The 72,089-nt window shown below is 46.4% G+C and overlaps 1 protein-coding gene and 1 long non-coding RNA gene across 2 annotated transcripts in view; both read right to left on the bottom strand.

The window, feature by feature from the left end:
• LOC309377037 overlaps positions 1 to 15,072 on the bottom strand; it is a 55,667-nt gene extending 40,595 nt beyond the window's left edge. The window contains exon 1 of the long non-coding RNA XR_014171395.1: positions 14,932 to 15,072. This is a non-coding gene — a long non-coding RNA (uncharacterized lncRNA). The remainder of the gene's footprint in view (positions 1 to 14,931) is intronic.
• Positions 15,073 to 34,510: 19,438 nt separating this feature from the next.
• On the bottom strand, positions 34,511 to 60,436 carry TMEM278 (transmembrane protein 278). The gene is made up of 2 exons (XM_081923919.1): positions 59,316 to 60,436; positions 34,511 to 34,974 (listed from the first exon to the last, which is right to left on the bottom strand). The coding sequence occupies exons 1-2, from the start codon at positions 59,583 to 59,585 to the stop codon at positions 34,705 to 34,707; spliced, it is 540 nt and encodes a 179-aa protein (XP_081780045.1). The 5' UTR covers positions 59,586 to 60,436; the 3' UTR covers positions 34,511 to 34,704.
• Between the last annotated feature and the right edge of the window lie 11,653 nt (positions 60,437 to 72,089).

The raw sequence follows: 72,089 nt of genomic DNA, 5'->3' as shown, positions 1-72,089 counted from the left end.
CTGATGGAGGCAGGAGATTGAAAACAAACAAATGAGCAAGTGGAAAATTGGAGTCAGTTGTCACACACACACAAAAAAGTCACCTTCCTAGATGTCACGTCGCTGGTTTTCTCAACCAGTTTAGGCCTCCGGGGAATTCTTGGCAGCTTTCGCTTTCAATTTGCCCACACCCTCGTCTGGCCCTGGAGAGGGTGGAAATTCTGCTGAGCAGCTTCAACAGGAGTGGGAGAGGGGGAACAGTTGGAGATGTTCAGTGAGGCATCAGCAAGGTGGGTGGACTACAAATGACAAGGAACTGGGTCATGGCCAAACAGAGAGGTCAGCAGTGGAGATACGGGAGAAATCCGGTTCTGTATGCTTGTGCTGGGCCCAGGGGTAACCCGAGAACCATGGTCCAGGTCCAGTCCAGAATCCAAAGGTTCCACTAGGAGTCAGTCTGACAGAATCAAGGCAGGAAACCAGGTACAGGATCTTGCATACAGCAATGTTGCTCCGGCAACCTGGGGCGGGGTCCGACAGCCTTTTATCTTTGTTGGCCGGTCCTAATCCTCCAGCAACTCACCTCCCTGTTTCGCCCAAAGGCGAGCACTCCTCCTGCAAGTACTCAGGTCTCTCCTTCTCTCAGACCTTAGTCTCTGCAGCTCGGGAGATGTTGGTGGGTTACTAGACCCAGAGGCTGCCTCAGCCTCCCCTGACCCAACCAGTAGTGGAGCAGCTGTAAGTGATGGCCCAGCTGAAGGCAACGAGGTAATCCCCGCATCTGGAGCCAGGGCAGGCTCAGGCTCAGCTGGTGTTTGTTGCAGGGGAATCTGTGCAGACTCTTCAGGATGAAGCCCCAGACTTGGTTCAGGTGATGTCTGAGGCAAAGGATCCGGTGCAGACTGTGACTTCCCTGGTTCCGAGTCCGAGCCTGAGTCCCAGGCCATCACAATGCTTCAACTTATGCATAATCCATACTTTCATAAAATACTGCGCTTAGAGAGTTGGACTAGGACCTCTCAGCCTAAGCTCACCTCATAGGGTTCTTGAACCATGATGAGCCATGCACACCGCCTTGAGCTCCTTCGAGGAGAAGGTGAGATACAATAAATAGATAGTAATAAAAAAATATGTCAAGGTGGCTTACGAAACATACGAAATCAGTCAATAAATGTCTGGGAAACATTGTGCAAAACATCAATAAAGCATCCATACCAATTTATATTATGGGAACTTAGGGTTAGCCATGCCGGATAACATCCGTGGGTCTACTCTGCGTAGGACTAGCATTGGATGCAACACATTTTTGGTCTGTTTAAAAGCATTTCTAAACCGCTTAATATTTCAGAATCCTTAAGCGGTGTGCAAAAACACAGCCACAAAGCTTCAATGGGTCTGCTCTAAGTAGGGCTAACATTGGATACAACTCTGTTTCTGAATTTGAATCTCTGTATGTGTGCTAACTTGGGGTCACTAAGTTATGTTGGCTCAGTTAGTGCTATCCAATGTTAACGTCACGCAGAGTAGACCTGCTGAAGTTAATGGACATGGCTAACTTAGACCTATTGATTTCAATGGCCTATACTCTGAGTAGAACTCAGTTGGAAGACAGCCCTCTTTGTGAACACCACACCCTGGATTTAGCCTTCGCAGGGGTAACATCGGCAAAGAAGACATTTGGTTTCTCCTTAGAAAGATGTCAACAGTGAGGCTGCTGGAGACCTAGACATGGCCCCACAGCGCCACCTTGAGGTATGGTGTGGACTTCCTCAAGGATGATCATGTCCACTTTCACCTTGTAACTGTGTTGATGTTCAAAAGCTGGTTGTAATTGCTGCTTTTTTCTGTTCAGGGTCAATCCCAGTCCTACCTCGCATGCCAAAGACAGAATCTACAGCATACCTTCTAACATTTATCTGATGAAAATAGGTAAAGGGAAAGGGACCCCGTACCATTAGGTCTAGTCGTGACCGACTCTGGGGTTGCGGTGCTCATCTCGCTTTATTGGCTGAGGGAGCCGGCGTACAGCTTCCGGGTCATGTGGCCAGCATGACTAAGCCGCTTCTGGAGAACCAGAGCAGCGCACGGAAACGCCATTTATCTTCCCGCCAGAGCGGTACCTATTTCTCTACTTGCACTTTGACTTGCTTTCAAACTGCAAGGTTGGCAGGAGCAGGGACTGAACAACGGGAGCTCACCCCGTCGCGGGGATTTGAACCACTGACCTTCCGATCGGCGAGTCCTAGGCTCTGTGGTTTAACCCACAGCGCCACCCGCGTCCCCTGATGAAAATAGGGGCGCCCTATTCAAGAAGAAGAATAAGAATCTTGCAATTTATACCCCACCCATCTGACTGGGTTGCACTTCCAACCTATATAAAAACATAATACAGTGGTACCTCTGGTTACAAACTTAATTCGTTCCAGAGGTCCATTCTTAACCTGAAACCATTCTTAACCTGAGATACCACTAGCTAATGGGGCCTCCTGCTGCCGCCGCACCGCTACCACATGATTTCTGTTCTCATCCTGAGGTAAAGTTCTTAACCCAAAGTAATACTTCTGGGTTAGTGGAGTCTGTAATCCGAAGTGTTTGTAACCCGTGGTACCACTGTAAAACATTAGGCTTTAAAAAAACATCTTCTCTATACTGGGCTGTCTTCAGCTGGCTCGGGGGTTGGATAACTCCATACCTGCCAACATTTCTAGGATAAAATAAGGACATCCTACTGTACCCTCTATGCAATCTCTATAACAGAATGTATCCTCCTTTCTTTCTTTTTTTAAATAATTTTTATTTGATTTTACAAATATGAATTTATAGGATTCCAAATGCATATCCATATATAGAGATTACTCTGAATCTCGAGACTTCCCCCCACCCCCTCCACGGATCCTATTGTCAACATTTGCAACTGCATATATTATTCCATATTCTATATTTTATATCAATCCATATTGTCCATAGTATTTGTTACATTACACCTGGGTTTCAAATCCTGCTAATGTTTCCATCTGCTTGCAGTGGTCTCCTAGATAAGTTATACATTTTCCCCATTCTTTTTTTAAAGTTTTCGTCCTCTTGGTTCCTGAGTTTTCCAGTCAGCTTTGCCATTTCAGCATAGTCCATCAGCTTAGCTTGCTATTCCTCTCTGGTAGGGGCTTTATCTTCTTTCCATCTCTGGGCTAGTAGCATCTGAGCGGCAACAATATGTATCCTCTTTTAATGCTGATGGTCTTTCCAGTAGTGGAGCTTCATACTCCGACACTGGGGGTTGTGGAGAGCAGGTGGTGCGGGGCTGGTGCGCATCCCAGGGGTGCACGTCCTGGGGTGTGGCACCCAGCGCAGGCAGGGGGGCAGCCGCGATGGCACCCATCTGGGATTGTGCTGCTGGGGGCGGTGCGCTCCCCCCACACTCTTCTTCCTCTGCCAGTGGGTCTTTCTCTAGAAAGCCATAGCAGTTGTCTGCCCAAACCATGCCAATCCCTTAACCAATGTTCTGGGGCCCAACCATCTGGCAGTCAGCTCTTGAGGCTCACTCTGCCCTCCCCAATTTCTGTGACGGACAGTTCCTGCTGGGGTTGAGTCATGATGCTGAATCCTGAATATTGCATCAATGATATGAATCAGCTCAGCAAGATTCCATAGCCCAGCCCAGCCCCGGGGTCTGAGGGTTAAAAGCACCATCTGCTGAAGAGGCATAACATCAGGTTCATTGGTCAGGATGGCCTCAGAGATCTGGCCTCATAAAGGAGTAATGAAAGTTTGATCCCCAGCTTCTCCCACATAGATTTGCCCAGCAAAAATCAAATTCAGTGGGGTCTGCGTGTGTGTAGACCAGCATTTTCCCAACATGGCGCCCTGCAGATGTTCTGCTCTACATCTCCCAGCAGTTGGCTGAGGCTGATGGGAGTTGTAGTCCAAAACATTTAGAGGGTGTCAGGTTGGCAGTCTATGCTTAATGCAATTGAAATTATGTACCACTGTAAATCCATTTTCCCTAAAGGCCCTTACAGCACAAGCTCTCCCCATAATCTTCCACTCTACCCATAACCAAGAATGTGCACCTGTCCTTTAGAAACACTGAATCACAAGGGTCAGTGGGAGTTATTTGTGGGGGACCTGTGCCCTGACAGAGAGAAGCAGCGCTCCCATGTGGTATGGCATGGTGGATCAAGGACCACGCAAAGTGCCTCTGGTGCTTTGTGATTCATATATGTATGAGAATTCCTGGATGCCAAGATCCAAGTTTGGAGCCAATACTCTTTGGTGAAAGAACCCCAGCAGAGATTTAAAGTCACAAAATATGCAGCAAAGTAAAGTGTAGAAAGGGACGCAGGTGGCGCTGTGGGTTAAAGCCTCAGCGCCTAGGGCTTGCCGATCGAAAGGTCGGCGGTTCGAATCCCTGCGGCGGGGTGCGCTCCCGCTGCTCGGTCCCAGCGCCTGCCAACCTAGCAGTTCGAAAGCACCTCCGGGTTCAAGTAGATAAATAGGGACCGCTTACCAGCGGGAAGGTAAACGGCGTTTCCGTGTGCGGCTCTGGCTCGCCAGATGCAGCTTTGTCACACTGGCCACGTGACCCGGAAGTGTCTCCGGACAGTGCTGGCCCCTGGCCTCTTAAGTGAGATGGGCGCACAACCCCAGAGTCTGTCAAGACTGGCCCGTACGGGCAGGGGTACCTTTACCTTTACCTTTAAAGTGTAGAAATAGACCTTTATGTGCCACTCCAAATGAGTTCAAAAACTTCCCCCTTGAAAGTTTCTTTCCAAAGCTTCCCTCTTCCCCCAGCATAGGAAAAAGACCACACAGTTGGTAAGTTTAAAAATGGTTTACTTACAAACTCTGCAAAGGTCAGGTTCATAGGCTTCAAAAAAGCTGCACAGGCAGTAAAACTCAGCTTAGTTACAAAGTGGTGAAAGAGCCTAGATTATTGGTATAGGAACTCATTGAGTGGCTTGTGAGAGCCATGCGGCTGAGCTGGAGCAACCAGCTCAAGCCATGTGCTTTAAATGTATTGTGTGGATGTGACCATGTCCAGTCTTTATTGAGCACTTGCTCTGATTTGTTCTCATTTGTATAGGGTGGCTAATGATTAGCATTCACCCCAATTTGCTTGTGGGATGTTTTACACATCTTCTCATTCACCCACACTTTCCCTATGTATTTTCCCATTACTTTTCCTAACCTCAGAAAGTGGATTGCCTTTATGTGGACTCGCTGCACCAATTTGCTTGGACCTACTTCAGTTGTGCAAACCCAGACAGCTGGCATGTTCACAAAATACCTAAGAATATCTTAGGTTTCTATTTTTCTGCCTGAAAGAAATGAATTCAGTTCATGTTTACCAGCTCCTAATCTCCTCCTTCCCCACTCCTTTTTTTCCTTTGGTTTGGAACTAAGCAACAAAAACAGGATGGCGGTTTTTTATATTAAAAAAAAAAAAATCCCCCAAAAGAACAAATGCTCACTCGAACTAGGTTATCTCATTTATAATAGCACCCTTCATTTCAGAGAGAGAAAGCTTACCTCCGGCAATGTATGAGTAGCTTCGTAGCGAAACCAGCACGGCTGACAGAAATGCAACTGCTTCGGTCTAATGGGGTTCAGGCGACCCTATTTGAGAGGGAATCTGCTTGCTGAGCTTACAAAATGAGCCAATTTGCGAGCGTCGGCATAAAGGCGCCCTAGAAATAAAAACCAGTGAACTGTAGATCTTTCAATTTTTATAACATCTATTGGGGGGGTTGAAATGCAGCGAAAGCCTACAGCTGCCTGTAGCACATTTTTCTCCAGGATTGAACCTCAATGCGGAAAAGGGGACATGTGTGGGGGTGGTCAGAAAACTTTCCCCCAACCTACCCCCTGCCCTGGCAAATCTTATCCATTTCATGCTGGTGTTCTCAATCTCCAAGTGCAGTTTTGCTTCGCTGCCATTTTATCCACATAAGAACCTTCTTTGGAGGTCTTCTCCTTCTTTGGAGGTCTTTAAGCAGAGGCTTGACAACCATATGTCAGGAGTGCTCTGATGGTGTTTCCTGCTTGGCGGGGGGTTGGACTCGATGGCCCTTGTGGTCTCTTCCAACTCTATGATTCTATGATTCTAAGAACCCTGTGAGGGAGGCGAGTCTGAGAGACAGTGATTGGGCCGAGTCACAGTGCGTCACAACCCCTGTACCCAGTGGTGCCCTGGATACAGAGTTGGAGGCTGGGTCTCAGCCAGGGCTCAGAGACGACTGCAAAAGACAGGGATACCTGAGGAAGCTGGACAAGAACTCCCAGTAGGAATTCCCAGACCGCCAGGGTTCACAGGGCCTGGACCTTCACGGACATCTGGTGCTGAAGAACCAGATTCCTGCCATCCCATCCCAACAGTCTGGCAGTGCCAGGAGCACATCAGGAGGGAAGCTGTGGAGTGTTGTCTACAGTCCAGAAGGCTAGCTCTCCAAGGCTCTGCAGTTGTGTAAAGACATGAGAATTCCTGTCAAATGTCCAATCCAGGTTTATCAGGACAACAAAGCATGTTTGGCTTTGAAGGTTGTGAGCAAAGCACGAAGCACTTGCAATTGAAGCTGCAACATGCTAGAGAATGTGTTCAGAAAGGACTCGTAACGATGGCCTACATGCCAGGTAATGAAATTCCTGCTGATTTATTGTCCAAGATTGTTCTGAAGGATAAACACTGTACCTATGTACAGAAATTGGGTTTGTACTGAGATTGTACTGACACGCTGCCCAGTGGTGTTCACAGAAAGGGGGAGGATGTTAGTTTCTGTTTGCCAGTGGCAGCTGCTTAGAGTCACAGGACTCTGTTTACATTCCAGACACATTCCATACTGTTGAAAGTCTCACGGGAGACGAGAGACAGATGTGACGTTACTGATTTCCTGTTCCTTTGTTGTTCAGTTGCTCTCTGCTCTCACAGAGAGAGGATGTATTTTTCTTTGCTCTTTGAGTAGCTTAGTAATAAAGCATAGCATGTAGCCATAAATCTCATCACTTCCGCGTGCTGCTTTGGATTCTCTGCTGAATCGGAAATGCGCCTGAGGCCTCATCAAAGGCTCAGGTCGGTAATTATTGTCAGGGGCGATTCTGGAGGAAAATGAGCTTTATCAGCTTGGCCAAAGCGGAGATCCCGACAGGCAGCAGTCTGCCTGCCTACATCCTTCCCGCTGTCAGGGCTGCTGGTATGTTTGGCGATGCCCCAGGCAAGGCGCTTTCTGGTGGGCCTGCTGCTCCTTTGCTGGCTCTCTTCCACCTTTACCTGCCAAGGTGGACCACAAGTCAGCTTGTTGAGTCCATGATGCATTAAAATATTGCATCATGTCCTCCCAATATCGCTTTACTCACTCAGGGATGGACAATTGCCCCTTACCTGGAGGCCCCTCCAGAAATTTTTGACTCCAGTTCCCAGCATCCCTGGCCACAGGCACTATGCGGATGGTCAATGATCCCATCTCCTCCCCGCCCCTCCCAGCAAGCAGCAGGGGAGTTCAGGTGCACTTTCTGCAAGCAAAGCGGGGACTCTAGCACTGAGCTACAGTCTGTGTTGAACCACTAAGTCCATCTAGCTCAGCACTGTCCACACTGACCGGTAGTGGCTCTCCAGGGTTTTCAGGCAGGGAGCATTCTCAGTCCTAGCTGGAGATGCTGGGAATTGAACCTGCAACCTTCTGCATGCAAAGCAGGTGCTCTACCACTGAGCTACAGCCCTTCCCCTTTACAGTAGGGTGCATGGTCACCCCAGAACCAGGATGCTGCACTAGATGTTTGGTATGGTAACTAAAGCATTCTGGGAAATGATATTTAATGAATTGAAGAAAATGTTTAAAATAACTTTTGTAAAAAAAACAACCAGAAGCTTTCTTATTAGGAATTGTAGGTATCAACATCCCAAAAGAGCAGAAAGGACTTTTTATGTACACAACAACAGCTGCACGGATGCTACTAGCCCAAAGATGGAAAGAAGACAAAGTCCCTACCAGAGAGGAATTGCAGATCAAACTGTTGGAATACTCCTAAATGGCAAAGCTGACCGGAAAGCTCAGGAACCAAGAGGACAAAAACTTCAAGAAATAATGGGAAAAAATTATAATTTATTTAGGAGATCACTATAAGCCGATGAAAACATTAGCAGGATTTTAACAACACTTGTAATGTGACAAATACTGTGGTCAATATGGAGAGATACAATATATGGATTGTGAAATAATATGCAGTTGAAGATGTTGACAATAGGACCCATGGAGGGGAGGGTGGGAAGTCTGGAGATTCAGAGAAATCTCTATTTATGGTTATATATCTGGGTTTCTTATAGCCTTTTGTATGTAAAATCAAATAAAAATTATTTCAAAAAAAGAAGAGATATGATCCCGCAGAGCTCTTCTTAATGTTGTTCTGCTTCTTACGTTAAGAATCCCAGTCCGCCTTGCCCCCCAAAATAGAATAATCATGCTGCCATCACGCTACCATTTGTTAAATGCACTAATAATAACCCATAACCATCAGTGTAGCTATAAAGGAGATGCAGAATGACAATGTTTTCAATAACTCTTTTCAAGACATGTTGGGAGAGTACTGACAGTACAGAATGTGTCTGTTTGTATTCATTGTGAGACGACCGAGGCAAAATTAAAACCTCTCTTCCCCAACTGCCCACACGTTTCCAGTGGTTGCCTGAGCAATAGTTGCTCTATCAGGAAGCTGGAAAATATCCATGACACCAGACATGGGAATGTGAAAGTAGCTATTGTTATGTTGTTGTCGTCGCAGGACAGAGCTGTCTCCTGGGCTTTTGTTTTTCGTCTTTTACGCTTGACGTTCCTCAAGCTCATTTGTAATTGTTAGCTCTGTCACCCAATGGAAGGCATTTTCCTTCAGTCATTGTGCGCGTTTCATTTAATTTGCATGCATTTCAATTTAAAATAGTTCCGAAGGTTTTATCCAGAGGCGTGCACAACACATTTTATTAGGGTGAGCGTCCAGGGAAATTTAATTTATTTTTTAGAGGCAAAGATTTGTTGAATACTCTGTCGTAAAGACAACATCTTAAAAAGCAGAGACATCACCTTGCCAACAAAGGTCTGTATAGTTAAAGCTATGGTTTTCCCAGTAGTGATGTACGGAAGTGAGAGCTGGACCATAAAGAAGGCTGATCGCCGAAGAATTGATGCTTTTGAATTGTGGTGCTGGAGGAGACTCTTGAGAGTCCCATGGACTGCAAGAAGATCAAACACATCCATTCTTAAGGAAATTAGCCCTGGGTGCTCACTGGAAGGACAGATCCTGAAGCTGAGGCTCCAATACTTTGGCCACCTCATGAGAAGAGAAGACTCCCTGGAAAAGACCCTGATGTTGGGAAAGATGGAGGGCACAAGGAGAAGGGGACGACAGAGGACGAGATGGTTGGACAGGGTTCTCGAAGCTACCAGCATGAGTTTGACCAAACTGTGGGAGGCAGTGGAAGACAGGAGTGCCTGGCGTGCTCTGGTCCATGGGGTCACAAAGAGTCGAACACGACTAAACGACTAAACAACAACAACAACTGTCGTAAAGGACATTGTTTACATTCATCAAATGCACGAAGGAACCTAAACTAAAAAACAAAACAACTAAACTTTACTTAGAGAAATATAAACTAAAAAGAGAGCGAATCCAAGTACCAAATTCTGTCTCTAGAAGCAGCCTCTTCCCTTATTGCCAGTCACACCACCATCCTTTACAGAGACAGACATAGCCAGAAACTGCAGATCCATTCCAGCTTTTTTATTCTGCCTGCATCTCTCCCTTCTTCCCTCCTCCCCTCTTCTGCCTCTCTCTCTCTCCCACCTTTCCCTGTGTCAGCTGAAGGAGCTGGGTTGCTGCTCCATAATCTCTCCTCTTTGGCACAATCTCTGGGGCTTTTAAACACCCCATGCACACACCTATGGTTGCATCCGATACTAGCCCTGCTCAGAGTAGACCCACTGAAGTTAAGGAACATAATTACCGTGAGCGACTAGTACTGGCTGCACCTCAAAGGTTCGTTCATTTCAATGTGGCTATTCTGAGTAGGACTAACATTGGATCCAACCCTATCCTTTGTGCAAGAACCAAAGACTGGGTAGGCTAGGGCCCTTGTGGATGCGACTGTTCTTAATCTGGAACTAATAGTGTAGGGAGAGTGGGATAGGAACCAATATTTATACTGAATATATATTCCAGTTGATGCTGTCTGTGGTTTTGTTTTGATTTGTTTGAAGGACAAATGCAGCAAAAGCACAATGTCGCTTCTGAAAATGGTTGTGTTAATTGGGGGTATAGATTACGCTGCACTTCAAAATTCTTTGCCAAGGTTACTCTGGTTGCTGTTTTCTGATTGAACATAAAAGCTGTGTTGAATCAGGTTAAGGACCTGTCTAGTCCAGCAATTATATTTCCAGCATCAACCGGTAAAAAGCTCTAGTTTGTGTGTGGCCATGTATTTCCCATGTATTTTCCCTGCTACCATCCAAGAAATGCCATTTAAAAATTATCAAAGGGGAAGGGATGTATTTATTTATTAGTGAAATTCTCCTGGTGGGAAGCAGGTTTTTCTTGTGACTACCTCACTTACCTGCATTTTTCTGCCTTCTAGTCCCAATGGGCACCAGTCACCAATGGTTATAGCTCAGGGGAAGAAATCACGATTTAACTGAGGGGTGGGGAAAACTTTTTATTTATTATTATTTATTGAATTTATATACGGTACAGTCATGCCTCGGGATGAATACGCTTCAGGATAAGCATTTTCGGGTTGCACTCCGCGCTGACCCGGAAGTAACGGAGCGTGTTACTTCTGGGTTTTGCCGCACACGCATGCGCAGACCGTTAAAATGACGTCACGCACATGCGCTGAAGTGCCAAAACGCGACCCATGCACGCGCAGACGTGCGGACATGGGTTACGTTCGCTTCGGGATGTGAACGGGGCTCCGGAACGAATCCCATTCATATCCCAAGGTACCACTGTACTGCCCTATACCTGGAGGTCTAGGCAGTTCTCCAACGCAAAGACCACATTTCCCTTTTCAGCAACCTTTCCAGAGCCAGACACTGGTGGTGGGTGGGGCCAAAGGCAAAGTGGGAGGAGCAACAGATGCAAATTTTGCCTTTGTACATTAAGGCAGTTTCCGCATCCACACACCCTCTGTTTCCTCTTCTCCAAGCAAGCAAGAGGCATGGTCAGAGGTCAAGGACATATTCCTAGAGCCCTCATTTTCAGAGCCCTCAAAGAATTGTGGGAACTGTGTTTGGTCTTAGCCTAAACCCCTCCATATTTAGAAGCATTCTTCAAACCCCCTTCTGAAACCAGCCAACAAGGAACGAAACCAGCTGTATAGTATTTAAGAATGTGGAAGAAGTCCGTTCTGTTTGGACTGTAACACAGACCGACATGATTCGCAATTCTGGATACAATATGCAAACTGAAAATTTCCTGAACATTGCGATGCACTTCTTCAACCAAATAGAAATACATAGACAGTGGTACCTCGGTACTCGGACGGCTTGGCTCCCGAACAATAACAAAATGGCAGCCACAGGCTGGATAAATGCTGCATGTTTGCCACCCCCGGGCATGAGAATAGTCCAGGGGTCAGCAACCTTTTTCAGTTGTGGGCTGGTCCACCGTCCCTCAGACCTTGTGTCAGGCCGGACTATATTTTGAAAAAAAAATATGAACGAATTCCTATGCCCCACAAATAACCCAGAAATGCATTTTAAATAAAAGGACACATTCTACTCATGTAAAAACACGCTGATTCCTGGACCGTCCGTGGGCCGGATTGAGAAGGCGATTGGGCTGCATCCGGCCCACGGGCCTTAGGTTGCCTACCCCTGGAATAGCCCAAATGACCTCTTGTAAATGGAGCTCCAGTGCCATTTTGTTGAGGTGCTAAGATACAGTCACCAGCACCCCCTCCACAAGCAGCCAATCGGGGATGTATTTTTGCTAACTCGACAGGCGCCAGTTATTTCCCCCCCAGAGAAACGAAGCCAAACAAAAGGCAGGCAGTCAAGATGGGCGATTCCCTGCAGGGGTGACAAAATTAATGTCGGCCAGCCGGCCTACGCTTTCATTTTTCAATGTAATAAACAGAAAACAGCCAGGAGGGTCCTGTTGTGAGCTTATGATGTGCTGTTTTCAATGCAGCCAGAAAACAGATTGTTTGGGGCTTTTCTTCTCGCTCGCTTTCCTGCCTCGGCTTACAAACAACCTGCTGTTTCTGACAAGGGTGGGGGACCTCCGTCTCTAAGCAGGCTGCCTTGTAAACCCATTAAGCATGTCAACGAGACATCTGCTGTGGCTTTTCGACGCCGAAATGCAAAACAAATTTGTTTTGCATTAACTGGAGCATCCCCCCTGCCCAGGAAGGAAATACAGGGTTGTATTGAACTAAGTCCTACTTGGGGTAGACCCATTGAAAACAGCATACCCTCCAACATTTATCCGATGAAAATAGGGACGTCTGATTCCATAATGATAATTTTATTATTTATACCCCACACATCTTACTGGATTGCCCCAGACACTCTGGGAAGCTTCCAACATATATATAAACATTTTTATTTTTATTTTTTGGTACTTTATCTAGGGTTCAACAATAACAAAAAAATCCACGGTAACTGCTACATCAGTTCATTCCAACATATATACAAACATAATAAAACATTAAACATTAAAAAATGTCTCTATACAGGATTACCTTCAGACGGCTCGGGAGTCGGATAACTCCATACCCTCCAACATTTCTCCAATGAAAATAGGGACATCCTAAGGCAGTAGTCAGCAACCTTTTTCAGTCATGGCCCGGTCCGCCATCCCTCAGATCTTGTGGTGGGCTCGACTATATTTTGGAAAAGAAATGAGTGAATTCCTATGCCCCACAAATAACCCAGAGATGTATTTTAAATAAAAGCACACATTCTACTCATGTAAAAACATGGTGATTCCTGGACCATCCGTGGGTCAGATTGAGAAGGTGATTGGGCCACATCCGGCCCATGGGCCTTAGTTGCCTACCCCTGCCCTAAGGAAAAGCAGGACATTCCGGTATCAAATCAGAAACTGGGATAGCTTCTCTAAATCAGGGACATCCCTGGAAAATAGGGACACTTGGAGGGTCTGAAGCAAGGCACCTAGATTAATCATGTCCATTATTTACAGTAGTAGAACCAGTGCTGGATACAACCCATATTTTTTTTAAAAGAACAAAATCCTGTAGGGTTGTATCCCTGGCCATGGTTAACCTAAGTTCATTAATCTCAATGCTTTTTGCAGAGCAAATGATGCAGAATGTGTGGGCAGTCCCGGATGATAATAATAATAATAATAATTACTCCATTTATTTGTATCCTGCCTTTTCCCCAGACCAGGACTCAAGGAAGCTTACACAAATTAAAATGACAAGGCTGAAAACATATAAAAGGCAATGATGAGAATGTAACTGAATGCTAATGGGAATTAAACAATATAAAAAAACAGATTTATTGAAATATAGATAATAAATACAGCACAACACTATTAAAAGCCCTTTAAAAAAGAAGTCAGTCAGGTCCCCAAAGACTGTTGGAACCAAAAGTCTTCAGCTTCCGGTGGAAGGTCAACAACAAGAGAGCCAGTCTAGCTTCTCTAGGGAGGGAGTTCGAAAGTCTGGGAGCCACCACTAAGAAGGCCCCAGTAAACATATCTGTGAAGGTGGTGGAACTGAGAGGATGACCTCCCCTGAAGACCTCAGAGCCCAAGGCAATATAGATCCACCACTAATTGATTATTATTGTTGGCCACAGTCACACCATGCATTTAAAACACTATGACACCATGTTAATGTTCTGCCTCCACAGTCTGTGGAAATCATGTTTCTGAATACCAGTTGCTGGAAATGGCAGGAGGGGAGAGGGCCTTTGTGCACAGGGTCCTGCTTGCCGTCTTCCAGGCATCTTGTTAGCCACTTGTCAGAACAGGATGCTGGACTATTTATATTAATTAATTATTTCACTACGTTTATACAGTGGTACCTCGGGATGCGAACGGGACCCGTTCCAGAACCCCGTTTGCATCCCAAACGGAACTCAAGGTGCAACGGCGCGTCTGCACGTGCGCGGGTCGCGTTTTGCCGCTACCGCACATGCGCGTGACATCATTTTGAGCGTCTGCGCATGTGCGAGTGGCGAAACCCGGAAGTAACGCACTCCGTTACTTCCGGGTTGCTGCGGAGCACAACTCGAATGCGCTCAGCCCGAAATGCATTCAACTCGAGGTATGACTGTACACTGCTAGATGGTGGGGAAAGCCCACAACCTCAAAGCAGAGAAAGAGAACAGAACAACAAAATGGTCAGTAAAAACAACTATTTAAATAGGCCATTTGGCCACATCCAGCAGCCAGGATCTTATTATGTTCTTCTTGTGCGGGTGCCTGATTATCGTCTTCCAAAGCAACTACTCTATTCCGAACTTAAAAATGGAAAGCTTAATGCTGGTGGTCAACAAAAGAGGTTTAAAGACTCTCTCGAGGCAAATCTTTTTTTAAAAAAAAGTAGTATAAACACCGAAAACTGGGAAACACTGGCCTGCGAGCGCTCCAGTTGGAGAACAGCCTTTTCCATAGGTGTTATGGGCTTTGAAGACGCTCAAACTCAGGACGCAAGGGAGAAACCGTGCTAGGAGGAAGGCACGCTTGGCAAATCCACACCGTGATCAACTCCCACCCGGAAACCTATGTCCTCACTGTGGAAGGACGTGTGGATCCAGAATTGGCCTCCACAGTCACTTACGGACTCACTGTTAAAACCGGGTTTATGGAAGACAATCTTACTTGGTTACGAGTGATCGCCAAAGAAGAAGAAGAAACAGTCCTGGCTAGACAAAGGGGATTGGCACATTTAGAAAATGGGGACAGAGGTGTCACAGGTGGCAGTGAGACGTCAATGGTTACTTGTCCCAAGGAAGGAAGAATAGGCTGGGATGGTTGCTCGTGATTTGCCATGGCCTGTAGGATATGATTGGGGTCAGCCTGAGGCAAGGATCTTCTTGAGCAACCTGAAATCGGGTAGTCTCCATCGTGATTATTTCAGAACAAACGTTCCCTTGAATCGCCACCATGCCATTCATTCTTTCCAAAGTTAATATCGAGTTTGAGTGAACGGCTCAGCCCCCTGGGCTGCAATCTTTACCTAGTGCAGTTGGCAGTCACGAGAGGGGCCAGTTTAAGCTGGAAAATCTCCTTAAAGTAGATGAAATCACATTTGTAGCATATTCCCTACATAGGTAGCATTCCTCTTTTTCAATACCACATTCCTTTGGCAGGTGCTGATTAACTGTTGGAAATTATGAGAAAATGGAGGTTGAAATCCTTTCTCAGGAAGGGGTGTGGCTGGCTGGTTGAAGTCCTAGACAGGAACACTCCATGCTGTAACATTTTGTTGCAGATCCCCACTTCTGCCTGTGGGTAGTCTAGATTGATTTCATCTTTATTGAGAGGTATCCTTGCTTCTTTTCTCCTGACAGGTCTCTGGGGCAAACAGACACAGAAAGCTTGTTTGAAAACTGAAACTGCATCCTTGCCTGCTTATTTTGGAATAACCATCTATTTCTCTTCTGGTAGCTCCCTTGCCCAGCCACCTAGTTGCCATTTCAGGGCCAGGACTGTTATGTACTGAAGTTCTCACCCTGGGCCAGCAAGGAGATACTGTAGATAGTTTTCACTCAGGTCCATATATGCAAATAAGGAATTGAAAGTGACGTTCAGTGATTGGATAGTTACAGAAAGTTGTTATTGTTGCGTTGTAGTGGAGCTCTATATAAGCAGGCTGGCTGAACCCTTCAGTTCAGTTCTGTTCTGGGTCTGTGAATAAACAAGAGCTGTTTGAAGAATCGCTGTGTCATCTGATATGTTCACCCACAACTTAACAAGGACAGTACTGGAAGGCAGTGGCAGCTGATAGGGCAGAAGGCAGGGAGCCCAACAGTAGGTGGCGCCAGAGCCAATGGCAAGCAAAGCCAAAGGATTCTAGTTTTGTCCCCATCCTCCTCCCTCCTGGGAAGGGCGACACTGAGGCTGAGGAGGAGGAAACTGACAGGCAGGGCCACCCCATGGACTGGATGGAACTAGGAAATCAGGCAAGTGGAATCAGGATGAGGGCAGACGGAGGTTTGTGGGGCACTGCCCCATCTGCTATAACGGATCAGCCTCCTCTGCTTCACTCTTTTGCTTAGCATAATCCTCAGGGTCATGTGCTACATATCTTTTCACTCGCTCCATCTCAGTTTGCAAATAATTTCAGGCTTGTCAGCCAGCGATGTTGACTTCCTGGCTTGGGCTGATAAATGTTTCATAACGCAGAAGAAGCCTGACGATGACGAGAGCCCTGAAATGCTGCCCGCAGCAACCATGAAATATTTAACGGGGTATTTTTTAAAAGCCAGAGTTGCATAAGGGACCTTTGTAGGTCTGGATTTTGTTCTCTCTTTAAGTAAAGCTACGGACACAGTGGCCGGTGGCCAGTTTGTGGTTCTCTGTTCATCAGAGATAAGAGTGAAAGCGTTAGGTAATTTTCAATTCTAGACTTAATGATCTTTTCCCCCTTCCTCCCCCTCCATGGCAACAGACACATACACACAAAATCTTTAGCTCAGGGAAACTGCCAAACTTTGGGGGCTTCTTCTACCCAATCAGGGATCACCATGCATAATGAGATATTACTATGTCATCGTGCAACCGGTCAGATTTGCCCATACAAATATTTCAAGAGTCTATAGGCTGATACTGTTGAGGTTTAGCTATATATTTCCACAGAAGTGGCAAATTCAGAAGTGCAGCATTCCGTCATGGAGGTCATAGCCATGCCCCCTTCTGTTACATACAACCTTCTAAGATTATGCAATAATCCTATAATTATGGAATAATAATAATTAGAGATCAATGCAGACCTCTGTCTGTTTCTACTATTTTCTGGGCACATACACAGGCGAATCATTCTGAGTGCTCCAGTATAATATTTTTGAGTGGGTTAAGTTGCATTTTCCTTGAAGTCCCATTGTACGTAAAAGAACTTGCACACCATTCTCTGAACATTGTGCTTTCAGTGTTCCTAAAAGCTGAGCTTTGGAGCATGCAGAAGAACTCCTCCTTGGTGCTTTTCCCACAACCTTTCTCCAGAGTGACTCTGAGAGCCAATCCTCAGTGGTTGACTCACCTCCTTTTACTCTGTAAAGGTAAAGGGACCCCTGACCATTAGGTCCAGTTGTGACCGACTCTGGGGTTGCGGCGCTCATCTCACTTTATTGGCCGAGGGAGCCAGCGTACAGCTTCCGGGTCATGTGGCCAGCATGACTAAGCCGCTTTTGGCGAACCAGAGCAGCACATGGAAACGCTGTTTACCTTCCCGTCGGAGCGGTACCTATTTATCTACTTGCACTTTGATGTGCTTTTGGACTGCTAGGTTGGCAAGAGCAGGGACCAAGCAATGGGAGCTCACCCTGTCGCAGGGATTTGAACCGCCGACCTTCTGATCGGCAAGTCCTAGGCTCTGTGGTTTAACCCACAGCGCCACCCGTGACCCTGTCTCCCTTTTACTCTGATTGGCTCCAAAAGGCACAAAGGGCGAGAATACTTTTTTCAGTGACTAAAAAGTTCCACTTCCATGCTGATTGTTAGGGATTTCCCTTGCATGAGAAGACAGGCTCTGGCGGATTGAGCAGATGAGACCCATAGTGGGTCCAGCGGTCAAGAAGGTGGTTTCTGCATGTGCTGTAGAGGGAAGTGAGGGGCAGATGGAGCTTGTCAACCTGGGAAGGTAGCCCATCTAGGAGAAGGAAAACTCGGATCCTAAACCTCTACTGCCTTGCAGGATATATTTGGGAAAAGAAAAGGCTTAGGAATATACCCTACACAAATCTGGAGTGGAGTACCTAAGATGGTTGGGTGGCACCTTGTAAGCCTCCTTCTGGCAACTCTGGCAGCCAAGCTGGCACCAAATGTATTGCTCTTCTTTCCTTTGGACCACTGGTGTTGCAAAGAGAACGTCAGCAATGTCTCGGCAACACAATGACCATGTACATACGCAACAGACAATCTTTATAGAATTCCTTCAAACCATCACAAGTACAAAATGAAATCTTTAGTCTCAAAGTCTCTGAAAATCTTTAAATGAAGTGAGGTACCAGACTGTGTAGGGACGCGGGTGGCGCTGTGGGTTAAACCACAGAGCCTAGGACTTGCAGATCAGAAGGTCGGCGGTTCGAATCCCCGTGACGGGGTGAGCTCCCGTTGCTCGGTCCCTGCTCCTGCCAACCTAGCAGTTCGAAAGCACGTCAAAGTGCAATTAGATAAATAGGTACCGCTCCAGCGGGAAGGTAAACAGCGCTGCTGTGGTTCGCCAGAAGCGGCTTAGTCATGCTGGCCACATGACCCAGAAGCTGTACGCCGGCTCCCTCGGCCAATAAAGCGAGATGAGCGCCGCAACCCCAGAGTCGGCCACGACTGGACCTAATGGTCAGGGGTCCCTTTACCTTTACCAGACTGTGTACGATGAAAGAGAAGCTGTGAAGCTTTGTGTATTCAGCAAATATGATGTCCAACACTGAACAGTGATTCCGGATATTGACTACTGTTTCGTAGAATTCTTCGTCAGCTTGGTGGGAGGATATAGAATTGCTTCATAAACTGAAAATAAAATTTTACAGTTGATGAGCTGCATGCATTGTATTGCTCTGCTTTCCTTTGGACCACATCAGCGAGGCTGAGAGGGGAGTCCTGTTGTCTGGGCAGCCCAGGGGAAGTCACTTGGGTGCTGCTAAGGCAGCAGTTTGACTTCACCCCGGAAGTGCACTCCATTGTCTCTTGAATAGGAGACGGATGCTAACAACATGCTGGTTGGGTGACTCTAGGATGCTGGAGACGGGGACCTTTTGGGTTACGTACACACACACACACACACACGCACGGACGCACACACACACCAGCAGAGTGCAGAAATAAATATTCTGGTAAGACTGCTGGTTGAAAGAACAAAGAAACTTAGGATAATAGAGACTTTTTAAAAAGATTGGAAACCTTTTATGATGTATATACAGAAGCAACGTAAGGAAACGGACTCACTTGCAGGGTTTGATTAGACACTTACAATTATCTAATAAAATATAATAATGATCTATAATTTTAACTCTACTATATTGGGGAATAAGATAATATGCAGGAGAAGCAAATGCATTATAAACCAGAAAGGGAAGTTGGGGGAAGTCATAGAATCATAGAGTTGGAAGAGACCACAAGGGCCATTGAGTCCAACCCCCTGCCAAGCAGGAAACACCATCAGAGCACTCCTGACATATGGTTGTCAAGCCTCTGCTTAAAGACCTCCAAAGAAGGAGACTCCACCACACTCCTTGGCAGCAAATTCCACTGTCGAACAGCTCTTACTGTCAGGAAGTTCTTCCTAATGTTTAGGTGGAATCTTCTTTCTTGTAGTTTGGATCCATTGCTCCGTGTCCGCTTCTCTAGAGCAGCAGAAAACAACCTTTCTCCCTCCTCTATGTGACATCCTTTTATATATTTGAACATGGCTATCATATCACCCCTTAACCTCCTCTTCTCCAGGCTAAACATGCCCAGCTCCCTTAGCCGTTCCTCATAAGGCATCGTTTCCAGGCCTTTGACCATTTTGGTTGCCCTCCTCGGGACACGTTCCAGTTTGTCAGTGTCCTTCTTGAACTGTGGTGCCCAGAACTGGACACAGTACTCCAGGTGAGGTCTGACCAGAGCAGAATACAGTGGCACTATTACCTCCCTTGATCTAGATGCTATACTCCTATTGATGCAGCCCAGAATTGCATTGGCTTTTTTAGCTGCCGCGTCACACTGTTGGCTCATGTCAAGTTTGTGGTCATCCAAGACTCCTAGATCCTTTTCACATGTACTGCTCTCAAGCCAGGTGTCACCCATCTTGTATTTGTGCCTCTCATTTTTTTTGCCCAAAGTCGTGGGGGGGGGCATTTGGAAACTTATTTTGTGGTTATATTATCAGCAGTGAATATGTTAAAATTTGTTGTAAAACCTAATAATAATATTGGGGGAAGGAGGGGGGGGGGGAGAAAGAAAGAATAAAGGAACTTAAGGTGTTTTTTATTCCTGGCAAACAAAGCCATTCTGAGTAGAACCTTATATGGGACCATCCTAGAGTCATCAGGTCAAGAGATTAACAAAAGATCCAAAGCAAAGTGGCTGGGAGAAGGAGGAGGAAGGAAGGAAAGCATAAGGACACACGACATGAGAAAGAATCAGTGAGGGAAGAACAGGGTGGAATCTACACACATGCTGAAAACATTAATATGCTTTAAAAAAACCATTTTGAAAAATGCATTGAATTTGCTATAGCTCACTGTCACCATCTAGTGTCATAATTGTACATTGCACTCAATGTACAAACATTCAAAACGTTTTATTTGCAGCTGTGTAGCTGAGTCCTCTGTTGCCTTTCTGACTATCACCCTCCACTGGTTCAGGTAGCTCCTGGCATGCTTTTGTTGCTTTCCTCCCAACAGAGACTTTTACTGCCTTACGTAGAAATCGGAGAAGGAATCCCAAGGCAATCACGCAACACAACACAAGCCTAGTCAGTCATTGTGAATTCAAGGCATGCAGCTCTACAGCAGAAAGCAAGTTCCTTCCTTTGACGTCACAGCAGCTGCTAATTTCGCAACGGTGGCATTAGAGAGGTCGTGTTGAAAACTTGATTTTCATATATCCAGATGCCTTTGAAAACCATTCACTCGTCCTTTCTCTCTTCCACCTCTTCTCTTGCTATTCAGTATGTACCCTTATCCCATCTTTCTCCTAAAACTCGATGAATATATATTTGGATTAAATCATCCAGTTGTTGTTTTACATTCATGTCAGCATCAGGAAAATTATACAGCCCTTTGTTTTCCTTATTAGAAATGGCATGTTCTGCAGGGGTCAAAAATGCATCGTTCAGCATCCTAGAAAACCATGAGCTGGAAAAGTGAATAATTCAACCCTCAGCAATTTTTGAGCAATCTCTTTGTTTATTTAAGGGCTGAGCCAAATGTTCACTCAGGAAACTGCTCCAGTTGAATCAAGAGGCTTCAGAGAGTGAAAAGTGGTGGTAGTAGTAGTAGTTTATTAAATTTGTATCACACACACACACAGAGACCACTTTCCTTGTTCATATACTGATCACAGTTCTGTTTTCTGATCTGTACACTACGATGACTTCTTGAAACAATTCCAACCAATCAGGGGGCTGTGCCCACTGATCCAGGCTGGCTCTCGTGTGCTATTGGCTAGAAACAAATTTAAAATTAAATTTGGTGCCACGTCAACCAAAATAACTCTTACATAAGCTCTCTGGTGGCTTAAGGGTCTCGTCCCACCAAGGAATCACAGGTAGCTGCTGCTATGTCAGCCGTGTAATGAGTTCGTCTTGCATCATTTACTTACACACACTTAGTTTGTGGCTAAGACCAGTGGGAGGAAGCAAATTCCACGCTGAACAGATAAGCAGCAGTAAGAAGAATTCTCCCTTACCTCTGTGCTGCTTTTCTCTAGGCCCACAAATAATAATCTTCTTCTTCTTCTTCTTCTTCTTCTTCTTCTTCTTCTTCTTCTTCTTCTTCTTCTTCTTCTTCTTCTTCTTCTTCTTCTTCTTCTTCTTCTTCTTCTCTTGAAGGAGGGCTGCCTCTCAGTTTTTTTAAATCAGCTTGTTACTGAGTTTTATAAACAGGGATCATAGGTGTGATAAATGATACAAATAAATAGACCAAGTCTTCTCATGTCATTTGTACGTCACAAAAATAGCACAATAAATTTGCAATAATATATGCAACGTATGGTTTGTTGTTTCTGAAGGAAATCAGCCCTGAGTGCTCACTGGAAGGACAGATCCTGAAGCTGAGGCTCCAATACTTTAGCCACCTCATGAGAAGAGAAGACTCCCTGGAAAAGACCCTGATGTTGGGAAAGATGGAGGGCACAAGGAGAAGGGGGCGACAGAGGACAAGATGGTTGGATAGTGTTTTCGAGGTTACCAGCATGAGTTTGACCAAACTGCGGGAGGCAGTGGAGGACAGAGGTGCCTGGCGTTCTCTGGTTCATGGGGTCACGAAGAGTCGGACACAACTAAACGACAACAACAACAACAACAACATGGTTTGTTGTTAGTGGTCAATGCACATTGTCTTGGTTCACGGTTTAAATAAAAACAATAACCATAGCAAAGAGAAAACGGGATAGAACAGAGTTAACGGATAACATTCAACCCGAGTGCATTGCTCATCCCTGGTTTGTCACCAGTGCCTATTTCTGGAAAGCCAAGATCTTGTTCCGGTGAAATGGCATCAGGACCAAGTTTTGCAGAGTCATTGGCCTTGAGGAATCCCTCAGAATGTTGCCATTGATCTATGATGACTATGTGTCAGGGACTGGACTGAGGAGTAATAGTAGGGACTGCCGCCCCCTCTTCCTGAACCTTCCCGAGAAGAGGACAGTATAGATCTACAACAGTGGTTTGCAGAAGGTCATAGAGGCTGCAGAAGGGAGAAACTGTGAAATATTGGGAGCGGAGCAGCAGGAAGAAGTAGTACTGGGGGAGAGACAGCTGACAGACTCAGCATCCTTAGAAAGTATTCCTGACCCCTCCCCTCCCAGTGTGGTGTAGTGGTTAAGAGCGGTGGACTCGTAATCTGGTGAACCGGGTTCGATTCCCTGCTCCTTCACATGCAGCTGCTGGGTGACCTTGGGCTAGTCAGACTCCTCTGAAGTCTCTCAGCCCCACTCACCTCACAGAGTGTTTGTTGTGGGGGAGGAAGGGAAAGGAGAATGTTAGCTGCTTTGAGGCTCTTTCAGGTAGTGATAAAGCGGGATATCAAATTCAAATTCTTCCTCTTCCTCTTCCTCTTCCTCTTCCTCTTCCTCTTCCTCTTCTTCTTCCCAGGACCAGGTGACCATTGGGAGTAGTAGAACAGAAAGCTCAGAGGCAGAAAGCACAGATCAGCGGACGCAGGGATGACGTACAGTAGTAGAGACGGAGGGGGTGGGACTTGGAGCAACGCTATTATCTGAGACACTGCTTCCTACGTCTCTCTCTGTGAATATTGAATAAAATACCTTGCTAAGAGTTTCTTGTTTTTTCCATTACTGGCAGCCTGCCATGAGGCAGGGGGGGGTCAGATTCCCTGAAGCCTGACGCTATGTTCCCCCTTCGCTGTCAGAGGCAGCACACCTCTGAACGCCAATAGCCAGGAATCGCAAGTGGGGAGAGTTCTGCTGCACTCGGGTCATGCTGCTGAGCTTTTTAAAGAAGAAGAAGAATTTGGACTTGATATCCTGCCTTTCACTCCCCTTAAGGAGTCTCAAAGCGATTAACAAACTCCCTTCCTCCCCCATAACAAACACTCTGTGAGGTGAGTGGAGCTGAGAGACTTCAGAGAAGTGTGACTAGCCCAAGGTCACCCAGCAGCTGCATGTGGAGGAGCGGGGAATTGAACCTGGTTCGCCAGATTACGAGTCCACCGCTCTTAACCACTACACCATGCTGGCTCTCTTATAATGGTTATCTGGTTGGTCAATGTGAGAACAGAATGCTGAACCAGGCAGGCTGGTTGACCCAGGTTCTTCTTAGGCTCTTATGAATAACATTGAGGGGACGGCTGTTGCTTTAATGTCCTGCCAGGGGACTTCCTGGAGCCATCTGATTGGCTACTGTGAGAATAGGATGCTGGACCAAATGGGCTGTTCCAGCATCCAACTGGGTTGATCCAACGGGGCTCTTCTTAGGTTCTTATAATATGGAGTTTGGTCCTAAGATCCTCCAGCCAAACACATCTTGCTTAACTGCAGGCAATTGGGCCCCAATATCAGATCAGAGAAGCACTTTTCACCCATTTGCTTTAAAATGTTTGCTGCTTTTGACTGTGTGCTTTGAAGAAGCTCTGTAAGTGCATTAGATTATATATATATATATATATATATATATATATATACACCCTATATCTTGCTCAGATAACCATTTTACTACCTGTGCTCTCTCAAATGCCCAGATATACAGCCTTGGTCCAGCCAGGATCTCTCTGCTAACATCAAACATGTGTGCCTGCCGTTTTGCAGAGGTCTGGTTGGGAAAATATATAGCTGAGACTGAACACCCGTTTGACTTCATGAAGGTCACTGGACGTTAATGTTGCAAACAGACACTTCTGGGATATTTATGAGCCCTGCACTAACTTCTCCCTACTTTGCTTTTTTCACATTTTTGAGCTTCGTTGTAGTTGGCCTGAGGTTTGCACATCTCTGCAGGAGAACCCTGGATATGATACGCCGCATTGCATGCAAATGCACCCCATTAATCTTTGGCGACGGAGCTCAATAAAACGATACAGCAGAAAGCTGTATCAAACTCGCTTTAGGCTACAGGCAGAGCGCAGGCGGGTTGCGGCATTTCTTCGACGAACCCTTCTCCAGCCAGGAGTTAACTTCCAAAGCAAGTCTTTGCACGTGCTCTGAGAAAGCCACGACCTCTGGGAGTTGATTAATTGTGCGGATTTGGTTTGGTCTCTGAAACAGCATAAGTTACTTTAATAATACTTTGGGAGAAATCTGTGAAGGTGGCACGGGCAGACTCACGATTAGGTCAAGTGAGGCAGAGGCAGCAGATGCCACAACACTGATGGGTCCATCTGCTGACTTGTAGTTTGTTAAGGGTCCTGAGAGTTATTAGGAGACTCCCCCCTTTTCCCCTACAATATTCAGAGTCCACCTCTTTTCCCAAGGAACTTGCATATCTACCAGTCCTCATTAATAACCTCACTGCCATACTTTGAGCTGGCTGGAGTTTCCGAACTGTTTGTAAAGGCAGCCCAATGAATAACAACACACTGCAGTAATCCATCAGGAGGCTTTTCTAAAGCAGAGCTAACCGTAGCAAGACGTACCTTGCCATCTTGTTGAGAGTTAAGCTGCAGGCCTAGTAGTGGTAGTACTCTTCTATTGTTACATCAGGGTTGGGGAAGCTTTTTCATCTTCCCTTCTGGACCATCTACTGGGGCCACCTGCCAGTGGCCAGAGGCCAAAGTGGCCAGGGCAATAATGTAAACATCACCCTTGCACAGTAGGCTAAATTTACACACATGCAGACACCTCTCTATCCTCCATCCAGGTGAGCAAAATTATGAGAGTTCACCTCAGACATTTCATGGAAGGGTGTGGAGCAGGGACTGTGATGGCCTGGCCTGGAGAAAGGGGATGTTCTGGAGAAAGTTGAGGGCCACGTAGAGAGGACTAGAGGGCACATTGCGCAAAAAATCTGACATTCACTCCAAAATGGCACCAAACACCCAGAAAAGGCCCTGGGCAACGGTTGGTGGTGAAAACACTACTTTTCCCAGAGACAAAACAAACAAACAGCCCTCGATGCCCTAAACCCCGGGGTCAGGATTTTGCCAAAAATCCGACACCATCCGATTCACTCCAAAATGGCGCCAAACACCCTGAAAAAGCCCTTTGCAATGTTTGGTGATGAAAACACCACATTTCCCAGAGATAAGCACTGATGCAGTGCCACGGGCAGGAGGCTAAGTGGTGGTGAATGTGGCACCTGGTAGTGGTGTGGGAGAGGAGGGTGGTACTTCCTGTTTTGCCTCAAGTGGGAAAATGGGACGTACCAACCGTGACTTCAGGATTCCAGAAGGAACAGCTGTCAGTTTGGAGGGAAGGAGTGCAAGGACTCACAGGCCAGGTGGGGCTTGTTAGCTTTGGGAAGAGTTGCCTGATTCCTCAGCTGGAGCAGGCTCAGGGCAGGTGAGGATCACATGCCTCATCAACCCCAGAAGATATAACAGGAAAGCCACGCTGGCCTGGCCTGCAATAGAGATAGTGCCTGCTTGACGTGTGACAGGAGGGTTGGTGCCACTACACCACATGGAATTGATGACCTGGAGAAATGGCACCTTCAGGAGCCAGTGTGGTGTAGTGGTTAAGAGCCGTAGACTTGTAATCTGGTGAACCGGGTTCGCGTCTCCGCTCCTCCACATGCAGCTGCTGGGTGACCTTGGGCTAGTCACACTTCTCTGAAGTCTCTTAGCCTCACTCACCTCAGAGTGTTTGTTGTGGGGGAGGAAGGGAAAGGAGAATGTTAGCCGCTTTGAGACTCCTTCGGGTAGCGATAAAGCAGGATATCAAATCCAAACTCCTCCTCCTCTTCTTCTGTCTTGCTCTGGGATCAATTGGGCACACAAGGGAAGAGATTACCTGTCAGGTATCCAGGACCTAAGCTGTATGGGGCGTTTGTACAGTGAGACATGATTGCAGTCAAACCAACAATTCATGCTTTGCCAGATGGGCACATGAAGAGGCTGAAGCTCACAGAGCTTTCATGTAAATTATTTTAGAGAGAACTATGTGAGATCACTTCCTTTGTCTGCCTTAGCAGGAAGCTGTAATGCGGCATCCTTCCTTCCTTCCTGGGCGGCCTCCTCTTTCTTCATCATGCTTCCAAACTGACCACATGCGCATGCCTGAGCAATGCAAGTCAGACACCATTTCTGAAATTACATTTTGTCCTTTTGTGATTTAGATAGTGGTTATAACCTGCCTTCATTTTGAAACGGTGATTGCTGCTAGATTATGTAAGTAAATACTACTTTTATTTCTTCACAAAACAATGTGTGTATGATTGTTATTTCTAAGGGGGAGAAGAGGGGTCATACCAGGGAAAATCGAGTCTGCCTTAAAGCAACCTGGATTATTGTTTCTTGAAGGTTAAATCAACCTCGCCTCAGCTTCCAAGTTTAAGGTGCAAAGAATGGCACTCTGCTGATCTCACTAATGTGAGCAAGGAAGGATAATAACTAAACAATATACCCTTTCCTAGTACCTCAGCCCATTTCTACATGTACACCACTTCCAACACCTTGAACTTGGCTCGGTAGTTCATTGCAATTCTTTCAGCAGCAACTCCCAGTGAGCAGTTGAGAACCTGGGACCTTCTGCATTCCAAGCACATCCTCTTGCTGCGATTTGGACTCAGCTTTCGGCTTGACCCTTGCCTCGCATTTCCCCCCTTCACATTTCAAAGCTCAACAGCTCAATCAGAGAGGCAATTGGCAGGAAAATCCCACTTGTCTTCCCCAATCAGGTTAATGGGGGAATTGAATTTCCATGGTAACCAACAGTCCCCTGCCTCCAGCACAGCCAAGTAACCACCACCCCTTTGATAAGACAGATGGAAGGTCACATCTGGATCAATTAGACCTGATCCTTGAGATTTCGATTGGATTATGCTCAGGAATAGCCAAACCTGTCAAATTTGGTTTCTCATTTGGCTTTATTTTACAAAGCCCTGAGCAACTTAAGGTCCAAGATATCTTAGGGTCCAAACCCTTATCTCAGGCTTCCTCAGACTCGGCCCTCCAGATGTTCTTGGCCTACAACTCCCATGAACCTTAAGCTACTCGTACTCTGGGGAACCGGGTTCGCATCCCCGCTCCTCCACATGCAGCTGCTGGGTGACCTTGGGCTAGTCACACTTCTCTGAAGTCTCTCAGTCCCACTCACCTCACAGAGTGTTTGTTGTAGGGGAGGAAGGGAAAGGAGAATGTTTGCCGCTTTGAGACTCCTTTGGGTAGTGATAAAGCGGGATATCAAATCCAAACTCTTCTTCTTCTCCTGGCTCAGACACTGAGATTATCCACAGGAGTGTCATTGGTGATCCCCTGAGTTGCCAAGGCTCATCTGACAGCAACAAGTAACTGTATCATCAACCATGTCATCGACCCAGTGAAATGCTCTGCCAATAAAAATTTTGGCAGGCACCTTCCGCTTCTACCAGTGTTTCCCAAACTTGGGTCTCCAGCTACTTTTGGACCACAATTCCCATCATTCCTGACCACTGGACCTACTAGCTAGGGATGATGGGAATTGTAGTCCCAAAACAGCTGGAGACTCAAGTTTGGAGAAGCATTGCTCTGCACGCCTGCTGAAACTTTTCTGTGCTGGGGAGCTTATGCAGGCAATTAAGAAAGCATCTTTCCATAATAGTTGGTTGGTGGTCTCTGATTTGTAACAGGGCTGTAGCTCAGTTGCAGAGCACCATCTCTGCATGCAAAAGGTCCCAGGTTCGAGACCCAAAATCTCCAAGTAGGGCTGGGAATGTCCCCTCATTGAAACCCTGGAGAGCTTCTGTCTGCCAGTGTAGACAGTACTGAGCTAGATGGGGCCATAGCCTGGCTCCATAGATGGCAACTTTTCAATGCCGACATTGGCAGATTGCCAGCCCAGGGAATCAGAGGGCATGGAAAAGGCCAAGTCATCAAGGCATTTTAGCTACCTGATATGGGAAATGAAATCCAATTTTATTTCACCCCTGAAAGCCTCTCCTGCACTGCGGGAAAGTTAATGGCGGTTCCCCGGCAATTTCATTTTTCTGTTAATGATATTAAAACCTCTCATCTGGGGAAATAATAGCAAAAAGGGCAAATTCAATCTTCGTCGACATTATTAACAAGGCTTGTTCCTGAGAAGAGGGCTTGTTTCTTTGCTATCGCTGATGGAAAAGCCACAGCATTGATAGAAAAGCAATGTTATGTGTTTGGAGATTTGGAAGGAACATTGTTCTCTGGTCTGGCATCCACATTTATAAAATGACACCAAATGATGGAATGCAGCCAGCAAATTCAGATTCTGAAGGTGACTTAGAGACACCAGCATAACAGCTTCCTCTTGGGGGGGGGTGTCAGCAATTTTTTTCATCAGGGGGCCGGTTCACTGTCCCTCAGACCTTGTGGGGGACAGGACTATATTTTGAAGAAGAAAAAAACCCACAAACGAATTCTTATGCCCCATAAAGAACCCAGAGATGCATTTGAAATAAAAGCACACATTCTACTCATGTAAAAACACCAGGCAGGCCCCACAAATAACTCAGAGATGCATTTTAAATAAAAGGACACATTCTACTCGTGTAAAAACACACTGATCCGTGGGCCAGATTGAGAAGGCAATTGGGCCTCTGGGCTTTAGTTTGCCTACCCATGGTGTACATCTTTCCTTCTTTCTTTCTTTCTTTCTTTCTTTCTTTCTTTCTTTCTTTCTTTCTTTCTTTCTCTCTCTCTCTCTCTCTCTCTCTCTCTCTCTCACACACACACACACACACACACACACACACAATTTATAAACTTCTTAACACCGTAGTTTCTTAATGGACTATAATCAGGGTATATTGCTAGGGGGGAGCTGACATTTCTCTCAACCCAGGTTCGTCAACATAATATCTGTGGGCATAATGGTGCCCTTGAAGTCTTGCCCTGGTGCCCACAAAGGGGGCTCACTGCCCACTTGGTCATGAGCTGCATTGAAAACTGCATAATGCTGAAGGAGGAAGTGGGGCAAGTGATGCTCTTCCCAACTTCCTGTTTCAGCTCTATGTGCTTTTCAGGGCTCAGAATAATTCTACAGGGTCTGACTTTTACCCAGGTTCCTTAAAAGGCGAAATGTGCGTGTACACACATATGCTTTATAGCATATATATATATATATATATATATATATATATATATATATATGCTTTCGTAGATTTTCACGGGTACAGGAATGCAGGTTTTGGTGTCCTCGGGTGTCTTCCCGTGTAAAAGTTGGGGTGTCTAGGCGACGTTTCGACGAGGTCTCACTCGTCATCTTCAGGCTGGTGCTTTCGGCTTCTTGTTACTGGAACAGAGCAGGATCTCAGTGTTTGAGTTCCTATAAATACTGTTGAGGGGGTGTGGTGTATAGCCTCCAATGTTCTGGGCAGAGAGGAAGTTCCCAGGCTAGTGTGCCTTTTCTTCTTTTGTTCCTTAATTACTTGAGGGATATCTTGAGTGATTTCTTGAGTGATATCCTGAGTACCACTTAGGTGGGTCATTAGGTGTGGATTAGTTGCTAAAGTCTTTGTGTCTTGACCTCTTGAACTTTGTGAAGAGTTTTTCTGAGAAGCCAATATCCTCAGAAACCCCAAGTGGTACTCAGGATATCACTCAAGAAATCACTCAAGATATCCCTCAAGTAATTAAGGAACAAAAGAAGAAAAGGCACACTAGCCTGGGAACTTCCTCTCTGCCCAGAACATTGGAGGCTATACACCACACCCCCTCAACAGTATTTATAGGAACTCAAACACTGAGATCCTGCTCTGTTCCAGTAACAAGAAGCCGAAAGCACCAGCCTGAAGATGACGAGTGAGACCTCGTCGAAACGTCGCCTAGACACCCCAACTTTTACACGGGAAGACACCCGAGGACACCAAAACCTGCATATATATATATATATATATATATATATATATATATATATATATATATGCTATAAAGCATATGTGTGTATATATATATCTGAAGACAGGGGTTTGATCCTGAGGAGGTGAGAAAAGTGATGGGGGGGGTCACACTCATGGCCCTTGCTCCAAAATCCAAACACGCCCATGAGCCTCGAAAAGTTGTCAACCCTTCCTCTAGCCATGTCAGCATCTTCTTGCCTCCCCAGTTGTCCTGAATTTACTGGAAGGGAAGGAGGGAGATGAGAATAAGGGAAATCTATTGAGGCATAATATTCAGGTGGCAGATTGGGAAAGGTTATGCAAAACAGATCTGAAATTTATGGCATGTTGTACACTGAAAGAAAATTATATGAAAATGATGTACCGGTGGCATTTGACTCCTAGTAAGCTAGCAAAAATGCATAGAGCAAGTATGAATACCTGCTGGAAATGTAAAGAAAAAGAAGGTACCTTTTATTACATATGTAGTGGTCATGTAAAGTAATAAAGGCTTTCTGGGAAATGATATATAATGAACTGAAAAATAACTTTGAAATAACTTTTGTAAAACACACACACACACACAGAAGCCTTCTTATTAGGAATTGTAAGTAAGTACCAACATATCAAAGGAACAGAAAAAACTTTTTATGTATGCGACAACAGCAGCACAGATGCTACTAGCCCAGAGATGGATAGAAGAGTCCCTACCAGAGAGGAATGGCAAACTAAGCTGTTAGACTACGCCAAAGTGGCAAAACTGACCGGAAAGCTCAGGGACCAAGAAGACAAAATTTTAAAGGAAGAATGGGGGGGAAATACAATTTATTTAGGAGACCACTGTAAGCAAATTAAAACATTAGCAGGATTTTAACAGCACTTGTAAAGTAACAAACACTATGGGCAATATGAATAGATATAAAATATAGACTATGATATAATACGCAGTTGAAAATGTTGACATTAGGACCCATGGAGGGGATATGGGGAAGTCTCAAAATTCAGGGAAATCTCTTTATGTGGATATGTATTTGGTTTTGTTTAAAATTTATATTTGTAAAAACAAATAAAAAAGTGGTGGTGTTTTTTAAAAAAAGAGAATAATGGAAATCTATTAGTATAAAAAATGATATTTAATATATAGGCAGAGATTGCAGGAGCATCAGGTATCACATGGAAATCGTACAGGTGGAGCCCAGAATAACCACATATTTATACATCAGGAGCAGGGGTTGGAAGAGTTACAGAGAACAGATAGCAGAGTTTCACACACCATTTCAAAGAAGGGGGTTGAGATTGTCGCTCCCCCTCCACCCCACTGTAAACGGGTTAAAGAAATGCACTTTAAATGAGCCAAAGGTTCTGCACATAATATGCATTTGAGGAAGGAGAGCGGATGGATCATAGAATACTGCATGCACATTTGTTTCTGTTAAAAGGTAGCGTGAAGATAGAGAAGCCTCCTGCCAAGCTGGGTCTACTTTGAGGAGGGTGTGGGGAGTCTTTGGCCCTACAACTGTGGCTGAACTACAATTCCCATTATCCATCCGGCCATTGGACACACTTGCAGGCCTGATGCCTGTGTGAATGGATCATTCATCTAGAGGACATGTCTCATGGGTTCTGGGACAGGATGTCCTCTGAAGACATCAACCAGGAAAGCATTTTGTGATGGCCTGGGATTTGGACTCGGATGCTGAACCTGAGGGATCCCAGCCTGCACAGGATTCCCCGCCTCCACAACCAGCTGAGCCAGGGCTGGGGCATGAGCCTGAAGGGTCCTCACCTGTGCTGGATCCTCAGGTGCAGGCTCCAGCTGAGTCTGCTCTGGCTCCTGAGGTGATGGAGGACCCATTGCCTGCAGGTGCTCCACTCTCAGCCCCATCAGAGGAAGCTGAGGTTGCCTCTGGGTCCGGTAATCCTCCAGCCTCTCCTGAGCTGCAGAGGCTCAGGGCAGAGAGGCGGAGGGAACTAAGTTCCTGCAGGAGGAGTGCTCGCCTCCAGGCCAGGAGAGGCAAGTCACCTGTGGACCGGGGCCGCCCTATGCCTCGGGGCAGATGAAAGCCGGCCAGCCCCAGTCCCAAGTTGCGGGAGAAACATTGTGGTTGCTAGTTCCTGCCTGAACCCTGTCCTGCTTTCCTGTCTGAGCTCCTGACCCGCCCTGGCTCCCTGCTTGCATGCCTGTTCCTGACTTCACCCGACTCCCTGCCCTGCACCCAGCTTCAGCTACTACGGACTGCCTCCACGTTGCACCTTTGACCACGGAGCGGACTTGGACCATGCCTCTCAGGTAACCCACAGGACCAGCACACATTTCCTTCAAGAAGAGTGTTTGCAAAACCATGGCAGTTCACAGTTTATTGGAACTGGATCTCTGCACTTTCAGGGGCAAGAACGTTGGTTTAATCACATCCTCACAGCTATTGTGCATTTTGTTCCTCATGAAGGTAGCTACATTGAGACCAAGCATGCTTGGCAGTGGTGAAGACAAAGCATGTGGGAAATATAGTGGCTTTCTTTTTCCTCAAAATGGCAGCTGGTAATCCCTACTTGGATATTCTGGTTCTTCCCCAAACCTGAGACCTGTGTGGCAGTAGATGGGTTTGTTTAAACTAAGTGTGTCCCAGTTACGTATAAGCCATGTAGATGGGAGTGATACCTTCTGCAGAGAAGTTTAACAATCAATTCCACTTCCCAAGGAATTCTGGGAATTGTAGTCCTGTGAGGGAAATAGGAGGGTCTCTGAATGAATTTCAGCACCCTTAATAGAAAACAGCTCCCAGAACCTCTTGAAGGAAGCTGTTAATGTTTAAAGTGGTGTCATGGTGCTTTAAACGTCTGGTGTGAATGTGGTATAATGTAGGTACATTGATTCTAATAGGTCTGCTCTGAGCAGGACTTAATGGGGTACAACCCAAAGATTAAGGTCTTTGGTATATGATAATGATTCAAAATATGGATGACTACCATTAAGGGGGCAGGGAAGCTGTCAGGGTCCTGTCAGGTTGTACTTGAAGGGTGGCTGCCATGGGAGCAAAAGTCTGGTCTCTTAGCGGTTGTGGGAGCTCCAGAAGGCAGTGGGTTCAGAAGACAGCTGTCCTATTCAGCATAGCCAGAGGAGCACTAGAAATAATATTGCTTAGCATTGATAGAACTTAAATCAGAAATTGCGACAACAGCCCTGCAAGGCGGAATATTCTTGCTACATACCCTCCCACATTCCTCAGATGACAATAGGGACATTCTATTCTACATCAGTACCACTGCCAGTGAGTTGTATTCATTGATTAGGCTTCCCTAAATACAGTACATAAATCCAAAGATTTCTGTGCTTAAAATACTGCAGATTGGTGTGTTTCCTCTAATAACTTTAGTACTTGACCAGGAGGAAATGCTACATCAGTGATATGATGTAGAATAAGGTAAAGGTAAAGGGACTCCTGACCATTGGGTCCAGTCGTGGCCGACTCTGGGGTTGCGGTGCTTATCTGACTTTATTGGCCGAGGGAGCCGGCATACAGCTTCCGGGTCATGTGGCCAGCATGACTAAGCTGCTTCTGGTGAACCACTGCAGCGCACGGAAACGCCGTTTACCTTCCCGCCAGAGTGGTACCTATTTATCTACTTGCACTTTGACGTGCTTTCGAACTGCTAGGTTGGCAGGAGCAGGGACCAAGCAATGGGAGCTCATCCCGTCACGGGGATTCGAAGTGCCGACCTTCTGATCGGCAAGTCCCAGGCTCTGTGGTTTAACCCACAGCGCCACCCGCGTCCCACCAATATAGAATAGAATGTCCCTATTTTCATCTGAGGAACGTTGGAGGGTATGTTGTTATCCTTACATGGGGGGCTGAAGTGAAGAGAGTGGTAACTACCCTAAGGTGAGAGTGGGGAACCTCAGGACCTAGGTCAGCATGTGGCCCTTCGGGCTTCTCTATCTGGCCCTTGATACACACTGCCACACACACTGCACCAACTGAGCCTTGCATCCTCCTCAAATGTTCTTGCCTGGCCTGGAATGTGTCCTTGAATTCTGATTCTTGCTTGCCTGAATGGAGGTGTATGTGTAGGCCGCTTTCCAAAGGTAAAATTTGCATTTGTTGCTCCGCCCATTTGTTGCTCCGCCCACCCCAGAAGGTTGCCCGGCAGAAGATGTAGCCCTCTGACTGAAAATGTCCCCCACACTCACGCCCTAAGATGAACCATAAGATGCTCCATCTCACGGAAAGTTCCAGAATCAATGGGAGGCCCAGCGCCCCCTGGTGGAAGGAGAAGAAGCCATGGAAGTTTCCTCTAGATGGGTTTAGCCGTTGCCTGCTTCTTCATGGCGCCCTTATGGGGAAAATGAGATTTGGAGGACCAGAGAGAGGGGTGTGCTGGCAGGCAGACCAAGGAGCGAGAAGCACTTAAACCCAGGCTTTGACTTGGCTGCTCCACTCCTTGGCGCAGCCGCACAGCCCCCCGTCTTCGTACCACCGCCACTTCACGCCCTTGTACGTGGCCCGGGCCCAAGGCTGGAAGCACAGGAAGAGGCGGAGACGCCTGACCAGGCCGCAGTAGATGGCCATAGCCACCACGATGAGCGGAGACATGATGACGAAGCCGAGGATGATCAGGGCGGAGGAGCTGTTGTCGTCCAAGATGGTCTTGCAGTAGGAGGCTGTGGAGTGGAGCACCTGCAAGGGGGTGGAGAGAGAGCGAGTCAGAAGATGTGGGAAGGGGAAAGAGTCGGGACCAGGGCATTGTTACCCAGGCTGCCTATCATTGGATCATAGAGTTGGAAGTGTTATCAGAATTCTAAGGTCTCAAATATAAATTAAACGTTCATAAATGTACGAGGCAAACACATATGTAAGTATATAAACCACGTGTCTGTAATAGTAAAGGTAAAGGTAAAGGTACCCCTGCCCGTACGGGCCAGTCGTGTCCGACTCTAGGGTTGTGTGCTCATCTCACTCTAGAGGCCGTGAGCCAGTGCTGTCCGCAGACACTTCCGGGTCACATGGCCAGCGTGACGAAGCTGCATCTAGCGAGCCAGCGCAGCACACGGAATGCAGTTTACCTTCCCGCTGGTAAGCGGTCCCGGGGGTGCTTTCGAACTACTAGGTTGGCAGGCGCTGGGACCGAACGACGGGAGCGCACCCCGCCGTGGGGATTCGAACCGCCGACCATGCGATCGGCAAGTCCTAGGCGCTGAGGTTTTACCCACAGCGCCACCCACATTCCTGTCTGTAATAGTACAGGAGAGCAATACTGAAGCCATTTTGACTCTCCCAGTGACCTCAAATATTCATCTGCGATAAGGGAGGCAAATGGGGAAAGCCTTCCCATTGTCTTTTTGCTTGCAAATCCTGTCTTAAGGGCGTATTTGTGTATGAATAGGGTGAGCCTATAACCTGGATTCAGGGACTAAACTATTAACCATCACAAAAGAATGGCCAGACTGCCCAGGTAATGCAATCAGTGACCATTATCAGGTATCCTGGCAGACAGGATTTCTGCTGTAGACCGCCTCCTTCTGTGATGTATGGATGATGTTGGGGTGGTCTTGGGCTACAGGGCGGGGAATTTCAAAGGTCTATATAAGGGCTTGCACACCATTGCTCTGGGTTCTCTCCTCCCTCCTGCATGTGGTGAGTGGGGACCCTGTTGCAACAGTTCCTTGAATAAAGATCAGGCTTACTAGCCGCTTTGCTTCTCAATGTGCTCTGGTTGGCCTCTGTTTTCTCCTACCAATAGGGAACCCACTTAAGGACTCTACACGGGCTCTTGGAAACCCCACAAGGGAAAAGGAGCAGGGTGTTTTTCTTATAACAGAAGGGATCCTTAGGGTCATCTAGTCCAACCCCCAGCAACGCAGGAATATGTGACCTGGATTGAACCCGCAACCTTGCACTCTCTAACCACCTTCGCTGTACTTTCTCTTTGGTGCCTGCTGGAAACATTCCTGTTTAGACAAGCCTTCCCAGATGCTTATAAAGTTAAGCTAATTTCATCTGTTTTAGTATTTTAACTTTTGAAGTGCGGCTGTGACTTTTATTGATTTTACTGTTTTGTTTTTTTGTAGAGGTTTGTTCGTTGGTTGGTTTTTTGCAATCAAGCAGTGCATAAATTACACAAAACGAATAAGTAAATCATTACCACAACAAATAATGTGTGCTCCACGTCTACAACTTGCTGTTGGCTACATTCATACCATACATTTAAAGTGGGGAAGGGTAGCACTTCCAACAGCCATGGCTGTTCTGGGTTTGTTGCTTAAGACCTGAGAGGACCAGGGTTCAAATCCAGTTTGGCGTAAAAGTTAGAGTGACAGACCTGGGAAAGACCAGGGTTCGAATCCCCACTCAGCCATGAAATTCACCGGGTCACCTTGGGCCATCTCTTAGCCCAACCTACCTCACAGGGTTGTTGTGAGAATGAAATGAGGAGGAGGAGAAGCACATACACCATCTTAAGCTTGGAAGAAAAATGCCGTCTATAAATAAACAAACAAACAAATCCCCACTCAGCCATGAGGAAATAGGGAGGAGGATAACTATAAGTTCCTACCAGGAGATGCCATGCAAAGCAGACACTCTGCCCCTGAACAGATAATAGTCTAATAGCCACCACTGTGCTCACCGAAAATTAATTTTCAGCCGTTCACCATTTGCAAAGCATTCATTTCACTCAGTTCTCCCCACCCTGATGTCAAAAAGGTGATGTAATTTGTATCTGACGCCCTCTCTAGGTTACGGTATTTCTTGCACCATAACACTCACTTTTTTCCTCCTAGAAAGTAAGGGGAAATGTCAGTGCCTGCTATGGAGCGAATGCCTACGGATGGCGGGGGGGATCTGCTGCAGTCGTGAGCAGAGGATCCATGGTTCCCCTTCCTTCCCTCCTCATTGGCTCGCTTTGAAACAGCAAAGCGGGAGAAGAGCCGCTGAGTGGGGAGGAGAGAGGGACAGGGAGCCTGCTTGCTTTAAAGGAGGGGAGAGGAGCCGCTTACACAAGTGTAAGCGGCTCCTGTCCGGTTGGTTCCTTTAAAGCAAGCAGGCTCTCTGTCCCTCTCTCCTCCCCACTCAGCTTGCTAAATAGCATTATTAGCAGCATCCTTCTCCACCCACCCCATGCGTGCTCCTTGTCCCTTGAGTGCTTTTCCTTCCCTCCCCACTTAAAACGTGGTTACAAAGCACGGATCCACGTGGATCCTCAGGATTTTTGCACTGGGTCACTCCAAATTCACCATCAGATCACATAGCATGTCCATGGCTACATCTTGCACCAAAAAAATCACGTACCCACTGTTGCCTGGGGTCACAGTGGTGCAAAAACATGGTTACAAAGCATGGATCCACATGGATCCTCAGGATTTTTGCACTGGGCTACTCCAAACTCACTGTCCGATCACATGTCTGTGGCCACAGCATGAACCACAAAAATCATACATCCACTGTTTTGTTTAGAATAATTTTTTCCTTGTTTTCCTCCTCTAAAAACTATAATAATAATAATAATAATAATAATAATAATAATAATAATAATAATAATAATAATAATAATAATTTATTATTTATACCCCGCCCATCTGGCTGGGCGTCTCCAGCCACTCTGGGCGGCTTCCATAAAAACCAAAAATACAGTAAAATATCACACGTTAAAAACTTCCCTGAACAGGGCTGCCTTAAGATGTCTTCTGAATGTCAGGTAGTTGTTTATCGCTTTGACATCTGCTGGAAGGGCGTTCCACAGGGTGGGTGCCACTACCGAGAAGGCCCTCTGCCTGGATTCCCTGTAGCTTCACTTCTCGCAATGAGGGAACCGCCAGAAGGCCCTCGGCGCTGGACCTCAGCGTCCAGGCAGAACGATGGGGGTGGAGACGCTCCTTCAGGTATACTGGACCGAGGCCGTTTAGGGCTTTAAAAACTATGTGCGTGTTATGGTCTGGTGTGTGTTATAGAGCGAAAAATACGGTAATTAATACTGGACAGATACTGTTAGAGCCAGAGGGGAGGAAAAGAAATGGAGTTTGATGTTGGAGGGGATAGATGAGACTCAATGGATGAGCAATGATGAGGGGCAACCTGAGCTGAATGACGCTCCTCCTTCCCTCTGTGCCAAACCCATCCCTCACTTTTGCCAATGAAAAGGCAGCTTCAAGAGGCAGCGTTTATACTCGGCCAAGCAGGAAATTAGAAATGAAACAAGCTTGTAACAAACCACTGCTCCAGCTCAAAACTGATGCTCTACATACTGTGGAACTAAGGGTGTTTCTGAATATTATTTGCTGGGGACTCCAAGCGTGCTTGTGGTCTTCCCATTGAGGCATCTGGTTGGCCACAGTGACCCCAGGATGCTGGACTCGATGGGCCTTTGAACCAGCAAGAATTTCTGAGGTTCCTATGGTCCTAGCAAACTCATGAGACTACCTTTGGCCATGGCCGATCATCAGTCTGTTTAGCTGGGAACTGGCAACGGCTCTCCAAGGATTCAAGCAAGGGATATTCCCAGCCGTACTGAAGAACCAGTGTGATGTCATGGTTAGCGTGAACTTGGGAGTCATGGGTTCATCCCACCCCAACCAGGAATCTTGCTGGGTGGCAGAGAGAGGTCCACAATCAGAAACCAGAGAGGCGAGAGACCAAGAGGCAGAGATGAATCAGGCTGGTGAAGACGCCAGGGCGGTTCCCCCTCCTGCTGTGACCAGTTCCCCTCCCACACCCCGGTTTGAAGAGGTATGAAGAGGGCAGAGGAGAGACAGGAGTCTCAGATTGCTTGGGAAGGTACCTGGGAGAGGAGGGAATTTAGGCAGCTGTCTTCAGCCTTCATAACTGTCTCCTTGAGGCAAGACCTAAGGATAAGAGTTGTTGTGCTCATTAGGCTTGGCTCCCCTAAGCAGCCTTGGTTTTTTTTCAATAAAGAGTTAACCTTATTTACACCATGTGATTTATTGCTGGCTGGCTCTCTGACAATGTCCCAATGAGGAACCACCTCTGGAAAAGGTGCAAATCAGGCCCCGTGAGGAGCATGGCCTGGGCAGGGAGGCTCAAGGGCCAGACGGAGGGCCACATTTGACCTCACCCCCAGACCTGAGGTTCACCACCCCTGCCTCAATGCTCCAGGATCCTACCACTAGCCCGCCATCATGGCGTCAAGTTTCTCAGCATGACAAACATTCCTCGTTCAAAAAGAAAACCGGGAGGGGGAAATAAGTGAGCTTCTATGAGCCATTGCTCCTTGGGCTCCTCCATCGGCTTCAATCTCATAAAGGGAAATGAAATGACAAAATGAAACTGCCTACAGATTGAGTTCCCATGTGGCTGCTCTGCCTCTTCTTCCCCTGTTGTATATTCAATCTCCAGCCTGCCAGCCTGCCCTGATAAATTGCCGAGAGAAGCTAGCAGTCATCAGATTAAAGGTTTAATTATCCATTATGTCTGCCCAGCCTGGTGGCAGCTCCTCAAGTTCTTACCCAGGGAACAGGCCAGCGGGAGATGCAGGTGACAGCTCTCACCTGGATGGCTTCCCAGTTCTGCTCAAGGGGACTTGGGGGTTTCTCAAAAGGGTTTGAAAAATGTCCAGCAATGGCATTAAAGTCTCTGTGTAATAGAACACCTGCATTGCATGCCGAAGGTCTCAGGTGCAGTCCCAAGCATCTCCAGGTAGGGCTGGGGAATCTTCTTTCTTCCTTCTTCTTCTATCACTCGTAGCCAAGTAAGATTGTCTTCCATAAACACAGTTTTAACAATGAGTCCATAAGTGACTGTGGAGGCCAATTCTGGATCCACACGTCCTTCCACAGTTTCCGGGCAGGAGTTGATCACGGTGTGGATTTGCCAAGTGTGCCTTCCTCTTAGCACATTTCTCCCTTGCGTCCTAAGTTCAAGTGTCTTCAAATCCCATAGCACCTTTGGTAAAGGCTGTTCTCCAACTGGAGCGCTCACAGGCCAGTGTTTCCCAGTTGTCAGTGTTTATACTACATTTTTTCAGATTTGCCTTGAGAGAGTCTTTGAACCTCTTTTGTTGACCACCAACATTACACTTTCCATTTTTAAGTTTGGAATAGAGTAGTTGCTTGGGAAGACGACCATCAGGCACCCGCACAACATGACCAGTCCAACAAAGTCGATGTTGAAGAATCATTGCTTTGACACTGGTGATCTTTGCTTCTTCCAGCACACTGATATTAGTTCACCTGTCTTCCCAAGTGATGTGTAAAATTTTTGGGAGATGCCGTTAATGGAATCTTTCAAGGAGTTGGAGATGGAGTTTATATGTGGTCCATGAAACCCTGGACAGCTGCAGACAGTGTAGTAGGCAATACTGAGTCTGCAAACAGCTGCCCCCCCTCAAAAGTAAAGTGCGGATATCTAACTGTTGGACATGCAATAGGGATAATGCTTCTTTAAAATCTATGTTTTTTCATTGTCCTATATTGACAGATTTTTGGCAGGAGGTAACTGAAACCATCAACAGCACTGTACGGAACAACCTTACATTTACAGAGCAAAATATCCTCTTGAATTATATACCCAGCACATGCAACCTTATAAAAGGACAATACGAATGGGCTCTTTGTGGCCATACCAAAAAAAAAAGACTGATACTGATAAACTGACAAAATAAAAATGCGGCTCCCTTCTCCGATTGAAGACTTATACAAACTCGCAACATATGAACAACTTGCATATAAAACGCACACTTGCCATGGACAAATTTAATGATATTTGGAATCCATTCTTACAAATACTGTTAATAGGTTGAGATCTGGTGAAGTACAGTAACAACCTTGTAAAATATACAGTTTTGGGGGTTTTCCCTCCCCCCCCCCAGTGTTTTCATTTCTGAATGGGTTCTGTTTCTCTTTTTCTCTTTTTTGTTTGTGTCTCACCATGTCTGGTGCACATATGGTTATGTACTTTTTGAACATTCAATAAAGATATTTTATTTTTTTTAAAGGAGAGTGCAGGGGGTATGTTGAGTGTTGGAGCAACATAAACGTTCTCTGCTGTGCTTTTACCTGCTGTAAAACTATCCAAGCCTCCAGTTTCGAGTTTGATTTTCCAAGTAACAGTTTGAGTTTCCAAGAGGGAAAGTCAGGATACCCCCGCAAGGTCAGGGCAGTGAGGAGGACACAGCAGCGAGAATGAGTTGGGTGTATTTAACCTGGAGAAGAGATGGCTGAGAGGTGATATGATCGCCGTCTGCAAATTATCTGAAGAGCTGTCACGTGGAAGATGGAGCAAGATTGGTCTGCTGCTCTGGAGGGTGGGACCCCAACCAACAGATTCAAATGACAAGAAAGGAGATTCTGATTAAACATTAGAAAGAACTTTCTGGTGGCAAGAGCCGTTGGATAGTGGAATGGTCTAGGTCAGAAAGTGGGGGACTCTCCTTCATTGGAGGTTTTTAAACAGAGGCTGGATCGCCACCTGTCAGGGATTGTTTAGATGTTATTCCTGTATTGCAAGGGGTTGGACTAAATCAGACATCCCCAAACTGTGGCCCTCCATATGTTTTGGCCTACAACTCCCATGATTCCTAGCTAACACAAGGATGGGCAAACTAAGGCCCGGGGGCCAGATCCGGCCCAATCGCCTTCTAAATCCAGCCTGTGGACAGCGTGTTTTTACATGAGTAGAATGTGTCCGTATAGTTAAAGCTATGGTTTTCCCAGTAGTGATGTATGGAAGTGAGAGCTGGACCATCAAGAAGGCTGATTGCCGAAGAATTGATGCTTTTGAATTATGGTGCTGGAGGAGACTCTTGAGAGTCCCATGGACCGCAAGAAGATCAAACCGATCCATTCTGAAGGAAATCAGGCCTGAGTGCTCATTGGAAAGACAGATCCTGAAGCTGAGGCTCCAATACTTTGGCCACCTCATGAGAAGAGAAGACTCCCTGGAAAAGACCCTGATGTTGGGAAAGATGGAGGGCACAAGGAGAAGGGGACAACAGAGGACGAGATGGTTGGGTAGTGTTCTCAAAGCTACCAGCATGAGTTTGACCAAACTGCGGGAGGCAGTGGAAGACAGGAGTGCCTGGCGTGCTCTGGTCCATGGGGTCACAAAGAGTCGGACACGACTAAACAACAACAAGAATGTGCCCTTTTATTTAAAATGCATCTCTGGGATATTTGTGGGGCGTAGGAATTCGTTCCTTTTCCCCCCTTCAAAATATAGTCTGGCCCCTCACACGGTCTGGACCGGCCCCCTGCTGAAAAAGTTTGCTGACCCCTGAGCTAACAGGACCAGTGGTCAGGGATGATGGGAATTGTAGTCCAAAACATCTGGAGGGCCAAAGGTTGGGAATGCCTGGACTAAATGACCATTGGGTTCCCTTCCAACCCTAAAATTCTATTATTCTGCCACCACTAGGGAGAATGGAGAATCTCAACAGAAACAGAGAGCCAGTGTGGTATAATAGAGTGCTGGAACAAGACTTGGGAGACCAGGGTTCGAATCCTCATCAATGAAGCTCACTGGGTGACTTTGGGCCAGTCACAGTCTCTCAGCCTGACCTACCTTGCAAGGCTGTATGAAGAAAAAACAGGCCAGGGGCGGGAGCTATGCGCACGACCTTGAACTCCCTGGGGAAAAATATGGGCTGTAAATCCAATAAGTAAATAAACATCTGATTTTCACTTCTTCGTTCCATGCCTGCACCAGAAATCAATCCAGCAAATACAATGGGTGACCACTGTTATTGTTCGTTCCAGTATGCAAATAGTACATAATTGATTGCACTCCCCCTCGCTACCCATTCGCACTGTGTTTCCTTTGCAATGAGATGAATGGGGTGGAATAATGTAAACGCTACATAATTAACCACATGGCTTTGCTGCAGCCAGCAATGAAGTGAACAGCCGACTTTTTTGGCAGAAGGCGGATTGCAGCGGAATGGAAACGCTGCTCCGTGTCACGAATGGAAAAGGATGCCTTCCTCCAACTACCACCACTCTATGTGCTGCCTTCTGCTGCTTGCTAAGTGAAAGGTTTGATGCCCTGCCCATCAGAGCCTGTCCGCCTTTTGTCTTGCCTGCTCTCTTTTTCCGTGGCCAGCGTGCCTTCGCTTCGCCTTCGGCTGCAAATCACGCAGAGCAAAGAAACAGATGCCGGCTTTATGAGCGGCGCTTTATGACTCAGCCTGAAATTAAAACCGTCTGAGTCCAAACGCGGCTGCTTGCTGCTCCTGCTGCTGTTTCGTTTGTCACCCAAGAGGCCGGCGAGAAATGGAAATTCTTGTCTTGTCCCAAAACAAATGAAAAAGGGCCGCAATATTTGTCCTCCTTTACTACCGCAGGAGAGGTTGCCGAATGGGCTCGCGCTGATTTGAAAGGCGTCCGCAGCGCCAGGATATTGGATGTTGCAGGGCAGGGGGGAGATTCTGGAAAGGGCAGCTGAAAAGGATCAAGGGGTTGGAGCAACCCCGTGGTGCGGAAAGGTTGCAGCGTTTGTGCCTTTTCAGCTTAGAGAGAAGGAAATGAAAAGGACTTAATGGAGCCATTTCTCAAACTTCCTCCCTTTTTTGGAGCCCCTGCCCATAGGAACACAAGCAGAGCTTGCTGGATCAGGCCAATGACCCATGTAATCCAGTATCCTGTTCTCACAGTGTCCAACCAGAAGCCTGTGAGAAACCCAAAAGCAAAACATGAGCATTACATCCCTCTCCCTTTCTGCTGTTTCCAGCAGCTGCTATTCAGAAGCATTTCTGCCTCCAACCGTGGAGGCGCTAATAATAATCATAATCATAATCATAATGGGCATTGTTGTCTTGGAAGATGTTAGACACTGGAGAGACCTGTCAGGAGTAAGCATGGACCAATGGTACCAAATAGTATGGGAAACAGCCCTACTAGAAAAAATAACTAATAATAATAATAATAATAATAATAATAATAATAATAATAATAATGTGGTACCTCAGGTTACATACTCTTCGGGTTACATATGCTTCAGGTTACAGACTCTGCTAACCCAGAAATATTACCTCGGGTTAAGAACTTTGCTTCAGGGTGAGAACAGAAATCGTGCTCTGGCGGTGCAGTGGTAGCAGGAGGCCCCATTAGCTAAAGTGGTACCTCAGGTTAAGAACACTTTCAGGTTAAGAACAGACCTCCAGAACAAATTAAGTTCTTAACCCGAGGTACCACTGTAATAATATATTATTTATACCCCGCCCATCTGGCCGGGGTTCCCCAGCCACTCTGGGCAGCTTCCAACAGAATATTAAAATACAATAACCTATTAAACATTAAAAGCTTCCCTAAACAGGGCCGCCTTTAGATGGTCTTCTAAAAGCCTGGTAGTTGTTTTTCTCTTTGACATCTGGTGGGAGGGCGTTCCACAGGGCGGGTGCCACTACCGAGAAGGCCCTCTGCCTGGTTCCCTGTAACTTGGCTTCTCGCAGCGAGGGAAGGTGGAGGGTGAAGACGCAGTATACCTTCAGGTATACTGGATCAAGGCCGTTTAGGACTTTAAAGGTCAGCACCAACACTTTGAATTGTGCTCGGAAACGTCAGAGCCCGTCAGAGTTGACAACACTAGCTTGATGGACCACGAGTCCATCAAGGCAGCTTTCAATGTTCTCTTACTGATGCCGCGACGTCTAATGAGAACTATTTTCCACTGTGTGTTTGAGAAACGGACGTCGAGGCCATTCATCGTGGCAAGAGGTTTCGTCAACAGCTATGATGAGCTGCCCTTGCTAGAAAGGAGAAAGGATGAAAGCCATCAGCCAAAAGGGAGCCCTTTTCAAAAAGCCAAGCAGTAATGACTGCTTTTCACCTTGTTAGCTGCACCAGGCAGGATCAAAGAACACAAAGCCAAACTGAAATGCGAAAGGGCAAGCTAGCATCCTTAAGAGTGGACAGCCATGACCCGCTTCAGAAGAACTCCCCTTGAGACTCTGAATTCTGCATCAAAGCTAGACTTGATTGATAGGTAGGAGCAGCAGGGCAAGCTACTCGAACGTCTGCCCCCAGCTGGTGAGAAGGGGCAGCGCTTCAGCGACACTTTACTAATGATGCAAATTCATAACCAGTGGCAGATGTGGCCCAAATGCCTATTTCACATCCTGTTTCCTCGTGTTTCCGCTGCTTCTTTCCTCAGCTAACCTGCATCAACAGTTTCTTGGTGGCTCCGGTCAATTCCTCTGTTACTTGTTGATTTTATTCAGGGGCGCCAACTGCAATAAAATATGGAGGGGGGCACATAATCGATCACAAGACGTGATTCTGGCCTCCTCAGATATTTTATTGGGTGGGATAAGAGTGTTGCAGCACTGGGAGATTGCAAAAACTGACCCCAAAGAGCAGCAGCGCACAGCTGGATTTTCCCTGACTTCTCCTGAGGAGACTTCTCTTGAGAAAATGTCTCAGCAGCTAAACCCCTGCACAAACTGTGAGCTTTTCTGGAAATCCGGAGGGAGTGGGAGGGTTGGGGGCATGACTTGGTTAGATAGGTTGCTGGGGGGTAGGAGGAAACATATAAGACCCTGATAAGAGCTATATCTAGTCCAGCAATGTGTTCTCACAGTGAGCAAGCAGATTAATTAATTTGTTTGCTTGCTTACTGCATTTATATCCCACCTTTTCCCCCAAGGAGTTCAAGGTGGGGTACATGCTTTCCCCCACCCTCCTTATTTAATCCCATAATAACCCTGTGAGGTAGGTTAGGCTGAGAGGCTTGCATCAGGTCATCCAGTGAGCTTCCTGGCTGAGTGGGGATTTGAACCCTGTTCTCACAAGTCCCGGTCTGGCATTCTAACCGCTGTGCCACCTTGGCTCTCATTGGCTCTCAGTGGAAATTTCCATTTGCATACCAGACTGGTTTCCACACTATGCTTACAAATGCCTTCTCTGTTCTCTGTCCTGGAAACAAGAGGCATTGTGGGGGTTTAAAGGCATATTCCAGTCAGGCCAAAACACTCAAGGAGGGTATGAAACAGAGCCAGTGAGGGGTGAGGCCGGGGGACAGTTCTGAGGTCAAGGCAGACAGTTCCAAAAGTGCGATAGCGTATAACATGGGTAGGCAAACTAAGGCCCGGGGACCGGATCCAGCCCAATCGTCTTCTCAATCCAGCCCGCAGACAGTCCAGGAATCAGTGTGTTTTTACACGAGTAGAATGTGCCCTTTTATTTAAAATGCATCTCTGGGTTATTTGTGGGGCATAGGAATTCGTTCATTTTTTTTTCTTTTCAAAATACAGTCCAGCCCCCCCCCCCCCACACACACACACAAGGTCTGAGGGACAGTGGACCGGGCCCTAGCTGAAAAAGTTTGCTGACCCCTGGCTACCCCAATAACATCTTGAGCGCAAGCCACCCCAAAGGCACACGGGCGTGCTTTGAGCAGCTGCTGGGAGTCACAGGACTCTGTTTACATTCCAGAGACCTTCCAGTCTCACGGGAAAGGAGACGGGATGTGACGTTGGTGGTTTCCTGTTTCCTTTGTTTCTTTGTTCAGTTGCTCTCTGCTCTCACATATTTCTTTGCTCTCTGCGTAGCTAGAAAATAAAGCATAGCAATGTAGCTCATACTAACTCATCCTTCCGTGTGCTGTTTTGATGCTCTGCTGGGACGACGTGCTTGAGGCCTTATCAAAGGATCAGGTCATCAATTAATCGTCGGGAGGCGATTGCGAAGATGATCCTTATCAGCTCGGTGAAACGGAGATTCCGACAGTAGAATTATAGAATTCTAGGTTTGGAGGGGAAGTTTTTAATGTGTGATATTTTAATGTATTTTTAATCTTTGTTGGAAGCCGCCCAGAGTGACTGGGGAAACCCAGCCAGATGGGTGGGGTACAAACAATAAATTATTATTATTATTATTTTTAATAATTATTATTATTATCTTGAGCATCATCTAGTCCAACCCCGCTGCAATGCAGGAGTCTCAGCTAAAGCATCCATGACAGATGGCCATCCAACTTCTGCTGCTTGTATCCATGCCAGAAGATGCAAATGGTGCAGGGTGTAGGGGCCACACTGGTCCCAGGAGCAGGCTACTTGTGGCATGTTACTTCTCTGCTGGGCATCACTTTGGGCAGTTCAAAGTTCTTGTGTTAATCCCAAAGCCTGGAACAACTTGGGCCCAAGCAGTGCCTCAACGACCACCTGATTCCTTATTCTCCACCTTGGTCATTGAGATCCTCTGGCTCCCCACACTCTCAAGGTTCAGTCGGCCTTTACTGGTGTAGAAAGCGTTGCCCTGTGGAACTCCCTGCCAGTTGAAGCTGGGCAAGAATGATCCTTGCCTTACCTTTTCGCTTCTCTCGGAAAACTGTGTTACTCAGGCAGGACTTTGAAATGTGACTTCCGCTTTTCCGCCAACCAGCTTTTAATTTATTTTTTAAAAAATGATCTTCCTGTAATTTTGCACGTTCTATGCTGTCTCGCTGTATTTTTCCTGAACAGCGTGGTCTATAAATATCTAAATAATGAACTGAAATGAAAAGGGTCTGGAAAGGCGGCCAGAACAAAAAAAAGGACAGATGAGGAGAGAAGGCGGCCTTGCAGGCATCGTGACTGATTCCTTTTCAAGGCTGCCTTCTTTAGCCATTAGTCCAGCGAAAGGATCTGCTCATCAGGCAGAGCCTAATGCAGGGAGAGAGGAAAGCTTTCTCCTTCTTCGCCACCCTCTGCTTTGAAAATGGCCCAGAAAAAAAGAAAAGCCCGAAAGCACATAGAGAGAATATTATTTAGTGGACAAAAGCAAAGGTTTGGATAACCCTTTTTGAGCAGGATGGTCTGTTAGAGAGAGAACCAGGCAGGCTTTGAGAGCAGAGCTGCTAAATGGAGAGGGGGCTTTGGTTGACATTCCCCCCCCCTTGCTAAAGTGGTCAGTGGCTTTTTTTAAATAAAAAGGAGAAGGGACACTCAGCAACAGGCAAACCAAAAGAAAAGAAACCAGCAGTTCCCAAACATTTGGAGGCCACTGACCCCTTGGCTCCATAAACCCATCTCCAGCCAATGCCCCCTACCCAATAAAAAGGGATTATTCAGAATAATAATCTGACGACCCACTAAGGACCCACTAAGGAGCGAGGAGACTGTTCGGAGATATCGATCTTCCCTTGACAAGGGACAAGGAAGAGGGAGCAAAGGGGGAAACTGTGATTTGGAGCTTGGGGGAGGCAAATCCAGAAATCAGGACCAAACAATAGATCTAAAGGACACAGCAGAGCTAGGAAGACTACCCAGCCCAAACAGATGGCCTTTAATGGTCCTTTGCATGGCGATTTCCTGCCTCCCCCAGTAGAAATAAAGACACAGGACACCATGAATAAGGTTAATGGGCTAAAATTGGCCACAACGTTATTGGTTACAGGTAAGAGCGGTATTGGCTTAGGTATTGGTCCTATCCACTGTCCGGCTTCAGTCTGATTGCTTGAAGACCTGGAAGGGTTAACACTAGCAGGGGGAGCCCTGCTGATGCACATCAACTAAATACTCCCCCGGGGTCACCGCTCGGGGGCGCGCTTTAGGCCCTGGCCTCCATAGGCTTCAGACGAGGCCACGCCCCCGGAATCCTTTAATGGACTACCCTTCAATATTTGGGGGAAGTGATGGCGCTCCTCCCCCAAGACATCTAAATAACAATTTGTTGTTGTTGTTTAGTTGTTTAGTCATGTCCAATTCTTTGTGACCCCCTGGACCAGAGCACGCCAGGCACTCCTGTCTTCCACTGCCTCCCGCAGTTTGGTCAAACTCATGCTGGTAGCTTCGAGAACACTGTCCAGCCATCTCGTCCTCTGTCGTCCCCTTCTCCTTATGCCCTCCATCTTTCCCAACATCAGGGTCTTTTCCAGGGAGTCTTCTCTTCCCATGAGGTGGCCAAAGTACTGGAGCCTCAGCTTCAGGATCTGTCCTTCCAGTGAGCACTCAGGGCTGATTTCAGTATCCAAAAACCAGGACCAAACAGTAGATCTAGCAGTGTTTCCCAATTTTGGGTCTCCAGCTGTTTTTGGACTACAATTCCCATCATCACTGGCTACTGTTCCTGCTAACTAGGGATGCTGGGAGTTGTAGTCCAACAACAGCTGGAGACCCAAGGTTGGGAAACACTGATCTAAAGGACACAGTAGAGCTAGGAAGACTACCCAGTCCAAACACATGGCCTTTAATGGTCCTTTCCGAGGTGCAATCCCTGTCTGAAACCCTGCACAGTTTCCATCAGTCCGTGCAGACAATACTGAGGTACACAGTATTGTATAAGGCAGCTTCCTATTTCCCCCAAACATCATGCCATCTCTTCTCCAGCAAGTTGCTCCAGCCCCGCTGAACATTTCTCCACACCTTTGTAGCTGCTTAACAATAGGCTTTCGGGATGTGCTGAGATGGTGGATAGGGAGATCTCCTGCATGACAGGTAATTAGGACCTATAAAATCTTGGAGAGCTTCCTCGTTCCTTGGAACGCTGACAGTAAACAACCCCAATGAGGTAGGCGGTCTTGCTCCTCTGTGGCTGAGAAAATGTCAGCGCTACCAAATATCCAGAAGGAGGAAGCTAAAAAAATAAAATAAGGGGGGGAGTGAGGGACACACAGACTGTACAGATTGAAACAGCATTGAGCTATTCCCTTACTCTTTTGAGGGAAGAGAGAGGGAGCTGTGTTAAGAAGAGCTAATTGTGTTTTGAGGGAGGCATGGCGTCCTGTTGTTCTTTCCACCCACTTTTCCTGCAGGTCAAAGAGGCGCAGCAGGTTCTTAAAGCGGCTGGAATACCTGACAAACCTGTTTAGCCAAAGGCAAAAGTATGAAAGTTCTGTAGGGAAGGGGAAAGGGAAATTAAACTTGCCATCATCAACGTATCTCTCTTTCTCTCTCGAGACATAAAACACGGGTAGGCAAACTAAGGCCCGGGGCCAGATCCGGCCCAATCGCCTTCTCAATCCAGCCCATGGACGGTCCGGGAATCAGTGTGTTTTTACATGAGTAGAATGTGTGCTTTTATTTAAAATGCATCTCTGGGTTATTTGTGGGAATAAGAATTTGTTCTTATTTGTGGGAATAAGAATTTGTTCTTTCCCCCCCCCAAAAAAAATATAGGACGGCCCCCCACAAGGTCTGAAGGACAGTGGACCGGCCCCCTGCTGAAAAAGTTTGCTGACCCCTGCATAAATAGATTAGGTAGGTAGGTAGGTAGGTAGGTGGAAAGCTAGATAGATAGCAGACCCTCCAAATGTCCCTATTTTCCAGGGATGTCCCTGATTTAGAGAAGACGTCCCAGTTTCTGATCTGATGCCAGAATGTCCCGCTTTTCCTTAGGACGTCTCCATTTTCATTGGAGAAATGTTGGAGGGTATGGAGTTATCTGATCCCCGAGCCTTCTGAAGGCAATCCTGTATAGGGATTTATGTTCTTATCTACGTTGCAAGCTGCCCAGAGTGGCTGAGGCAACCCAGTAAGATGTGTGGGGCACTCAGGGGTACTCAGTACTGGCACCTCCTCCCCAAAAAGGTTAAAAGTGTGGCACTTACTCTAACAACGCCTTGGTGAGTACTGGCACCTTTTTCTTCTTAAAAAAGCAAAGCACCGATGATGGGCTGCTGCCATTAAACTAGATTTTAATTGCTGGTTCTAAATGTGTTCTATGTATTTTATTCATTCTTTCTCACTAGTTTGCTCCTATTAGTTTGTATTGTTGTTTTTCAAGGTTGTAAGCTGCCTTAAAGCCCACATTGGGAGACAGGTGCGCGCTCTCTCTCTCTCTCTCTCTCTCTCTCTCTCTCTCTCTCTCGTTATCTACACACACACACACACACACACACACACACCCCAGGGCCGGATTTAGGTTTGATGAGGCCCTAAGCTACTGAAGGTAATGGGGCCCTTTATATGTCCAGCTGTCCTTCGTCAACAACAAATTGTCACTGGTTTTTGGTGTTGAATATATCCTATACGGTAATTTATGAACCTAATAGGTATCTAAAGCCATTTGCCACTGTTGCTGTATGTAGGTTTTATTTTTTTATTTTTATCTTATATTTTGGAAATGTACATCCAGGTTTTTTCCCTTTAATTTTTTTTGGAGGGCCCAAGTGAGTGGGGCCCTAAGATATAGCTTGTTTAGCTTATACATAAATTCAGCACAGACACACACACACACACAGGGCCCCCAAGCCTCTCTGTTTGGCACTCAGGACTCTTCCACATCACACATCGCACGGCTCAGTGGTAAAGTATTTGCTTCCCATGTGGCAGGACTCAGTTCCATCCCAGGAACTCCAGACAGGCATGGGAATGTTCCCTGCTTGGAATCCTGAACATGCCAGTCAGCATGGACGCTACTGAGCTAGATACCATACCCTCCAACATTTCTCCAATGAAAATGGGGATGTCCTATATATGGCGCTGTGGTTTAAACCACAGGACCTAGGACTTGCCGATCAGAAGGTTGGCGGTTCGAATCCCCATGACGGGGTGAGCTCCCGTTCCTCGGTCCCTGCTCCTGCCAACCTAGCAGTTCGAAAGAACGTCAAAGTGCAAGTAGATAAATAGGTACCGCTCCGGCGGGAAGGTAAATGGCGTTTCCATGCGCTGCTCTGGTTCGCCAGAAGCAGCTTAGTCATGCTGGCCACATGACCCGGAAGCTGTACGCCGGCTCCCTCGGCCAATAAAGCGAGATGAGCGCTGCAACCCCAGAGTCAGTCACGACTGGACCTAATGGTCAGGGGTCCCTTTAAATTTACCTATTATTATTATTATTATTATTATTATTATTATTATTATTATTCCCTGCCTATCTGACTGAATTTCCACAGCCATTCTGGGTGGCTTCCAAAATATATAAAAACCTAATGAAACTAATGAAGGGCTGCCTTCAGATGTCTCCTAAAGGTTGTATAGTTACTTATCTCCATAGCTGCCAACTTTTCCCTTTTCTTGTGAAGAATCCTATTCAGAACAAAGGACTTTCCCTTTAAAAAAGGGAAACTTTGACAGCTATGCTTATCTCCTTGGCTTGATGGAAATAGGGACGCCCTAAGGAAAAGTGGGACATTCCGGGATCAAATCAGAAACCGGGATGGCTTCTGTAAATCCTGGACTGTCCCTGGAAAATAGGAACATGGAGGGTCTGAGATACTGCAGTATATGACAGCTTCCTATGTTCCTATATCTTCAGGGAAGGTCCGTAGCTCAGTGACAGAGCATCTGCTTTGAATGTAGAAGGTTGCAGGTTCAATCCCCGGCCTCTCCAGGTATGGCTGGGAGTGTCCCATATTTGAAGATGCCAATACTGAGCTAGATAGACCAACTCAGAATAAGGCAGATTCTCATGTTCCAATGGAACTGAATCAGGGAAATAGAGATCTCCCTTTGCAAACCTCATGTAGAATCAGAAATGGCTGGTTTGGTTTTGGTAAGGAAATTTCCACTCACGTGGAAAACAAGCAACGCATGCAGCCCCTTCTCCGCAGGGACTGATTGCCGCAAAACCCATCTCATTTGTTCATTTTATTAGCCAGCGACTCTCTTGGATGCCCAATTGAGCAAGCTGCCTCCTCAATGATGGCAAAGCCATCTCAAGCAAACAACCACAACCGTCTCCCAGGCAAGGGCTAGATCATCATCAGCAGCAATCAATGCGCAATTAATCTCCCGATCAACAAATTGTAGGAGAGCCTACTTTTTGAGCTGTACGGGGCCACACAAATGGCTTTGCCTTATACCCCCCCCCCCTTGATCACAGAGTTTGATCACGAAACAAGACCACACACAGAGGCTGTTTGAACGCCTTCGTTCGAGCACTTTATTTACGGTAAGTTAGTGCCTCGAAGCTGCTTCAGCGCAGACGCTCTTAAATCAGTTCAAGAGTAACCGAAAAGATAAAAGGAGAAAGGAAGCCTTTAATCATTGAAGAGCTGAGGGCAGCTCCAGAGGCTCGAGGATTTGTGGGTGGGTGAGAGGCTGGAAGAGGACCCCAGTTTTGCCAGCACAGTCACGCTGCAAAGGGCACCTGAAGGAGGAGAAAGCTGGAACAGAGACCTCCCAGAGCCAGTGAAGGGTGTGGCTAATAATAATAATAATAAGAAGTTTTTTGTACCCAGTCCATCTGACTGGGAGTCAGGCTTCAGGGAATCAGCTCTCTCCCCGCCCCCTTTGGCAGTAGATAAGCAGAACAAAGAGGAAGGAGTCTTCTTACCAGTTAGAAACTTTAATGATCAAAGTGAGAGAACAAAGAATCCATTCCTTGGAATGAAGGTGCTCCCAATTAAGGGTTACACCCACTTCCTCCCTAGTCACCCACATCACTACCACGTCTCGTAACCTGATCTCGCAACCACTGTGCTTTCTAGGCTGCCACCTTCTCTGCCCTTCTTGACCTTGGGCTGAGCAGATGAATACTTTCCAGAGACAGTGAATCTGTTAACCCTCTCTCTCCCAGTTCTCCTCCTCCTAGCTGTTCCCCGTCCAGTACTTCCCAGCTTCTGCCTTCTGAACTATGTCCCTCTGCAAACCGCTGTTCCAAATCTATACTGTCCTCCTGCTCCTGGGAAGATTCAGGATCCTGATCAGGAGCGGGGGGAGAGGGAGTCACACACCCCATTCCTCCTCAGTGCAGCTCTCCTCAGCACGGTCCCTGACACTGGGTTGCTCCAGCCACCCTGGGTGGCTTCCAACAGCATATACACAAACACAACAGAGCATCACACATTAAAAGCTTCCCAATACAGGGCTGCCTTCAGATTTCTATGGAAGGTCTTATAACATTTATTGCTTTGACATCAGATGGGAGGGTGTTCCAAAGCTTGGGGGCCACTGCCGAGAAGGCCCTCTGCCTGGTTCCCTGCAACCTCCCTTCTCGCAGTGAGGGAACCGCCAAACGGCCTAGAGAGAAGGGAGGGGCCTGGGGGAGAATCCCAGGGGCCAGAGAGAGAGAAATAAATTGGAGGGCCACATTTGTAGAGGAGCCTGATGTTCCCCCGCTACTATTGTCCAAGTGGTGGCGAATCTGAGAACTATCAAAACTTGAGTCGGCAAGCGCAAGCTCCTCAGCAGCCCCAAGGCAGAATGATGAAGGGAGAAACGAAGCCAAATATTCTCAGCTCTCCCCTTAACGGAAGAATCAGAGAGCAGTGCATCCATGCACAGCCCATGTGCGGAATACCTAATGAGAACGAAATTAGTTTGTCAATTTGAATAAATTGCAGGTTGTCCAGTGGAGGCTGGGAAGGAAGCCCGCACAGCGCTCTGGGATCCGCGGCTGTAGGGTGGATTCTGTTTCTACGGTTGCTGCCGGTGGTCAGATACCCCCCCCACACACACACAAACACACACACTCTTCCTCCTTTCTCTGTTTAATTGAATAGACGAATTGCAGAGGCCGCGTCTAGCAGGGAGCAGCCTTAATTAAAATGAAATTAAAGAGATTTCAGCCTGCGTGAAGGCAAGCGCAGACAAAAGCAGGAGAGCTGTTGGCAAAAGCGGGGAGGGAATCGAGGGTGGCGAGGAAATGGAGAGAAATATTGTGACAATAAAATAAAAAACTGCGGTGAGTAATCAGTGCTGGGAAGGATCCTCTGTCAGCCGAGACGTTGCTGTATTTATCCAGATTGTCACAGAGGTTTGGTAATTACTGCAAAGCTATTTTCGTGGGCTTTTTTTTTTTTTAAGAATGCATAATAATTTGCTTTCCTCCCCACATCTCCTGGCTCCAACTTTCACGCTTGCTTTTCTTAAGTCTGCAGCAGGAGTAGGGACACTTTGGCTCTCGGGATGTTGTTGAACTACAACTCTCATCTGACCCAGCAAGCATGATGTTGGGAGTTGATGGCTATGCACTTGCTTCACGGTTGGAGGCAGTAACGCTTCTGAATTCCAGTTGCTGGAAACTGCAGGAGGGGAGAGTTGCCGTTGTGCTCAGGGCCTGTTTGTGGGCTTCCCAGAGGCATCTGCTTGGCCACTGCAAGAAGAGTGTGCTGAACTCAATGGGCCTTTGGCCTGATCTACACTTGAAGGAGCGTCTCGACTCCCATCATTCTTCCTGGACCCTGAGGTCCAGCTCCGAGGGCCTTCTGGTGGTTCCCTCACTGTGAGAAGCCAAGTTACAGGGAATCTGGCAGAGGGCCTTCTCGGTAGTGGCTCCCACCCTATGGAATGCCCTCCCTTCAGATGTCAAGGAAATAAACAACTTTCTGACTTTTAGAAGACATCTGAAGGCAGCCCTGTTTAGGGAAGTTTTGAATGTTTGATGTTTTATCGTGTTTTTTATATTCTGTTGGGAGCTGCCCAGAGTGGCTGGGGAAACCCAGCCAGATGGGCAGGGTATAAATAACTTCTTCCTCTTCTTCTTCTTCTTCTTCTAGCTCTTCTCATGTTAAAGGATTTTGGAGAGTATTCAAGGATAAACGCCGTACCCCAACACATGCATCCTAGACCATGACATGATAGAAGTTTATAAGATTATGCATGGCATGGAGAACATAGATCGAGGAAAGCTTTTCTCCCTAGAACTCATAGACTCCCTAGAACGTTAGATTTCAGGGCAAACGGAAGAAAGGACTTTGTCACGTAGTGCATAGTTAAGCTATGGAATTCGCTTCCCCCAGGAAGCAGTGGAGGGCCACCAACCTGGATGGGCAACTTTAAAGCTATTATCAGTGGCTACTGGCCATTTTGGCTATTCTCTGCCTGCTCAGTTGGAGGCTTCTGAATACTAGATGCTGGAAAGCTCAGGAGTGGAGAGGACCCTTGTGTTTGGGTCCTGCTGAAGGGTTTCTCATCAGGACATCTGTTTGGCTACTGTGAGAACACGATGCTGGATTAGATGGCCCATTGACCTGATTCAACAGGCTCTTTTTGTGTCCATTAATTTTTCCAACTCTACTCTTCGTTTGATACAGCCCAGTGGGGATTTACTTCCAAATCAACATGCATAGGACGGCACTGATTTGGTGTGTTTACTAATGCTTTCCTGGGCCCTGATGATTTCAGTGGCATTATTTGGCAGTAAAATGGGAATCATGCTCAGCATAAGGACGGACCAATCTATCCATTTCCGTTTCTCATTTTCCCAGCCTTAAATTAGTTCATCAGATTTTTGCATCAGTTTGCAATTAATAAAACAAGTCCTTGTGAAAGTTCACCTGTGTTTAGTGGCTCTAAAATGAGAACGGAGCCAAATTTTTGTGCGTGAGTGCACACACCCTTCTTCCTGGCCAAGTTTCAGCTTCTCACACCCCATCTAAGCCAGAGCTTTAGTCCAGCCAGGTTTCTGCAACCTAATGAACTGCTAGAACAGAAGAGTGTGAAGCCACAGAGTGAGAAATGTCAAAGCCACATCCTGAGAAAGGTACTGGCAAATTGGCGCTGTCCATTGCTAGGTGGTGCTGAAAATTTGGAGTGGCGTTGGCTTTTTTCCAGAGCTCTGACCATGAAAGCTACTTCATAAGCCCATTGGCTTCCAATGGAGACTGGCCCCTTAGTATGGCTAACTGATCCACCAACCTCAGTCTGTCCTTGGCCAGCCCCCATTTGCTCGCCTTCTTACTTGCATCCAGACCAAGAGGGTGCTGTTTGACCTCCTTAGTTTCAATGTTGCCTTGAGCAGATGAAGAACTAGAATGAGTTGCCTCTGCATATTCGTGGCTCTGACTCAGCCAATCACTGGCTCTGGCTCCACCCACTGTTTGGGCTCCCTGCACTCTGCCCTGCCAGCCCACAATGGGCCCCAGCCAATGTTTTCTATATTATTTATTATTATCGTTATTTATTAAATTCATATACGGGCCTTCATCCAAAAATCACAAGGTGGTTTAAAACATAAACATACAAAATGACACATATAATGATGCGTTAACACAATGAAATTAGACACACTGGAAACCAAGCCATATGAGGCAGGGTTGAAGGAGTTAGTTATGTTTAGCCTGGAGAGGAGAAGACTGAGAGGTGATATGATAGCCATCTTCAAGTATCTAAAGTGCTGCCGTGTGGAGCAAGCTTGTTTTCTACTGCTCCAGAGGGTAGGAACCAAACCAATGGATTTCAAGTAACAGGAAAGGAGATTCCAACTAAATATTAGAAGGAACTTTCTGAAAGCAAGAGCTGTCTTCCGAGCTATCCCATCCCAGTGGAATGGGATAACTTGGAAGGTGAGGGACTCTCCTTCTTTGAAGGGACATTTTAAAGCAGAGGTTGGATGACCGCATTCCCTTCTAGAAGATTTCCAAGGGCCGCATGGCAGTGGTGGGCAGGGCCAGGGACAAAAGTGGGCAGAGGCACAAATATAACTTTTATCTTTGCCATTTCTGCACACACTAACACACCCCTTTCTAGCCTCCATCCAGACAAGCAGAAGGCTTTATCAAGGTCCAGCCTGGCAGGGCTGCTAGGGTGTGTAGCTTGGGGAGTGTTCCAAGGGCCAGCTGGAGAGGACTGGAGGGCCACACTTGACCCCCCCCCCAGGCCTGAAGTTCCCCATTCCTGTTTTAAGAAGCACTGCCTCCGAGCATGTTGTAGGCAAAGGAAGAGCCCAATGCCATTAATGCTGCTTTCTCCATGATCGGTATGCCTCTATGATGCCTCCCGTTACCCAGCATGTTCTTCCTAAACTAAAACAGCGTCATGCTAAACTGAAAGCACAAAAAAATGTTTTACAGAAGATATTTTTTTTATACAAGACCCACCATAACCTGCCAATACAAGGAAAATGAAACCACCACCACCATCATCATCATTATACTGCCCTATACCTTGGGGTCTCACAGAATAAATTCAAGATATAAAACCACAAAATACCTAATAAAAATAAAAACAGCAACTCAATACCGCCCCCCCCCAAAAAACCACATTTTAAAAGGGCATAGGATGTAAATAGGATTAACCAAAGGCCTGGTTAAAGAGGAACATTTTTGCCTGGTGCCTAAAGGTGTATAATGAAGGCGCCAGGCGAACTTCCCTGGGGAGAGCATTCCACAGATGGGGAGCCATTGCAGAAAAGGCCCTGTTCTCGTGTTGCCACCCTCTGGACCTCTCAAGGAGGAGGCACATGAAGGAGGACCTCAGAAGACGATCTCATGGTCTGGGTAGGTTCATACAGAAAGAGGTGGTCCTTTCCCCCACCATTATGTTAATGGAATACAGCTTCCATCAGTTCTAACCACTATAGCCATGATGGGATTTGTAGTCCACAAACCTCTGGTGGGGCCAAGTTGCTGCCACTTTGGGGAGTAAGGTATGTGGCCTCCCACTATCTCTGGAGCCTCTTTGTTTGAATGCAAAGACTCATCCTGGGAACACGTGAAAGAATAACACAGTCTATGGGGCATCTGGGAGTGCAGAGGTGACATCTTTCATCATTTAGTAATCACATCCTGCCCACTTCATCCATCCTTTTATAAATGTATAGGTAAAGTTAATGCAGGAAAATACCACCCTAGGAAAAAATGCTTTGAGAACTCTATGATCTTATCAGCCATTCTAAGAACAGTTGGCCAGGGGTGGGAAATCTGTGCCTCTCAGATTACAGCTCCCATCAGCCCCAAACGGCAGAGCCCATGGTATGGGATGATGGGAGTTGTAGTCCAGCTATAAAAGTAAAGGTAAAGGACCCCTGGACGGTTAAGTCCAGTCAAAGGCGACTATGGGGTTGCAGTGCTCATCTTGCTTTCAGGCCGAAGGAACCAGCATTTGTCCACAGACAGCTTTCCAGGTTATGTGGCCAGCATGACTAAACCGGTTCTGGTGCAACAGAACACCGTGACGGAAACCAGAGTGCTTGCAAATGCCACTTACCTTCCCGCCACAGCAGTACCTATTTATCTACTTGCACTGGCATACTTTCAAACTACTAGGTTGGCAGCAGCTGGGACAGAGCAACAGGAGTTCACCCCGTTGCAGGGATTCGAACTGCTGACCTTCCGATCGGCAGACCCAAAAGGCTCAGTGGTTTAGACCACAGTGCCACATGCATCCCTAGTCCAGCTATATGGGGCAGGGGAGCACCATGTTGCCTAACCCCCTGATGCAAGGTAAGGGATTGGGCTTCCTAACCAGAAGCATCTGCAAGTCGCATGTCACTTACCCGGGAATGGCACTGGAACCCAAAGTAGACCACCACAATGGTGGGCAGGAGCACGATGGCAAAGATGGCGGCCATCAAGAGGAAGTTCAAGAGGAAGGCCAAAGAGTTCATTGATGCCACCAGGCATGTCCAGGCCCAACAGCCACAGGTGCTACGGCGCTCCATGGGCAGCAGTTGATCATCCATGTTGTAAGGCGGAAGTCCCTTGATCATCCGCGATGTGTCAGACAGGCTGTCCATGTCATAGTCATCCATCTCCTGATCAGACATTTTTGAAGGGATCAAACAGGGCTTCCAGCCACCGAAAAATCTCTCTTTTAAAAAAAAACTCCCCCTGCTCTTGTCTGCCCTGGAACGCCTTCGGAACAGAGAAAGTTGTTGCTAATGTAGGCTTCTCAAAAGTATCTGTGTAGGCTTCTTTGCAGGATCTGGCTGACTTCTGCTGGATTTGATGGGCTTTGATCCAGCAGTGCTGCACTTCTACACAATAGGCCAACACCAAGCATTAAATGGAATGGGGTGAAGAAGACCTACCAAGAGTCCTGGTTGACGTTTCCAATGTCTGGTTGTCCCCCAACCTCCTTCCCACAGAAGTTGATCTTCGCCCTGGGCTTTGTCCAGATCTTCTGTTCCAGCAGAGATGCTCTAGCTGGAAGTTTGGGGAGAGAAGCCACACACTTGAACGTGGGTTGTTGCAGGCATGCTTTCCTCTGGGATGTCTCGTTCTACAGGAGTCCCTGCCCTGTTCTGGGACAACCCATGATGCTCAAATCACCTTCCGCACAGCCTCTTGAGAAGGAGCGATCTAGCAGTCACCTTTGCGAGAATCAATCTTTGGACTTTGAATCATTCCTCCTCCTCTCTCTCTCTCCTGCAGTTTTGGAAGGCAGAATTTCTCTCTGCCAAAGTTTTTTCTTTCTTTCCAAAATCCCCCAGAAACATCAGCAGACCAGATTCTTTGCTTTGTTCAAGGATCCCAGCGATGCACAGCAGTGAGCGCAGAAGGACAGATCCTGAGTTTAATGGGAGGGTGCTGCATCTCCCTGGCTTTTAGTCTACATCAGATGCTTCCTCGCTGTTAGCCGGCTCCGATCGCTGTGCAGTGCTTCAGGGTTTGCAGGCAGTTTCATTGACTCTCTCGCTCTCCCCCGACATTAGCCAATCATTGGCAAGAGCTGCTCCTCAACCCCCCCTCCCCTCCCCTATCAGCACCACTTACTAAACACAGTGCCATCAAACCAGGCCATTATGAACTCAAGCATACATATTGCAGAAAGAAAATAAATAGACCAGCATTTCATTTTCATTTCACTTTTAATTTGCACGCTTCCTTTCCATGTTGCTGTACACAAGGCAGCGTGCGGGCCGTTGAAGCCGCAAAATATACAAAGGTCACACGTCTGATAACAATCCAATCCAAAGCAAATAAGTCACATGACTTAAAAATAAACGCACATCAAATAAAGCAACATTCAACAATTCATTTCAAATATAATATTGCGCAAGAACATTAACTCTCAAAATACCAGCAAATAAGAAACAGAAATTCACCCTCAACGATTACAACAATTACTAGACTGTAATCAATGAAAACAACAACAAAATCACAAGACCTAAAAGAGCACAGCACATAAAAGATCATGTAAAAAAATTGAGCTGAGCAACCAAGTCACACAGCTTATAAAATTACAACATGCGCTTGCATAACTGGTCAGTTATGTTTGCCTTAACACCAGCTTGCCTTAACAGTAAGAATAATCCAACAATCCAAATTTAAACTATTATTACTACTACTATTATTACTGTTAGAATTTATTTGCTGCCTTTCATGTCAAGAAGAAATGTCACAGCAGTTCACAAACAAATAAAAGCCAACTAACAAGGGTAAAATCAGTTCTGAAAATACAGCTACCCGTAAATAAAATATCTAGTAAAATAAACTACTTTACAACTTCCATAATTAAAACCTGTCCATTAAAAAACAGTGTAACAGTTAACAGACAAAGTAGGAGACAGAATAGTGGAATGGTTGAGCTGGGAGGGACCCAAATCGAGTTCAACTCCCTGCAGTGCAGGAATCACAGCTAAAGATTCAAGCCAGGAGAGAAGGAAATAAGCAGGCGTGTCTTTAAGGGCCGGTGGAATGCCAATACTGATGAGGCTTTTTCCATTTCAGCTGGGAGGGCATTCCACAGCAATGGTGCCGCCAATGAAAGAGTTACCAAGTCATCATCAGGCTGTGGCAAAACGAACTGAGTGCCAGGTGGGTGTCCAAATAGATATCCAAATGTAATTGATTATAAGATAGAATTGAGTGTTTTTGCCTGGCTGGAATGTGTCCTTGAACTCTGATAATAATTCTGGCTTGACTGGGTTGGAGGAGGAGGGAGAACACAGGGACATAGGAAGCTGTAGTGGAAATGCGGAAGACAATTGTATTTCGAGGAGTTAGGGGGCATGTCCCTTTCCCTTTAACATCCCCAGTTTGAGGGCTGCTGGATTCTTGTGTTTCACACACCTGTGGGGAGTTTCCTTGCTTCTTCTGTGCTGCAAGTGCCGGATGGATGCCCAGCTGCAGGTAGTGGGAGACTCTCAGCCGCTCTGTATTAATTCCATCTCAGGGTCCTGGGCTAATCATGAGTAATGTCAGGTGCACTTGATTACACCAAGGCAGGCTATAAAAGCCATAGGTGGGAGGGGTCTGGGGAGCTTTAAGATTTACTGCATGTACAGTACTTAAAGAAAACGTCATGAAAATGTTTTACAGATGGTACATTACACCGGTAAAATTATCAAAAATGTATAAGATGTGTAACAAATGTTGGAAATGTAAAGAAAAAGAAGGTACGTTTTATCATATGTGGTGGGAATGTAAGAAAGTGAAGGGCTTCTGGGAGATGATCTATAATGAAATGAAAAAGATGTTAAAATATACATTTGTAAAGAAACCAGAGACCTTTCTTTTAGGAATTACAGGGAATGAAATTAGAAGAAAAGACTGTAAACTCTTTCAATATGCAGCCACAGCAGCAAGAATCCTACTGGCCCAAAAATGGAAACAAGAGGAAATACCGACAATAGAAGAATGGAGACTGAAGCTGACTGACTATACAAAATTGGACAGATTAACCGGGAAAATTAGATATCTTCAAGACCAAAAGTTCGTCGAGGACTGGGGAAAATTTGTTGAATATCTGAAAAGAACATGTGATGTGCAAACAATACTGGTGGGATTTCAAGAAGCACTGTGAAAGCAGAGATATATTGTTAAAAAGAAATAGGAGTGGAAGGGAAGTTTAATGGCAATATAAGCAGAGGAATGTGTAAACTGAGAAGTAATTATGGATGATTGTCAGAGAAGCCGAAGGAAGTCTAAAAAGAATCAAATTTGTGAAAATTTGTGAAAATTTGACAGAATTGTATATTTGTGTTGGAAAATAATAAAAATTATTTATATAAAAAAAGGAGAGCTTCTACCCAGATCAAAGGACCTGATGCTGGGAGACTGGCGGTCAGGGTCTTTCTCTTGCTGGTCTACTTGGGGCTCCGGGCAGCTGAAAGGGAGATTGGGTAGCCTCTGTCAGGTATGTTTTATTTTATGCTTTGCATGCCTGCTGTTTATTTGTTAATAAAACTGTTTTGGTTCCCCTTCCACCTCCTCATTCCTTTTGTCCTGACATCCTTGGAAAGAACTGCTGTATTTGGCAGCACAGAAGCTGTCTGTGATGGCCTGGGAATCGGATTCAGTGGTTGAACCTGAGGAATCCCAGCCTGCACAGGAGTCCCCACCTCCAGGACCAGCTGAGCCAGGGCTGGGGCTTGAGCCTGAAGGGTCCTCACCTGTGCCGGATCCTCAGGAGCAGACACCAGCTGAATGTACTCTGGCTCCTGAGGTGATGGAGGACCCATTGCCTGCAGGTGCTCCACTCTCAGCCCCGTCAGAGGAAGACGAGGTTGCCTCTGGGTCCAGTAACCCTCCAGCCTCTCCTGAGCTGCAGAGGCTCAGGGCAGAGAGGTGGAGGGAACTAAGTTCCCGCAGGAGGAGTGCTCTCCAGGCCAGGAGAGGCGAGTCACCTGTGGACCGGGGCCGCCCTATGCCTCAGAGGAGATAAAAGCCAGCCAGGCCCAGTCCCCAGTTGCGGGAGCAACATTGCTGGTAACCTGTTTCTGCCGGCACCCTGTCCTGCTCTTCTGCCAGAGTTCCTGACCACACCCGACTCCTTGCCTTGGACCCCGCTTCAGCATTGACAGACAGCCTCCATACCACACCCTTGGACTGGACTCAGACCATGCCGCACGGTAACCCCCCGGGACCAGCACACTGTCCAACTAGCTTGGCATTCTCCGCACTGACTGGCAGCGGTCCACCATGGTTTCAGGCAAGGGACATTTCCAGTCCTGCCCAGAGATTTTTGGGGATTGAGCCTGGGACCTTCTGCATGCAAAACAGGTCCCCTGCCATGCAAGTATGGCCCTCCTCAAAGGAAAATAGGAAGGTGCCTTCTCCAGGCTCAGACTGTTAGTCCACCTAGCTCCATAGTGCCTGCACTGACTGGCAGCAGCTCTCCAGGGTTTCAGACCAGAGGTCTTCTGCACTCCTAACTAGAGAGTGAACCTGGAAACCTTCTGCATGCAAAGCAGGTGCTCTGATAGGGAACTATTGCCATGTGTGAGTGCATGCAGAAAGCAGCATAGTGTACAAAACAAAACAAGGATGTCGAGCTGACAATGGGGTGAAGAAAATGCATCCAGGGAATGGGGTGCTAATGGAGTCTTGGATCCCACCATGCCTGCAGAATCTCGCTCCATTTTTTGCCTTTGCATCTCAATGTTGTTTCCCCTCCAGCATCAAGTTATGGCGGTGGAGATTGCCAAGTTTTGCGGGTGGGAATGCAGCTTGCAAACCTGCCAGGAGGCACCTTTAGAGGAGAGAGCAAAAATACGCTTTTTCTGGGAGCGTGGGAAGTGTTCCTGCCAGACTTGTGTGAAGAGAACAAGAAAATATATGGAGGGACTTTCATGGTCCCTCTGAGGATGGCTGCACAGATGATCCTGATCAGTAGCAGTGGGACAGTATAGATTTGGAACAGCGGTTCGCAGAGGGACATAGTTCAGAAGGCAGAAGCTGGGAAGAACTGGACGGGGAACAGCTAGGAGGAGGAGAACCAGAAGAGACTCTGGTTCATTGGAAAGTGTCCAGCCGATCAGTCCAAGGTCATGGAGATTAGATAAGGCAGCTGCACAGAAGGCACAGTGGTTGCAAGATCAAGTTGCAAGACAAGAAAGAGGCGAGGGTGAATCGGGGGGGGGAGTGGGTGAAAACCTTAATTGGGAGCACCTTTACTCTGAGAATGGACTCTTTGTTCTTTCGCTGTGATCATTAAAATCTCTTTAAGTGGTAAGAGACTATTTTTCCTTTGTTCTGCTTATCCACGGCCAAAGGGAGGGAGGACGCTGTTTCCCTGAAGCTTGGCACTCTTTGAGGTGCAAACCGTGCTTCCCATTAAGACACCATGTCACCTTGCTTGCAGGACCAAGGGCTGAGCCAGAGTCAGGATCGAGCTCAGTAATCGAGCTCTGTGTTGTCTACACTGGCCAGCAACAACTCTCCAAGATTTCAAGCAGGGACCTTCTGCCTGAAGATTGAGCCTGAGACCTTCTGTATGTACAACAAATGCTCCACCACTGGACTACGGGTCAGGTCTGGCAAGGATGGAGCTCACAGGTGTACAACTCATGGTCGGTCTTTGAAGCCAAGGCTTCCAAAACCTTCAGGTGACATCACCACCCACTTTTCGTCTGACAGACGGCCTCCTGGTTTTCCAAACTGTTAGAAGCAGAATGCAGCAAGGCAGTCCTGTAGTGCAATGGGTCTGTACATCTGGTTGTGAACAAGAAGGTTGGTGGTTCAAGGTGGGCAGGGTTCCTGCATTGTAGGGGTTGGACTAGATGACCCTTGGTGTCCCTTCCAACTCTATGATCTATGGGGTGAACAGGTTGCCAGACCTCCAAGGGAAATTTTTCAAGTGAGTTTTCTCCACAGCTGCTGTGTTTAATATAGTCCAGAATGACAGAATAAACCCCATATGGCACCCTTAGTGTGATAAACAGGAAATAGACCGCACAAAATGTTCCTTCGGGATACACTTGTTCTCTGTCGCCCAAATTTGAGGATTAAAGTGTTTGTTTGTGCATGTGTGTGTGTGTGTGTGGCTTTCATCTCCAGGGGATGGCTGCATTGTTCACTCTGCCATAATCCCAAATGAGCAAAGGAATCATAGGACTAGAGTGGAATATGAGGTCCCAACCAAAGAAGAATGGCAACTTAAACTGATTGGAATATGCGCAGCTTGCAGATCTAACATACAGAATAAGAGAACATGAAAAACATTCGTTTGAAGAAGATTGGAAAATGTTTGTTGAATATATGGGGGGAAATTGTGTATACTGGAAAATGTTGTCGGCATTAAAATAATGCGTCTCCATCCCCACCGTTCAGCCCAGACACTGAGGTCCAGATCCGAGGACCTTCTGGCGGTTTCCTCAGTGCGAGAAGTGAGGTTACAGGGAACCAGGCAGAGGGCCTTCTCGGTAGTGGCGCCCGTCCTGTGCCCTCCCATCAGATGTCAAGGAAATAAACAACTACCTGACTTTTAGAAGACATCTGAAGGCAGCCCTGTTTAGGGAAGTTTTTAATGTTTAATGCTGTATTGTGTTTTTAATATTCTGTTGGGAGCAACCCAGAGTGGCTGGGGAAACCCAGCCAGATGGCCGGGGTATAAATTATTATTATTATTATTATTATTATTATTATTATTATTATTATTATTATTTATTTCAACAGTGTAAATAAGTTTTATAGATGTAATAATGGAATACTGAATGGTTTAGATTATATAAAATATGCAGAAATTTATACTATGTAAATTGAACGATGGAAAGAGAATAATAATAATAAAAGTAATAATAATAATAATAATAATTTATTATTTATACCCCACCCATCTGGCTGGGCTTCCCCAGCCACTCTGGGTGGCTTCCAACAAAATATTAAAATACCGTAATACATCAAACATTAAAAGCTCCCCTAAACATGGCTGCCTGCATGGAAGTCATAGATATTTTAAGGTTGTATAAATGAATATTCTAAATTGTAAAATAGAATATATATATCCTTGTCTTCTTGTGATGTCACAGCAGCTCAGCCAGTCACTGCCCAAGACTTTGCCACCACCCATATTTCTTAAAGTCATCACGCTTTCTAATTCCCTTCTTCTCCCAGACAATCCCAAACACAGACTTGTTTGCTCTCAAGCCTTCCTTTCTCACCTCCTACACTCAAAGTATGTGATGCTGGCATTCTTTTCTTTTTTTTTAAAGTTGTCAGCGGCCAGATCTAATTTTATTTTCACTATTCTATTTTTTCACACAGAGAGAGAGAGCAGCTGTGACTTGGAAGAGGATGATTTAAGTGAGAAGGTGAGCTTAAAAATAACAGCAATCCCATACCAAGCAAACCTAAAGCTGTTGAAGGGAAGTGGCAAAGATGAGCTCTTTAAGGTCACCATGTTCCCAGGAAATTATCTCATCCTGTATTAAACATTGTTGTCCAGCCTTTTCAAACCCAGTGCCCTCCGTACTATTTATTGTGTTTTATGTATTGCATTGGGGTGCGGGTGGCGCTGTTAAACCACAGAGCCTAGAACTTGCCGATCAGAAGGTCGGCGGTTCGAATCCCCGCGACGGGGTGAGCTCCCGTTGCTCGGTCCCTGCTCCTGCCAACCTAGAAGTACAAAAGCATGTCAAAGTGCAAGTAGATAAATAGGTACCACTCTGGCAGGAAGGTAAACGGCATTTCCGTGCGCTGCTCTGGTTCGCCAGAAGCGGCTTAGTCATGCTGGCCACATGACCCGGAAGCTGTACGCCAGCTCCCTCGGCCAATAAAGCGAGATGAGCGCCGCAACCCCAGAGTCGGCCACGACTGGACCTAATGGTCAGGGGTCCCTTTACCTTTATGTATTGCATTTATAACTCACATTTTTCTTCAGGGAGCAAAAGGTGGGGTACAGGGTGCTCCCCTTCATCCTTTAATCCTCACAACGAGCCTGTGAGGTAGGCCAGGCTAAGAGTCAGTGACTGGCCCAAAGTGAGCTTCATGGCTGAGTGAGGTTTTTGAACCCTGGTCTCCTGGGTCCTAGTCTGACCCTCTAACCGCCACACCAGCTAGGAATGGATGAATATCTTACGTCCAAATGCACCCCTCTTGTGCACAGATCTGAGATTTTTATTTATTTTATTTATTTTGAGTTTCACAAGAAAAATTGTGCAGATCTTCATATCCATTCCCCCTCATACGATATTACGGTTTTCCGGGAGGGGCAAACTCGCCATAATCTCTATATTCAGTAAAGAGCTAAACTTTGAGCAAGCTCATAAATTTCATAAAGTAAAAAGTTTGGTTAATTAAAAGCAAGCCAAGCACGGTTGCTGCCTTCAGTTTCGGATCACAAGCCCAGGCAGCTTCACACAGCTAGCTGCAGATAAGCCAAGCCCAGTGCCAGATTTATGTATAAGCTAAACAAGCTATAGCTTAGGGCCCCACTCTTTGGGGGGCCCCAAAAAAAATTAAAAGGGGGGAAACCTGATGTACATTTCCAAAATATAAGATAAAAACACAAATAAAATAAAACCTACCTACAGCAACAGTGTTTTGTGTTGTGTAGGCTCCTATGATGTAAGTAATGGCCCCCGCCTGCTAGCCTGCTCCCTAAAATATCGCTGGTTTGCTCATTTCTGTATATAGGGTGCCTACATTCTGCATGTGCAAATGGCTTTAGATACCTTTTAGGTCCATCAATTACCATATAACATATATTCAACACAAAAAAACAGGGACAATTTGTTGTTGACAATGGGGACTTGGCAGACAGTGGTTGTCAGGGTGATGGGGTGTGTGAGGGAGGTGTGCTGGGAATAAGAAGGGGGATAACAAAGAGAGAGCCATCTTCTAGCAGGCTGGACTCCAGGGCTGCACTGCCGTGGGGAACAAATACCTCTTGAGATGACCATGCTGTAAGATCTGTATTCTCTTCATCTAGATACAGTTGTAAAAATGTGAATAAATCATATTTCTTAGCTGAAGGCAGCCCTGTTTAGGGAAGAATTTAATGTCTGATGTATTAATGTACAGTACTTAATGTATTGATGTAAAGGGACCCCTGACCATTAGGTCCAGTCGTGGCCGACTCTGGGCTTGCGGTGCTCATCTTGCTTTACTGGTTGAGGGAGCCGGCGTACAGCTTCTGGGTCATGTGACCAGCATGACTAAGCCGCTTCTGGTGAACCAGAGCAGCGCACGGAAACGCTGTTTACCTTCCCGCCAGAGCAGTACCTATTTATCTACTTGCACTTTGATGTGCTTTCGAACAGCTGGGTTGGCAGGAAACTGCTAGGTTGGCAGGAGTTTGATGTATTACGGTATGTTAATTTTTTGTTGGAAGCCGCCCAGAGTGGCTGGGGAAGCCCAGCCAGATGGGCGGGGTATAAATAAATTATCATTATTATTATTATTAGCTACAGCAATTTTCAATGCAGATCCTGGGTGAGCGTCTGGAAATCTCCTGGAATCTTGCTGCAACTCGGCAGAGAGTGGAGGGTTGGCATGCTACCTTTGTGACAATCTGCCCTGTTTTCCATTTCCCCAAAGCTATTTGGACCCTAGTAGAAGGCATTCTTACGCCCCGTTTGCCCTCAGATGTATTTTCTGTATGCACTTTGCACGAATGTACATGTCTTTGTACACATCCTTTGGTTTCAGAAAAGCATTGCAAAATTCAGAGGATGCTTTATGACTGACCAGAAGGTTTCCTTGAACTCTGAGGAGTGCAGGTTGCCTGCCTGGGTGGAGAATAGAGAAGGTATGTTGTGAGTACAGTGGTACCTCGGGTTACAGACGCTTCAGGTTACAGACTCCGCTAACCCAGAAATATTACCTCAGGTTAAGAACCTTGCTTCAGGATGAGAATAAAAATTGTGTGGCAGAGGCGTGGTGGAGGCGGGAGGCCCCATTAGCTAAAGTGGTACCTCAGGTTAAGAACGGACCTCCAGAATGAATTAACTTCTTAACCTGAGGTACCACTGTATTTCTAGAAACTAGTCTACTGTACAAAAGTCAAACTTGCCTGTGTTCCTCTGCCCCCACAAAACGTTGCCCACAAAAGGAGCGTAGTCTTGGGGCTGGAAAAAGTTTCCCTGTCTCTGTGCTAGACTAAAAGACCTGTTATTGCCTCCCACGCCAGCCTGATATTGATTTTCACCCAGCCTGAGCAATACCCATCTTGGACAGATCAGATATGATGGCAGGGATTCGACCTCGGCTCTGCACTTTCGTTCTTGAAGGTGAAATGTAACGTTGACATGATTCACCTCAGAGTTCCTTCTTCCTCTCCCGTGAAATATAGGTTTGTGGGTTTTTTTTCTAAAAGCAGGGGGAGAGGTGGAATATAAAATTCATGGCAACGCATGTTGTCAAACGGCGGTTGTCAACAGCAGCTGCTATTGCAAGAAGATTGATGCCACCGCTTCCCGGAGCTTATCCTGGTCTCATTGCGTGACTGGAATCCATAGAGTGCCTAGGCCATGACAGCCTAGGCCAGAGGGGGAAGTGGCTGCATAATAATGTAGGAAGGGTCAGGTGGACCAGGCCAGTGGCCCAAATGGTCCAGCATCCCGTTCTCACAGTGGCCAACCAGATCCCTGAGGGAAACTCAGAAGCAGGACTTGAGTTCGAAAGCAACATTGCCGTACCAACGAAAGAAGAGTGGCAGATGATGGACTTTGCAGAACTGGCGAAGCTGACAGGAAAAATCCGAAACCAGAGTGATCAAGTATTCCAAAAGCACTGGAGTAAATTTATACGATATCTGAAAGATTATCATAAGCCATCACTAGCAGGGTTAGCTTGTAATGAGAAGTTTTCTACCTTTCTATGTTTGTTTGTTTTTAGGGACACGGGTGGCGCTGTGGGTTAAACCACAGAGCCTGAGACTTGCCAATCAGAAGGTCGGTGGTTCGAATCCCCGCCACAGGGCGAGCTCCCGTTGCTCAGTCCCTGCTCCTGCCAACCTAGCAGTTCGAAGGCATGTCAAAGTGCAAGTAGATAAATAGGTACTGCTCCGGCGGGAAGGTAAATGGTGTTTCCGTGCACTGCTCTGGTTCGCCAGAAGCGGCTTAGTCATGCTGGCCACATGACCCGGAAGCTGTACGCCGGCTCCCTCGGCCAATAAAGCGAGATGAGCGCCACAACCTCAGAGTCGGCCATGACTGCACCTAATGGTCAGGGGTCCCTTTACCTATTTCTGTTTTTTTTTTTAATTTTGAGCTATTTTGTAATGAGTGTAATTAGAATTGCAAAATGTACAAAATGCAATGATATAAAGTGTCATGAGCCCATTTAAAAAAAAAAATTAAACACACATTTTTGCCATTTTGTCACCCCCTCAGTGATGATACCCAGGGCGGCCTACACCCACCGCACCCCCCTTCCTACGCCACTGACTCTCCCCACTTGTGATTCCCAGCAATTCAGAGACAAACCACCTCTGACATTTGAAGGAGAACCTAGGCATTGTGGCTAGTAGCCATGGATAACCTTATTCTCCATGATAGTTTACAATTCATTTATGGTTTATATGGGAAAGGGGCTTTTCCTTCAAGCCATGGGGTGAAGATAGGGGGCAACCGGCTTCTCTGAGGGGCAGGGGCCTTTACCCACCCTGGCCCCCCATGGCACCACCTCTGTGTGATGAAGGCTCTTTGCCGGAATACAAATAAAAGAAAGGACATTTCAGAGCCGAATGTTCAGGAGGGAAGAAAAACGAGCTACCAGCTTGTGTAATAAAGACTTTCATTCCCTTAGGTGGCTTTCGAAAAAGGATAAGCGGTAATGAACCTTATCTAGTGTTTAGACAGAGAGCGATCCCCCAACCCTCTGCTCTGAATCAATTTTGCTCAGCCAGCCCCCACCTCCCTGGCTTGGAATGGCAGCTGACAGCTGTGGAAGGCAAACGTATAAGTCAATTATATTTTATAGTGCTGTATAAATCACTCTTCTGGTATACCCATCCCTCCCACCCAGGACACCTAGACTCAAATTGCCATGTTGCAGCCTAGTTTAGATGCAGCCTAAGACTCTTAATCTCACAGTCGTGGGTTCGAGTCCAACGTTGGACAAAAGATTCCTGTGTTGCAGGGGGTTGAACTAGATGACCCTTGTGTTCCCTGCCAACTCTACGATTCTATAATACTGCTTTAAATGTAATATGCAGATAGGGTCAGAGCTGATGCCCTGGGAGGCGAATTCATTTTTTTTTTTAATAAGATATTTATTAAGATTTTATAAACAGAAAATAGTTACAGAATAAAAAAGAAAAAAATAAGAAATAGAAAAAATACAAGAATACAAATGAAAGATACAAAATACATAAAAAATAAATGATAAGTAAAAAAACACAATTAAAAACAAATCAATCTTTTCATGTCTTAGGTTTCATTAACTTATTTTCCTGACCTCCTCACGCCTCCCTTTTTTGTATTCCAGTTCACATGGTTAATTCAGCAAATCCTTACCCTCTTTGTTTTTATCTTAATTTTATATCTTAACATATTAAGCTTCATGTTTTCATCTAATTATCAGTTATCAATCCATTTTTACATATTCTTTTAACTTTGTTGCTAAAGCCTCTCATTTCAATCCTACATCATTTTAACATTAAT

This window comes from Podarcis melisellensis, assembly GCF_964234715.1.
Source record: "Podarcis melisellensis genome assembly, chromosome: 8".
Taxonomy (NCBI): domain Eukaryota; kingdom Metazoa; phylum Chordata; class Lepidosauria; order Squamata; family Lacertidae; genus Podarcis; species Podarcis melisellensis.
The sequence above is the reverse complement of the archived record's forward strand: the minus strand, read 5'-3'. Positions and strand labels throughout refer to the sequence as shown.

What these genes read in the sequence shown, in the direction of transcription:
- TMEM278 (XM_081923919.1), bottom strand. Translation starts at nt 59,585, where the DNA reads ATGTCTGATCAGGAGATGGATGACTATGACATGGACAGCCTGTCTGAC. An exon ending in GGTTCCAGTGCCATTCCCGG is followed by an intron (nt 34,975 to 59,315) that starts GTAAGTGACATG and finishes ACCCCCTTGCAG; the next exon opens with GTGCTCCACTCCACAGCCTC.